The following is a 72,089-nucleotide window of genomic DNA, read 5'->3' as shown; positions in this document are numbered from 1 at the left end:
ACCACCGGTAGCCAATGCAGCATCCGCAGCCCAGGCTGTTTGTGCTCCCACATGGAAAACCCAAATAGCAGTCTGGCTGCCGCATTCTGCACTAGCTGCAGTTTCCAGATTCAGGACAAGGGCAGCCCCATGTAGAGGGCATTGCAGTAGTCCAATCTCAAGATGACCATAGCATGAATCACAGTTGCCAAGTCACCACGCTCGAACCAGCTACCTTACCTGCCTAAGATGGTAAAAGGCGGATTTGACAGCAGCTACTATCTGGGCCTCCATTGTTAGGGAAGGCTCCAGTAGCACTCTCAGGCTTCTAACCTTGGGCGCTGTTGTAAGTGGTACTCCGTCAAAAGCCAGTAAGGGGATTTCCCTGCCAGGACTGCCGCGACTCAGACAAACCTTGCCCAGTTCCACAAGGCCTATAAGACCACTCTCTTCTGGTTGGCTTTCAACTGAAGAGCCTGTATCATAGGGAAACTGAAGAAATACTGTCGCCACTGAATCATATAATATCAAGAAATTAGCACCAAATTACTTCTGATTGTTTTAACTATTGAATGTGTAATTTTTATAATATGTATCGATTTTAAATTGTTTGTTGTGGTTTTTATACTGTGAGCCGCCCTGAGCCTGCTTTGGCAGGGAGGACGGGATATAAATCAAATAAATAAATAAAATAAGGACCTCTGTCTTCATTGGAGTCAGCCTTAGTCGACTCAGTCTAAAAGCCAACCTGCCACGGCTTGCAACACCAGGTCCAGATTTTCTGGGACACAGTCAGACCAGCCGTCCATCAGTAGGTAGAGCTACTGGAATATATTGGAATATTGGAAGATGAGCAAGTGAATGAGCCTATAATGTATGTTGTTAGGTCTAGTGATTATGTTGTCTGGGTGTATGTGACAGCAAAGTTGGCATTTGAGTTGACAATGGTGGCATTATACCTGCTTTCATATCCTGTAAGGAAGTCTTTAAAAAAAACCTCTTAAATTTATCAAAAAACATTTCAACAGTAATAAATTAAACATACAATCACTGTATGTTCCAACAGCTAATCCATTACGCAACAATACTTTTTTCAGACATCATATATTAAATTAGAAGTACTTAATAAATTCAAATCATACAATATTTTCACGCACACCTCCTATTCATGGTACCCCTATCTCCATATATTTAAAAAAATGGCAGCCATCTATTTAGAAAATTAGTAAAATAAGACAAATTATAACTTTAAATTGAGAAGGTACGTTATCTAAGATTAAAGAGATTCCATACCTTCTCATTCCAGCACCCAATGGAAGGCATATTAATTCCCCCCCTCCGGTTTGAGCCAATTAGAAATTTTGCAGCCAATTGCATCAGCAAATTAGTTCCCTTTTCAGGATAGGGAGGTAGTCTGTATCAAAGATTTCTAAGACAATTAAGAGGTCATAAGATACTTTGTACTTTGTGACTGTTTCTATGTCAGAATCTTGTGCCAAAATAAGTTGACCACTAACAGTGCAGAACATTAGCTGGGATACCACATGCTCTCCACCATAGACTTGATATGATGAAGCTGAGAGAACATGAGATACCACTGGATCATAATTTTATAGGCTAGTTCTTTAATTTTGGTTGATGCTGATTTAAGAGGGTGCATCTTCCAAATAGGTAATTAGTCATCCTCAGAAAGAAAGCTGTTGATTTCTCTCTCCTAGTTCTCAAAATAATAAGGGAACCAAAGGAGAATTATCTTTAATGGATTTATTTGAATTTGAAATAATACCTTTACAGTTAATATGTCTATTCAATATCAGTTAGGGTTGCCAGATCCAATTCAAGAAATATCTGGGGACTTTGGGGGGTGGAGCCAGGAGCAAGATTGTGACAAGTATAATTGAACTCCAAAGGTAGTTCTGGCCATCATAGTTAAAGGGACCACACACCTTCTAAATGTCTTCCCTCCATTGAAAATAATGGACAGGGGCACTTTCTTTTGGGGCTCATAGAATTGGACTCCCTGGCCCAATCTTTTTGAAACTTTGAGAATGTTTTGAGAGATACCGGATGCTATGCTGCAAATTTGGTGCCTCTACCTCAAAACACAGCATTAATGCATTAAGTTGCTTACAGTGACTTGAAGTTTGGAGACTTGAATTGCTTGGCATTCATACCCCTGTATCTGAAATAGAGTACTTGAAGTTTGAAGAAGCAATTGTGAAACAAGGCAATAGTACATCCTTGTCACAATAATTGGACTGCTGGCTGTCTTATGAGTTAAATTTGAATCTACTTGGACATCACTCATCATTCTTCTTCTGCGCTACATCGGACTGCTTTAAAAATGAAGGAAACAGCATTGGACTGCTTTAAAAATTGGACTTATTTTCTGATGGCCACTTTGGGATGTTCTGTTCTTTAAATAATTGAGTTGTGCCTGTTCTTTGTTATATAGAATATACTAAGTTTTTGATAATATTGTTTCTTTAGTTGTTGAGGTTGGTAATGACGGAAGCTTTGTGCTTTATTTTCCTGCTACCTACTACCATGGTTCTCTTGTTGGGTTGCTCCTTCAACTGGGGTCTGGCAACCCTAATATCAGTGTCTTAAATGTTGTCAATGGTCTAGTAATACTATAACAAATAGCTGGTGTCCGGAACAAATGCAATGAATTGCAGATATTGAAACCAATAAAGTTTACTTTTGCCTGTGATATCTTGTAATAATGACCTACTTTTAAAATCTATAAATGTTTTCTATTTTGAAAATCACGCAAGCCTATTTCTTGTCCTGGTGGGAAAAAGACTTCTGCAGATTAGTTTAGTTCTTTCCTCCAGGTTAGATCACCGCTTAGGTCATCTATTCAGCCCAATTGGTTCAACACCCTGGTTAAGTGTCACCTCTAAGGGACCCTATTGGTTCATGACTGAGACATGAGGGACCCTTACTCCATAAAACAGTAAAATTCTAGTCTATTCTCAGCTTGATGGTGGCTATTTGAGACCTAGCCACATAGACACCTTCGTGCTCACTTTCAGCCATCTTGGATACTTGCTTACATGGGCCAAATAACTCTGACCTGGGATGACTCTGGAGTAGACCCACTTTGGGTTAGAAGTTCCATCTGAGAATGCGTAATATCTTGTGACTTAGAACCAATGTATTACAGTTTTAGTTAGGCTTTAAATCTCTAATTTTGTTGTTTTCTCCTCACAGTCTTTTGTTCCTGTTTAAAATATTCTTGCACCTTAATAAAATATATATTTTAATCTTTTTTATGGTTATTTGCTTTTATAGTTTTCAGTATAAATCCAGATCCTGGACTGGCAAACCACCTGCCATTGTAATTGTCTTTCATGAGAAACTCACTCTGCAAGCCTATCTTGCAGGAAGGACTTTCTTGTTTAGTCCCAGGATGGCTGGTAATCTGCTCTTTGTTTTCTAACTGTGGGAACAGTCAAAAGGGCTGGTAGCAGGCTACCAGACTGATGTGTGAACAGTCACACCCCAGGGTTTTGTGCCTATAGCTCTGTTAGGCTAGGCAATCTTTTGAAAGAAGGGACTGTAAGGTTATTCCCAGAGCTTTTTTGGGAGAAAAAGCCCAGCAGGAACACATTTGCATATCAGGCCACACCCCCAACACAACCTCGTTCCACACAGGACTTTTTTTATAGAAAAAGCCTAGTAGCAACTCATTTACATATTAGGATACACCCCCAATGCAACCTCATTTTACACAGGACTTTTTTTGTAGAAAATGCGCAGCAGGAACTTATTTACATATTAGGCCACACCCCTGACACCAAGCTAGCCAGAACTGCATTCCTATGTGTTCCTGCTAAAAAAAAAAAAGCCCTGGTTATTCCATATCACCATGACCAATTTCCCACTGGAGCTTTAATCCTGGTTTAACTCTGTCCCCAAACTGACTTTCTACACTAAAACCATAGAATCATAGAGTCATAAAGTTGGTTTCTCTGCTTCTATGATTCTACTGTTGAAGGTCAGTTTGAGGACAGAGTTAAACCAGGATTAAAACTCTAGTGCGAAATTGGTCCATGTGTCCAGTTATTTTCTGTAACTGAATGTTGGGAGTGTTTGAAATAAAAACAGAAATTTAAGAAACCTTTTGACATTTGGTTCATCAGGAAAAGAAGCCACAGGCTGGTCCCACACTATTCTACTGCCATCATTTGTATATATAGTCATAATGGTGGTTCCATATGATGTTGAGAACAATGCACAGTTCTGCTATTCTTTACTCATCCCTCTTCTGATTGTCCCAGGAGCCAATCCGTTGTGCTTTTTACTGTGGTGTTAATGACATATGCTTTGATTCAGTTCAGTTTGAGGGAGGGTGCTGTTGGGGGGCCTGCCCACAAGCAACCATCCATCTTCCAAATGATCCTTCCTGTTCATTGCAACTTCTGTTATCTCTAAGCAGAGCAGCAGCAGCTATTATAGCTGCCTTTTAAAGATATTAATTAGACTGTAACAAGTTATCACCATTTATCAGCATGTAGTTTCCAAAAAAAAAATCTGAATTTGATAGGAAAAAAATTAAAGCTTCTAGCTAACAAACTGATGTGCAACCTTGGGGGAGGGATTTGTATATGATTTTCCCTGGGAATTGAATGTAAAGGTTGTGAATATGTTGCTAAATGGGACAGAAAAATAGTGACATGGTGACACTAAGTCATAGTAGGTAATAGGTGTAATGGATAAGAGCAGTGGACTCTAATCTGGAGAACCGGATTTGATTCCTCACTCCTCTGTGTGTAAACTGCTGTGTGACCTTGGACCAGTCACAGCTCTCTGAGAACTCAGCCCCACCTACCTCACAAAGTATCTTTTGTAGGGAGAGGAAGAGGAGATTGCAAACCACTTCAAGACTTCTTAAGTTAGAGAACAGCAGGGTATAAAAAACTCAACTTTTCTTTGTTCACATAAAAAAATTACAGAAGCATACTGCTGCTGCAGTCAATGAACAGTATGAGAAGGAAGAAACATGGTTAGAGCACAACCACCCCATGTAGATGGGAAAATCTGGGAGAGTAATGATTTCACTGGTGCAAACTATGGGTCCTCTGCTGTAATTCTGGATGTAGCTAAAGCCAGAACACCACTGACTAAATAATAGAGAATTGCATCAGTGTGGAATTGACCACAAAATCAGCTTTCCAGAACTCTCTCATAAGCCATGAGCAGCAAGAGCTGCTGATACTTTTTCCTTTTGTTGGCTCTGAATCACAAGAACTTCCTTTCCTTTGTAATAGTAGTATTCTTACTGATTAGATCTTATGAGAAGAAAAATAATGTATTAAAAACAGGCAACTCTGAACTTGCTTGGGAGTTAGTCCTGCTAATGTCTGGGAGACTTTTGCAGACAATGCTTTGGAAAATAAGCAACATGCAGTGTAATGTACTAAGTGACGAGACGCGTTGCCTTCATGTGCTGTATGAGGTATCTATTCAAGAACTCCCAGAATTTCCAGGATGTGAAAGCGGTCACATTGTCCATGATGAGGATATCGAGAATCCCATGCGTGCAAAAGACCCTACGCAAGGCTCTGACTGCCGCCACAGTGGAGGTTGAAGCTTCAGGAATAACTTCCAACCACTTGGTGTATGCATCTACAAGAATAAAGAATATTTGGCCCTGGTATGGCCCCGCAAAGTCTAGGTGTAACTGGGACCACGACCTCCTATTGGACTCCCAGCGGTGCACAGGGGCACTGGGCTGATCAGGCCGGGACTCTTGGCAGGGTTGGCACCTTCGAACCCACCCTTCAATCTCGTCGTCCATTCCCAGCCACCATACAGCTACGTGCCAGGGCCTTCATGGCTTGCGTGACCGAGACCTGTGTGCGAGAGGGGGAGACGGTGGCTCTTTCCCAGATGACCCCCCCCGGGTTACTCGGTCTTTCACCAATCACGGATTAGCGGGCGGGGGGGAGGGGTGGCGTTATTCATACGGGAGGGTTACTCCTTCCGGGCTCTCCCGGCCCCAACGATCGATGGTATTGAATGTGCCGGTCTGGCGTGGGATGTCGGAGAGGGGTTGGCGATCTGGCTGGTGTACCGTCCGCCTAACGCACTAGCCAGTGCCTTTCCATCCCTGATGGAGGCGGTGGTGGTCTGGGTGTTGGAGTACCCAGGGCTTATGGACCTGGGTGGCTTCAATGTCCATGCCGACGACGTGGCCTCCAGTCAGGCGATGGATCTAGTGTCTTCAAAGCGACACTGGGACTCTCTCAATTTGTTACAACTCCTACGCATCAGGCAGGGCACATGTTAGACTTGATCTTTGCATCCGGGATTCTGGTGAACAATATCGCGGTGGGAGCGGTACCATGGTCGGATCACCTAGCCCTCAAGGCCCGTATGGAGACGCTGCCCCAACCCTGTATGGGCGGAGAGCCTATTTTGGCTCACCCGTGCAGCCTGATGGACCCGGAACAGTTCCAAATGGCTCTACAGGATCCCTGGCCCCCTGGCAACTCCCTTGACATCCTGGTTGAGACATGGCAAGATCGGCTATCCAGGGCGATCAATGAGATCGCACCTCGACGCCCTCTGCGCCCTCGTGTGAGGCTGGCTCCATGGTACACCCTGGAGCTACGTCAGCTGAAACAAGGGCTCAGACGGCTAGAAAGGCAGTGGCGGCGCACTCGTGACGAAGCGACAAGAACATCCTATAGAACGTTTATGAGGTCTTATGAGATGGCAGTCAAGGCCGCAAAGAAAGATTACTTTGCGGCCAGGATTGTGTCTGCAAACTCGCGCCCGGCACAATTGTATAGAATAATTGGAAACTTAACTACACTGTCTCAAGGCAGACCAAAAGTGAGAGAATTAGAAATAGGCTGTGAGGCTTTTGCGAAATTTTTTGCACATAAGATCACGTTGCTCCGCCAGGACTTGCCCATCACATTGGATACAGTACATGAACTGGAGGCTCCATGCCTGTCTTCTGGTTTAGTTCTAGATCACTTCGACCCACTCAGCCTGAAGGAAGTTGATGGAATTCTCTCCTCTGCACGCCCAACAACTTGCGATCTGGACCCGTGTCCCTCTTGGCTAATTAAATCTTGCCTGAGGGAGCTTAGATGTCCTTTACGGGACATCATAAATAGATCCCTCCTGAAGGGGTGCTTTCCAACACCCTTGAAAGAGGCTGTGGTCCGCCCCCTCCTGAAAAAAAGTACAGCAGATCCGGCCGAATTGGCAAACTACCGACCAGTCTCTAATTTACCATTCTTAGGTAAAATTATTGAGAGGGCAGTGGTGTTGCAGTTGCAGAGTTTTCTGGATGACGTTTCCATCCTAGACCCCCTGCCAGTCCGGCTTTTGTCCAGGTCACAGGACAGAGACAGTACTGGTCGCCTTGGCAGACGACCTCCAGCGGCATCTGGATCGAGGTGGCATCGTAAGAACATAAGAACATAAGAGAAGCCATGTTGGATCAGGCCAACGGCCCATCAAGTCCAACACTCTGTGTCACACAGTGGCAAAAAATGTTATATACACACATACACTGTGGCTAATAGCCACTGATGGACCTGTGCTCCATACACTGTGGCTAATAGCCACTGATGGACCTGTGCTCCATACACTGTGGCTAATAGCCACTGATGGACCTGTGCTCCATATTTTTATCTAAACCCCTCTTGAAGGTGGCTATACTTGTGGCCGCCACCACCTCCTGTGGCAGTGAATTCCACATGTTAATCACCCTTTGGGTGAAGAAGTACTTCCTTTTATCCGTCTTAACCTGTCTGCTCAGCAATTTCATCGAATGCCCACGAGTTCTTGTATTGTGAGAAAGGGAGAAAAGTACTTCTTTCTCTACTTTCTCGTGGTGCTGATGCTGTTAGATCTGTCGGCTGCATTCAACACGGTCGACCATCAGCTACTGACCTGCTGCCTCGCCGACGTAGGGGATAGGGGGTCAGCTTTACAATGGCTCTCCTTCTTCCTCGAGGGCTGGGGACAGAGGGTGGCAATCGGGGGTGAGCTGTCCCAGAGGCGCACACTAGATTGTGGAGTGCCTCAGGGAGCAGTTCTCTACCCAATGCTATTTAATATCTATATGCGCCCCCTTACCCAGATTGCCCAGAGGCACGGGCTTGGGTGTCACCATTAGGTCTATCTGCTAATGGATGGCCGGCCTGACTGCGTCCCAGGGAATTTAGACCTGGCACTGCAGGCTGTGGCAACTTGGCTAAGGCTGAGTGGGTTGAAGCTGAATCCGACGAAGATAGAGGTCCTTTGCGTGGGTCGGGGCGCTGTGGGGAGGGAAATACTTCTTCCTGTTTTTGACGGGGTGCCGCTTAAAGCGGAGCACCGGGTCAGGAGCTTGGGAGTTCTACTGGAGCCTTCACTATCAATGGAGGCCCAGATAGCAGCCACTGCTAAGTCAGCCTTCTTTCATCTAAGGCGGGCAAGGCAGTTGGCCCCCTTCCTAGAGCATCAGGACCTAGCAACAGTGATTCATGCAACAGTCACCTTGAGATTGGATTACTGTAATGCCCTCTACATGGGGCTGCCTCTGTGCCGAACCCGGAAGCTGCAGTTGGTGCAGAACACGGCGGCTAGGCTGCTATTGGGGCTCCCAAAATGGGAGCACATACAGCCAGGGCTGCGCGGACTGCACTGGTTGCCAGTTATATACCGGATTCATTACAAAGTGCTGGTTATTACCTTCAAAGCCCTATATGGCTGAGGACCTGCCTACAGGAGGGACCTTCTTTCCCCATATGAACCCCAGAGAGCACTGAGGTCAGCAGGGAAGAACCAACTGACCATCCCCGGGCCGAAGGAGGCAAAACTGCAGAGCACTCACATGCGGGCCTTTTCTATTGCAGTCCCGCACCTATGGAACCAGCTCCCGGAAGAAGTGTGGGCCCTGCGGGACTTTGAACAGTTTTGCAGGGCCTGCAAGACCATCCTTTTTGAGATGGCCTTCACCGATTAAAATGACAGAGGGACTCGCCTAAATGACTTTCACCATCATGCTGAAATAGCACCAGAATGTTAATTTTAGAAATTTTAAATTAAAATGTTTAAATTAGTTAGTTTTTAAATATTTATTGTATAATTTACTGTATTTGATGCTGTTAGCTGCCCTGAGCCTGCTTCGGTGGGGAGGGCAGGATATAAATAAAATGTTGTTGTTGTTGTTCTGCACTATTCCCGGATGTGTTTCATGTAGGGCTTCAAGCACTTCTTTCCGCAATATGGGGGGGAACCACCACCCTCCTTCCCCAGAGAAGGCACCCCTTGTGCATGGACAGTTCTCTGCGTGATGCAAATGGCCTTAATTCTGCGTTGTTTGCCCACGGGCCATCCCCTTCCCACCCAGTCTAAAACACGGGCGAGGATGCGGTCTCTACCCTTGGCCTTAGCTACCTCGGTGGCGTGGAGGGGCCTTTCCAGTAGAGTCCTTATCAGCATCACATAGTGGGCCGGGGCTGGGTCCATAGAGGGCAGCGGCAGGTGGCTGAGGGCATCAGCGTATCCCATAGCTTTGCCAGGGCAGTGGACCAGGGCATATGTGTATGAATTGAGGAACTGATTCCACCGCAGGACGTGCTGTGACAGAATTTGCGGCGTCTGGCAGTCTGGGGCGAGGAGGCCCAGTAGTGGCTTATTGTCCGTGGTGATCGTGAAACGCCTACTGTACAGATAATCATAGAATTTATGCACACCCGCCCTGATCGCCAAGGCCTCCTTGTCTATCTGGGCATAATTGTGCTCGGCGGGGGTCAGAGTCCTCAAATAATAGGCCACGGGAACCTCCCTCCCATCCGGGAGTTGGTGCCCAAGGACAGCGCCCACCCCGTACGGGGAAGCATCGCAAGCCAGAATCACTGTTAAGGATTCGTCAAAATGGTGGAGCACCTCATTGGAAACTAGTAGGTCCTTGACTGCCTGAAAAGCAGCGGCCTGCTTCTTTCCCCAGACCCATGGAGCGTTTTTATCTAGGAGCCTATGAAGGGGTTCTGTGATGGCTGCTTTGTGGGGCAAAAATGAATGATAGAAATTTAATAGTCCCAAGAAACTTTGTAACTCCGTCTTGCACGTGGGGGCCGGGGCGTGGACAATAGCCCTGGTCTTGTTGGCTGTCAGGTGGATGCCCGCGGCGTCTACTGCAAACCCAAAGAACTCCACCCTCGACACCCCGAGGGAACACTTCTCCCGCTTTACTTTCAGTCCTGCCGCCTGAAAACGGCAGAGTACCTCACACAGACAGCTGCTGAACTCCTCAGCGTCCGGGACGACGATCAAAACGTCGTTGAAAAACGGTTGCACCCCGGGAATCCCTTTGAGAAGAGAATCCATTATGCTCTGCGATAGGAGCAGTCCCGTCACTCGTGTGGATCCCCACAGCTGGCACACTTGGTGTTGGCTGGTCTCTCGTGGCTGATTGGTCGCTCTCGGCCCCATTCCTGGTTGGCGACAGAGCTGTTGTGCCTTCTCCTCCTCTGGGTTGCCCAGCGCCATCTCCTCTTGGTGGACGGCTTCTGCTCGCAGGTTGTGGAAAGCTTTGGTGGCTCTCTCGAACGCGGTGGCTTCATTGAAGGCAAGTTGAAGGGTGAGCTCCTCCTTTGCGAAGAGCTTTTGCTGCAGTATTTCATCTCGGAGCCCCCAGACGAATCGATCCCTCAGGGCTTCATCCAGCTTGTCGAAGCTGCGGTTCCCTGCAAGTTGGCGGAGGGCGGCCAGGTAGACTGTGGCTGTCTCTCCCGCCCCTTGATCCCTCTTGTGGAAGAGAAATCGACGGGCGATGATGGAGGGCTGGGGCAAGAAGTGCCCGGTCTCCTCGTACGTTTTCTCCGTGATCTTCGCAGGGGCCGAGAGACCCTTTGCGATCTCGAATGTGGCCTCCCCGCAGACACTCAGGAGCACATCTCTCTTGCAGCTGTCATCCGTGATCATGTTCGCTCGTAGATAGCAGTCGACCCGCTCCATGTAGGTCTCCCAACTATCGGGGTTGGTGGGGTTGAACTCTGAAATGTGGCTCGTCGTCACACTCAGGTTAGCCATGGTGGCGGTGGGCGCTTCAGTCTCCCTAGACTGCATGTCTTCCTTGTCTCCGGCCAGGTCAGCGAATTCCCGCTTGGGGAGTTACCTGGCTAGCATCCCATCCTCATCGCCACTGTAATGTACTGAGTGACGAGACGTGTTGAAGGCAACATACTTTATTGGCGAGTACATCACAAGAGAGAGAAACGCAGGCCGGGCCCTGGTTATATACATACCCCGGAACAACACTCTGTCTGGCCAGGTCCAATCCTAGCCAGTTAAACTTCCCGCCACAGATCTTGATTGGCGGGGCATATTAGCGAGCTACATCCGGGGACCAGTGGGCTTTTTCTGGTTGCCTCTGTAGCGTTCGCTGTGTTGTAACATCAAGACTGAAATGCAAGACATAACATGCAGATTCTAGGATCACATGGGAAGTTTCTACCATTTGCACACAGACCAGCTGATATGCCAGCAGGACTGGTGCTAAGGGTTCTGCCGCTAGAGGCAGATCCCTGTGCCATGCCTCCCCACATTCAGCTCCCTTTGTGGGGTGCCACAATGATATCACTAAAAGTGACATCATCATGAGGGGGACTCAGGAACGGTGGGCGGTGCACGAAAGTGCTGCCGCCCTGCCACTTTCCCCCTGTACTACACTCTTTGGAGGCTTCCAAGGAAGCCTCCAAAGAGCAGTTTCTAAAAGGCAGCTGGCAGATTTCGGCTTGAAAACGGCCGGACGCCTTTAAAACATTGCACTTTTCAGAAAGCGCGGTGTTTTAAAGGCGCCCGACCGCTTTCAAGCTGAAAGCAGACAGGCGTCTTTAAAATATTGCGCTCTCCAAAGAGCGCTGTGTTTTAAAGATGCCCGACCAGGGAGTGGCTCTGACCAATATCCGGTCAGGAGCTTTTGCCTAACGCTCTCCCAGCTGTCTCCAAAGTTATATCTTTTTTCACCCCTTTAACTATATTTTTTGAACTTTTGAAAGATGCCTCCGAGAGGGGGGGGGAAAACCAAGCAGAAGGAAAAAAGCTTTCAGCCTTTAACTAATTTCTTGGAACAGCCGTCCACCTCCCACGCAAGGTTGGGGAGAGATGAGGAACCAGAAACTGAAGATAGCCCTCTCACTGTGAATTTATTGTCTCAAGCTATGTCTAAATTAAGACAAGAAATACGAGAGGACATAACTTCTATGCTTCAACCAATGTGTCAGCGTCTGGATGAATTAGAGAATTTTTGTAAACAGGCAATCCAGACCGCACAAGAAGCGTTAAAAAAAGCTCAAGAGACGACTTCGGATGTATGGACGAGGGAACGAGTTTTAACAATGGACTTTCGTAGCCGGGAGCTGTGCTTAAAATTTAGAGGTTTTAAATCGGATGTGGAAGCTGAAATGGACTTATATATATTCATGGCAAATTGGCTTGCTGAAGTAACCCACCTGGAAGTCGAAATTCTCCCACTCATTCAGAAAGCATATCGTGTTGGCAAGGTATGTGAAGACAATTCGTCTTATACCAGAGATATTGTGGTGCAGTTCAAGGATTATAGAATGAGGCAAAGAGTCTTTGCAGAGGCTAGGGAGAGAGAAGGCTTGGACTACCAGGGGTTAAAGATTCAGGTCTTTCCGGATCTTCCTCCTGAATTTTTAAGAATCAGAAGACACCTTAAGGACACAACTGCCAAATTGCGGGACTTAAAAATTAAATATAAATGGCTACAATCAGGCAAACTATGTGTCCAAAAAGGCTCCACTTCGTTTACAGCTTATGACGCAGCCTCGGGTGAGATACTACTCTCTAAATTAATTTCCTCCTCTCCTACATCAAGAGTTAATAAGAGAAAGGAATGCTCTCCTCTCGTTCCTCCAAGGACAACCCGTGCGTGTACTGAGGAAGTTCATGTCAATCTGGAAGAAAATATGGACTCTATTTAAAAGACACTGAAGCAACAAGAAAAGGGAAAAGCTGAAGAAACTTATAATTTATATTTATTGTTTTTTCTTTCAGAATTAAAGGCTGGGTGGGGTCAGCTGGTGAGAGCACCTGGGTAACATCCCTCCTTGTTTTATTCAGTCCAGGTGAAGAGAGAAGAGTTTCTTCTTGACCTTAAATGTTAAGGTCTCCAGGGACTGAGATATATAGTTAGAATTTATTCTTTATGGATTTTTTTTTTGAGAGTAGAAGGAATAATCAAGATATAGAAGAAGAAGGAAAATAAGAAGTTATATTGAATGCTTGTGGTATTAAGTTTTAAAAATCTGTTAGGGAAAGCAGCATTGTTAAGCTTAATTATTCCTCTGCTATAAAAAAATAGAAAATATAAATAGACATATATATATATATATATATATATATATATATATATATATATATATATATATATATATATATATATATATATATATATATATATATATATATATATATATATATATATATATATATATATATATATATATATATATATATATATATAAAGTGGTGTGGAATGGTAACATATGAGATATTTTTAAGTTGCGTTGTTTTTTTATTTGTTATTATGGTACACCTACCTGTTGGAACAGGTAGTAATTGTAATGAGTCTATAATAAAAATTTGAGAAAGATGCCCGACCACCTTAAGTGAAAGCGGATGGGTGCCTTTAAAACATTGCACTCTTTGAAGAGTGCTGTGTTTTAAAGATGCCTGACTGCCTTCAAGTGAAGATGGACAGGCGCCTTTAAAACATTGCAGCGGGCAAGTGCAGGGAGGCGATGGGCGAGCGGGGGAGGCGACAGGCAAGTGTGGGGAGGCGGCAGCAGGCACAGGCCCACGCACTGGGCCTGTATACCAGAGCCTCCACAGGACTCCTGAGCAACAACTGCTGTGCAGAGGAGCTAGACAGGTCAAAGGGGAAATTTATGACAACCTCTCCTACAGCAAACTGAGTACCTCAGACCAGCTTTGGACCCCTAGCACCATCAGAATTTATACCATCTGAATCAAGTCTATTTCTCCATAGGGAAAAAAATCACCATGAATAAACAGCACTAATCACCAATAAGAATTAAAACATAAGCAAAGATACAACATAAGATTATGTTCCTATACAAGTCATTGCACACAAAGAAGGCTGAGCAATATCCATATCCATGTAATATATAATATGAAAAACTGAATAAATCACAGTTTACAAGGTATTTGCAGGGATTTCAGTACCATCCTAGAATTTCCAACAGAAAAGACTGCAAGAGGTCTTGGAGACAAGTATGGAGAACTCTGTCTCCACATCTGGTAATATATGTTGATATGTCACTTTGTCAGCCCAGCAAGAGACTTCTTACATGTGTTACATAGTAAAGCAATGAAGACTTCTGCTTATGCCAGTGTAGCTGAACCAGCTCCCAGTAAGTGGTGGCAGAAAGTGCCATGACATTGCAACTTATGGCTACCCTGTAGGGTTTTCAAGCAAGAGACATTCAAAGGTGGTTTGCCATTGATTTACAGGTTAAATGCACTGCCTGTCTCTGTGTAGTTACCGTTATTCCTTGGCGGTCTCCTATCCAATGCTACCCAGAACTGACCCTGCTTACCTGCTGAGAGCTGTTAAGCCAGGTCCCCATGGGGTTTTCAAAGCAAAAAGTCATCCCCTGACTGTGCATAGTGACCTCAGACTTCCTTTGTGGTGTCCCATCCAAATACTAACCAGAGCTGACCCTGCTTAGCTTCCAAGATCTGATCCTAGGATAATGGTATAGATGTGTTATTATAGGTTTTTGTCTGGGGAGGGGAGGGGAGGGGAGGGGGGATTTAAAGGATTAAGATTTTGTGAATATTTGACTGCACTTGTATATCATTTTTTTTTTTAAGTTTAATTTAAAAAAAGAGAATGGGGGAAAAAAAGATTGAGGAAGCTTGGGTCATCCAAGTCATAGCTTCTCATTATCTCTTTGATATCTTTTTACTTCTTAACTTTTAGTTACTTAAATCTCCTTCCCCAATTACTAAGATTAAACAGTGGCAGAAGAATTTTTTTAAAAAAAACCCAGCTGCATTAGCTACATTGTTTCATCTCTTCCAGGAAAAAACCCCCAAATTTAATTCTTCTGCCACTCCTTCCCCAATTATTAAGATATCCTGCAGATAACAATGATTCTGAAAGCCGTTTTAATCCCCCCACAGCTCACATGCATATTTACGTCTCTTTTGGTTTCATCTCAGTTCCTAAAACTGAAGTGTCCTCTTTCAATTTCATCAATGCAATTGAGCAACAAGGACATGTAGAGAGAAATTCCCAATAGCACTTTTCCAGAAACTTTCTTTTTAAGCTTTCCAAAGTCAGAGCAACCTAGGCAAGAACTCTGGGACAAAGGTAAGCAATGGATTATATTAACAATATGGTTTTAAATGTGTCTTTTTATTTATTTTTAAATAAAAAGTTATGCAGCTTTTATAAATGTGTTGCCTCCCTTGAGTCCATGTGGGCTAAATGAATTTCTTGATTCTTGCCCCGCCATCCCCCAAAAAACCCTTTGTCCCAAAAGCCTAAAAGTTAGATACAGATTAAATGCATTTACTTCCAATTCCATCCCATTTGGATTGAGGAAGCTATGCAGAAGCTTCTAGGGATGGCAAATGGAGAACTTTGAATAAGGAAAGGCCTTTAAAATATATATATAATACTTAAATTAATTGAGGCATCAAAATCAACACTTTTTTAAAAATGAAATTGCCTGTGTAAATTCTGAATCAAGTATTTGAGGAAGCAGGAGGCTGCAATTATTCAATGGGGAAAGGCACTCTACGTTTTTTAAAAAGGAAAATGTATATGCCACCACACCAGAGCCAGTTTACTTCTGCATGTTCAGCAATATTGTCTTTCCATTCAGCCTTAGTATTGACCGAGAACTGGTGAAGTCTTGTTACAAGTCCTGGACTAAGACTTGGTGAAATTTTGGTACAAATTAAGTAACTAATTTCAAAAAACAAAAAATTCCAGAGTAGTTGTATTAATCTGTTGAAGCAAAACCAAAATGGAGTCTTGTGCTATCTTAAAGACTAACAGGCCAGTTGGAGTATAAACTTCATAACTAAAACCTGTTTCATCAGCTAGCTACATGAAGTGAATAGTCAGTAAGCAGCTACAGTTACACAGATGCAGAGGGGGAACTGTGTGAACAGTAAAGTTAAAATTTCATGAAATGCATTTGTGGAAAATTCAAAAGTACAGTAGCACCTTAGAGACCAAAAAGGTTTGTGTGTAGGGGATTGCAACAAAAATCATTCCAGGTAGAAAGATTTCTTGGGTGACGCCTGCAGATAGTGGTTATAGCCAGCTGCTATGTTTCCAAATATCAGGAGATTGTACTCTGCATTGCAGGGACTCTGCCTTCCTCTTTCTTAAAAAGCACTTAGTGTGGGTGAACCCACAAACTAAATTATAGATGAGAATAATAAAGTAGATTCAAGGTGATGGGCAAAGATAAAACAAGTTTTCTTTAAAATTTATATCAGAATCAGAATGGTGCATGATCCATAAAGCATTGCAAAATACATTAACAAAACACAGAGAAAAATAACTTGTAAAATGTAGGGAGAAATAATTTATTAACCAATAAAGGCAAAACAATGATCAGTTATTCTCTAAATCTATAGTAATTTTAGACATTCTGAATATACCATCTCACTATTTGCTTCAGCACTGTGCAGAACTGAATGCGTTGATCTTTTTATGCATAGGTAATTGGTAGTCAGGTAATCAAGACTCAGTTTTATCTTGACAATCCAACCTTTATTGGGTTTTTGATTGTCCACAATTAAGCCTAATGAGACATAGCAGCCAAACAACTTTCAAGTCTTTACAGACAGAAAACCATAACAAGTCCTTCAGAGATACAGGGCTGTGTCAGCAACAGTATTGCATACAGATAGCACATACCTGGGGAAGCTCCTCTTCCACACATACATTTGCTTATACCCATTCTTTTCTGAAGAACAGAGTGCTTTGAAGTATTAATGTATCTTGCCCAATTACTTTCAATCATGGGAGAGGACATGGCTCAGCCTCTGTTTGAGGCTCACCTCAAGAATAGATCACTGTAATGCTCTCTACATGGGGCTACCCCTGACGCTAACCTGGAGACTACAACTAGTGCAGAACGCTGCGGCGCGGCTGTTAATGGGGCTACCATGACGGGGGCACATTCAGCCAGTGCTGAGAGAGCTGCACTGGTTGCCTGTTGTGTTCCGAGTTCGCTTCAAGGTGTTGGTATTAACCTTTAAAGCCCTTTATGGTCAGGGACCTGCCTATCTACGGGACCGCCTTTCCCCATATATCCCCCAGAGAGCACTGCGATCAGGGACAAAAAATCTGCTGTCTGCCCCTGGCCCAAAAGAAGCCAGACTATGTGCAACAAGATCTAGGGCCTTCTCGGTGGCAGCACCAGAACTCTGGAACACCCTCCCAGAAGCTATAAGGGCCCTGCGGGATCTGTCGGCGTTCCGCAGGGCCTGTAAGACCGAACTGTTAAGACCGAACTGTTTAGACAGGCATTTCTGGTTGACTGAAAATGAGCTGCCACCGGACATCCTACAGAAGCTGGTGGTCATAGTCAGAACCCAATACCGCCAGACTGGATCGAGATAGCGTAATAGTTTTAAACTGATAAATGTATTATGGTTTTATATGTTTTATGGAATGATTGTTTTTATGATACTGTAAGCCGCCCTGAGTCCGCTTGCGGAGAGGGCGGGATATAAATGCAAAGTAATAAATAAATAAATAAATAAATTGACATGCAGAGTCTCCTAGGCTCAATCCCTGGCATGTCAAGTTAAGGATTAAGGTGTGGGTGTTGTCAAAGACCTTCACCTGGAGATCCACTGCTAGTGTGTGTGGACGATACTGACTTTGCTGGACCATCTAATCTTGTATAAGGCTGCTTCACATGTATGTATATGGAATATTTTCTTTTAAAAAGAATTTTATCCTAAAGATACACACAGATCCATAGTAGTAAAGGCACAAAGACCCGTGTAATAAGAAACCTCTGTTTGTCTGTGACAGGCTTGCTTAGGCATTCCCACCCTTCTTTCCTCATACACAGCATGAGTGGATGCTTTCTGGTTTTGGCAGAAGCCTTTGCTCAAGCTTCAATTTGCTGTGACAGCTGAACGCAGATGATTAGAAAAATTAGAGTTTGTTTCCCCTCTCATAAACAGGTACCGATTTCTCACTAGCATTGCTCTGCCTCCAGGCTTCTATTTTCCCCAGTGCAAGTGATTGATTCCCCACCAGTTGCTATGTGTGTACATTTTGATGCATGTCTCCCTCCAGTTCCTCTTGTGGTTTTGTGATGCTGTCTTCTAAGGATTAAGAAGCCATGAGGGGAACTGGAGGGAGCCACATGTCGAAATGCACTACATAGCAACTGGTAGATTGATTGCTTGAGCCAAGATGAGGGGGGGCAGTGGACAGAAGCCTGGGGGCAGAACAATGCTAGCGAGAAATAACACAAGGATGCTAAACCTCAGTTAATGCCAGTTTAAATTCCTGGTCTGTGGGAACAGAAAAGAGCAAGAGTCCAGTGGCACCTTAAAGGAAAAAATTATGGCAGAGTATGAACTTTCGTGAGTCACTGCTTACTTCTTCAACTACCAGATGGTTTGTGGGCAGAATTTTAAGGAAACATTGGACTTACCTTGAAAGAAACCCTCAGAGTAAGAACTACCAGCATTCAGATGGCATGGCAAACTGTTGCTTGATTCAAGGCTCCCTAAATCATAAAACCTTCAATTATGCTATTCAAATAATGGAAAGTGAAAGCAAAGAAGGATGTGTGAGCAATATGGAGAACTGCATTCGTGCTAACTACAGTTTTATTTATTGAATGTGATCACTGTTTCCTAACTCAGATCTTTACCTCCTTTTAAAAAAAAATGGGGGCCCAGAGCATCTGTTGTACTATCAAAGTTTTCTTTGGATAAGACAGCAAGGAAAAGCAAAAGGGTCCTTGTAATCATCTCCTGCTTTAAAAACACACTGGCTGAGTAAGTAGTATAGAGGTGATAAGCAGTGCTAGTCTCCAAGTATCTTCTGTCCAGTACTCTGAATTCTGAACAACTGTGTATCTAGTGTGGTCTAGCACTACACCTTGTTATTTCCACATAATACTTCTGAGCAAAATTGGACCAAAACTGAGCAAAACTCATCATTTAAAAACATTAAAATAGTGTATGTTATATTGACATTAAAATATTGTTGTTTGTATTCTGTGAAGGTTTAGAATAATTCTTGACATAGTATCGTCAACCGTAGCTACAGCAATACTAAAAATGGCCAACAGATTTGTCATTTATTATCCAACCTCTTGGCTCTGTTGTAGGGGGGAGTGGTGACTGACTCATAATTTGGTGATGTTTGCATTGGCACAGATAAGATTCTGAGATCATTTGCACAGCACAGAACATGGTTCCAAGCAGAACACCAAGTTTCCCATGGAAATTACTTTGCTTCAGGTTGCCTGCAAAAAAGACAATACTATTATTAACCACTTAAGTCAGAAAAGCTCCCACATTTCTATCATACCACAGAATGTGTAAAACATAATTGTTCAGAGCAGTTTTACAAAAAGAACAGGGCTCTAGTAAAATTGGGATTGTTCAGGGGAGTGCTTGAATAAAGAATTAGAGGCTGTAGTTTATGTATATTTTATTATATGGATTTATTTATTCTAAGAATTCTTTGTTTTTACTGCATTGTTCTCTAGTTTTCATAATCCACTTTATGCATTAATATAATGTCTAAAGCCCCTTTCACATTACTGTTCTAAACTTCCACCAAAGTGCTCCATTGCCCCTACCTGGCATGGGTCTAGAATGTACTAGAACAAAACTGCCATCAGGTATTTTAAATTGGTTTCTTAAATTTTAACTCTGTTAGAATCAGTTTTAATGTGCTTATGTTCTTATGGAATTGTTTTATTGCGTATTATGATGTAAGCTACTCTGAGCTCGCTTATGGGGTAGGGAGGAATAAAAGTCCCAATAAACAAATAGGATGTTATTTGTCATTGGTTTGATTTTGAGTAAATAGATACAGAGACAGGGATTTCATACAGTGAATGTCCTTCCATTAATAAAGTACTATTATCATTTCAAACAGTGCTATCCCACCCCTCGCTGCCCTTTTTTTGCTGGACTTTTCCTTAACATTTCCTTAACATTGCCTGGACTTTTCCTTAACATTCTAAGTTGAGTGCTATAACACTAAATCAATATATCACTTCAGCGCTATAGAGGCATCATCGGGGAGGGGGATAGTGGTTGTAAAGGCAGTACACTTCCAAACCTGATGCACACAGGAATGTAGTGTGCATATTTAAGTTTGCATAATCTTGTATTACATGTATTGCTTTCTTTACGGAGTTGTAGTTTAGGCTTTAAACTTTAAACTTACAGTGGTAGAATGCTAGTTTTTTTTTTGTTCACTTCTGTCTGTACCATCAACTAATCTTTATTACTCTGATTTAACTATCCAAACAGATACTGCAACAACTGTATTTGGTGGGTAACGTATTGAAATAAGGCCATGAATGAGAATCCAGACAGTCAGCATATCATGGACTATGTAGAACTAAATTTAAGTCCAGTGGCACCTTTAAGACTAACAAAATTTAATTCAGGGTATAAGCTTTCATGTGCATGCACACTTCATGAACAAGACTATGCAAACTTAAACATGCACACTACATTTGGAAGTGTACTTCCTCCTCCCTGCTTCAACCTCACACATAGCCTATTGGCTGTAGGAAGCAGGGCGACTATCTCACGACTTTCATTCTGTCATTACACTGCACCCCTCAGTAAGACATGAAGCAATAGCATATGCACATAACCCCACGCAAAGCACATTAAACTTCATAAATTGCTTTGCTCCTACTCCTCCCCATCATGGACAATCTGTGGAACATCTACTATCACCAGGTATGATATGCTGTGCAACAAATGACAGTGTGCTAATGATGCAGCACCTTTGGTTTTAATACTCTGTTGGAAAAGACAAACAAAAACCCTTCAGAATGCTCCCACAGTTGAAAAATGCATACATGACTTCCCAGGGGCAGATGTCCTCCAAGTTCACTGTTGTCAGAGCCTCATCGCAAAATGATTCTTGCTAAAATACCTCACAATGAACTGAAAAGGCTGGCTTGTCATCTTTGAAGATGATGCTGCATGCCAATCTCTTGGACTTCACGCTACCATCTCCATTCAGGATACTGTGTAACTCCCTATAACAGGGACATGTGGCTGGTGAATTACCAGACTGTGAATTATGAGCTACCACAATGTGTGGCATTCCTCAAGTGTCTACTTATAGTATGGCTATAAGTAGATAACAGTTATCATTCCTGTGCGAGGATCACAGGCTTGCTGGATTGTCTCTTCCTCCCAAATGCAAGTAGTTTAATAGTTTCCTGTTTCTTCTAAGCTATCCCACTCATCCTTCTTGCAGCTGACCAACAAGACTAGCCTCACAGATAATTACACAAACCCCTTGCCAACTTCAACCCACAAAGACAAGAAGTTTGCCCCCCTGAGATGTATACATGAGATCCACTTAGCAACAAATAACTTGCCAACCAATCGCATCTGGGCATGGATGAGCTGTGTGGATGGGTGAACATGAGGATGTTTGCTACAGACACCTTCTTAGGTTAGCAACTTCTGTCACACAAATCACTGATGCCCTGAGCACCCACTGCCGTCTCACCACTACTTCTCTCCTCTTATTTCCAGGTAACCTTGTATCAATATAGTATCATCTCAGTGGTGCCTCTACAGCACTGAAATGCTACATTGGTTGAGCCCTATTGCAGGGGTGTCAAACGTCCAGCCCACAAGTCAAAATTGGCCCGCAGATGCCCTCAATCTGGCCTGTGGAAAGAACAGCCCCCGCACTCCCCCCCCAAAGGGAGGGAACGGGGCACAGAGCCTAATGCTGCTCTGCCGGACAGTGAAGACTGGAGGGGCCCAAGGCCCAGAAAGCAACTGCCCAGACATGGTTTTGTCTTACTCCCTGTGCAGCGGTGAGAACAACTTTTGGCTCTGCTTCCTATCCCCACCCCCTTTCTGCCCCGCCTGCCTCTTCCCTGCACTGTACCTCTCTGTTTGTGTGAAGCTAAGTTTTGAGTACACTGACATTAAAGAAGACATTTACTTGCAGATATGAGTGGGCTCTGCTACTTCCTCCCCTCCCCCACCTGCCTCTTTCCCTTTCCGGCATCTCTCTCTCTGTGTCTGTATGGGGGAGGGGGCTAAGTTTTGAGTCCACCAGCACTAAAGCAGACACTTACTTGCAGATATGAGTGGGCTCTGCTTCCTCCTCTTGTTCCCCGCCCCCTTTCCTTTCCTTCCCGGGCTTGTGTTTGTGCGTGTATATGTGTGAAAGAGAGAGAGGGGGAAACTAAGTTTTGAGTCCACCAGCACTAAAGAAGACATTTACATGCAGGTATGAGCCGGCTCTGGCTTCCCCCCGTCCTCCCACCTTCCTCTTCCCTTCCAAGGCATCTCTGTGTGTGCTTTGTGTCCATTACACTGGCACCTAAGTTTTGAGTCCACTGGCATCTAAAAACATTTCTTTCAAGATATGGGCTGTGTTTTGTTCCTGTGTCTTTCTTGGGCTTGTTATACTGCAGTTTTGAGTGCCTCCTCCTCCCCCTAGCCTTGCTACTGAATGTCTCTTTCTCTGTGTATGAAGCAAGCCATAGAGGTGGGTTAGGCTGAGAGTGTCTGTCCAAACCAAGTTCACCCAGCACATTTCCTTTTATACACTGGGTATTTTGAACCTAAGCCGCCCAAATAATAGTCTGACCACTATACATTGCTGTCTCTCTATTAATGCACTGCCTCATCAGGGTTCTCGTTATTTTTCTGAGGAAGACTCTGGTTTTGTAGACAAACACTCTAGTTATGTAGATTCCCCAGTGTAGTCAGCATGAGGGCATAAGCAACAAAATACTGCATGAGTGTTAAATGTTTTAAGCAAGTTTGTGTTTAAAATAAAAAGCAGGAGTCATGGGTGTGGGGGGAGGTATATGTAAATTTCCTGCATTGTGCATGGAGCCAATGGACTAGACGACCCTGGAGTCCCCTTCCAACTCTATCATTCTGTGATTCTATAACATATGTATTTGTGTTTGTGTCTTTTATAAACTTTATATCTCTGTGACCTGGGATTCCATTGTATGACACCCAAGGCCCAGCCCGACAAGGTCTCATTTATGTCAGACTCAGTCCTCATAAAAAATGAGTTTGACACCCCTCCCCTATAGTGTTCAACTTAGAAAAAAAAATTAAGTCCAAGAAAGATCACATGACAAAAAAAGGCAAAAATAAAATGGCATTGTATGAAGCACTATGGGCATTTTAAACAGGGCACCATAGTGATTCAGAAACACAACAAAGGGGCAGAAAATGAAAGAAAGCAGTTTCCCTCAAAAGTGGCTTAACCATGCTTTGCTAACCCAATGCAAGTGAGTTTGTATTAACAAGTAAATAAATTCTGCTAGCAGTCAGTTACTAAAATGGGTCTGTCTAAAATGACAGAAAAAAATCCATTAATAACCAGTTACTAAAATGGAATATAAAGGCAGTTTGAAAAGTGCCTTATAATTTTCCTATTGTATTGTTAAATTTTGTAAGCTATCTTGCACCTTTGGAACAAAGGCAAGGAAAAAATAAATAACCACAAGAATTAATTATAGAATGTACAAGTGGCCCCCTGAAACTCGTGTTGGGAATTCCAATGAAATACTTAGCAGCAGGTAAAAAGCACTCAGAAGCTGAATCCAGTAAGACAGAGTTTGGTGTTTAAAATGGACTTTGGTGAGGGTTTTTTTTAAATCCTAAACTTGTAAGCACAAGAAGGGTATGGAGTCCAGGAAAGAAGAGTGCTGGTAGTCTGAACCACAAGATGGTGTTGAAGCACAGAATTGAACCCCAAACTGTAAAATAGATTTCACTTTCAAGCTTTTACTTTTTATAAATAATGCAAGATACTGTGATCTTAAAATATAAGGCAGGTAAATTTATAAATAATCCACTAAAAAGATTTACATTATGCCACTGTTCCCTTCAAAGTCATAAGAAATACAAACTTACTAATTTTAACAGGCTTCTTTTGTCCATTTTTAATTTCAGGAAGTACAGAAGCTTTCACTTGCAAATTTGCTACTTAGTTTTCATATCCCGCCCCCCCCCCCCCCCCAAGCAATACTCCCTCTAAGCTGTGGCATCTTGTGAGCAAAAATTCTGCCTCATGAACTACTGGCATTAAAGTTGTGAGCTACTGACATTAAAGTTGTAAACTGCTGCATAAATTATTGTGTTCTGGGCAGAGCTACTGGCATTCAAGTTGTGAGCTACTGCATAAATTAGTTTACTCTGGGGTCATTTTTCCTGAGTTAAGACAAAAATGTGTGAGCTGGAGTCTAAAAACTGTGCACTAGTTCACACTAACTCAGCTTAGAGGGAACACTGCCTCCAAGCACTGAAAAACAAATTTTATCATGTGCCCTGCATACTGAAGGACATTCTGGGGACCAGGGGTAAACTCTGACATTTCTTAATATGAGATATGATAGTATCTTAGGTATGAGCATTCTGGTTTCATAGACTATTTTAGATCAGTCAGACACTCAAATAATCAGGGGAAAGCAGGTAACTGAAAATCTTTGGCAGGACAATTGCCTAACATTTGAGCCCTGGTTCTAAGGGGTCCCTAACATGCTGCTTGTGAGTGCCATTGCAGTTGTGAACACTTTTCCTGTCACCTGGTGCCAAGTGTTTTAAGAAAGTGAGCAGAGCCAGGTGAGGCTGTTGTTTCAGTTTTATCCTTTCTCTCATTCCTCTTCCCAATGTTTTCTAAAACATTACTCCTCTCGTCTTGTGCACTTGGGCTTCTTCTGCGTATGTATGTGTACATGTGGCTTCATCTCCCATGGGTAGCCATTTTATGATTGCACCCTCTAGCCTGTGTCAGAATTCCAAAGGTGCCCATGTTGGGGATTCCCTTCTAACCCATTGTATCTTTCACCTTTGTCTTCTCCCTTATTCACCAACATTCTTCCAAAAGCCCAGCAATACATGCAATAACCACAAGGTTTCCAGCAATCATATATGCAAAAACCAAAGCCTAATTCAAATCCATTCTACCTTGGCTCCCCAGATTTCTGCTCTCTCTCTAGCACAGGTGGCTCAAGACAATTGCGCATCTGAAGTTCACACACTTTCCTCCACCTGGTGGATATACACAAGATCACTAAAACTGATCAACACATCTACCAATCAAAAGCTGCTTCCTCATGGAGGTTTTTCTCTACTTTAGCTACCAAAATGCAGTGAGGTTTTTTCCCCCTGGGCATCTATAAGCCACTGTGGTCTAATAAAGCTCTAGTCATCCTTTCCACGTTGTTAGTACGCTATTCCCCAAAACATAACCTTCTTCAACCTTTTGGGGGAGGAACACCATCCAAGCATGTTACCAGATGATCTGATTTGGGAAGGCAAGTATTATCAGATCCCATCCACATTGCCATCATTTTCCTTCCCCTAGTCCAGGGATGGGAAACCTTTTTTCTGCCAAGGGCCATTTGGATATTTATAACATCATTCACGGGCCATACAAAATTATCAACTTTAAAAAACAGTGCTCTGCCGAGGGAGAACTATTCAGGCTGGCAAAATTAATGCAAATAATTGTTTTTCTATTTGAAATCACGTGGAGAAAGCCTAATTCACACACACACACACACACACCAACCTGCTGCCCTAGGCAAATGCTTAGTTCCAGGCATATTAGACCACATCCCCTAATACTAACATATTAGGTCACACACTCTTTAGCATATTAGGCCACACCATCTGGGATAATCACGTGAAAATTGAACTGGTGGTAGCTGGCTCCCACTCCTGCCACCCCTCCCTCCCTTCAGCTGCTCCCAGAAGACCTTTAAAGGTACCCACATATCCCAGCAGCAGTCCTTCACAATGCCCATGAGAGAGTGAGAGAGAGTGTGAGAGAGAGAGGCTCGGCCCAGCAATCCCCGAGGGCCAGACCAAGTGATCTGGTCCTCCGGCCTAACATTCTCCACCCCTGCCCTAGTCTCTCACAGCTGCCCTTTTGCCCACTATTCCACCAGCAGGACTCTTTAAAAATAAACTGGTAATAATGTGATTGCTATAGCATTATAAGAATACATTGCAATGATATACTGGCCTTTCTGAGGCCCACATTTTCTTTTTTAAAATAAAGTCTCTAGATCCTCCCTTTTTTATTGCAGACGCATTTGCACAACAAGAAGGACTCTGAAAATTAGGAAATCAGAAAAGCTAATATGTTGTTTCAATAGATCACTATAATGCTATAGCAATCATCAATTTTAAAAAGCTCTAAAAAGCCCTCTGCTGGTGGCGGGGGATTGCAACCACTTAGCTTGAGGCAAGGGAAGTATGGACAAAACTGCCATGTAGATGTTCTGTTGCCACTGTGAATGCCTCTGCATTTATTGCAGTAATGAGACCTACACAGAGAATACCAAAATGTCTCCCTTTTCACTGCATAACTATGAGCAAAGTAGAGATTTTATTCTGCAGAAGAACAGAATTGGGCAGAATAATTATCTGAGATAAACAAATGTATATCGTATCTCTATATGCACCACTATCTTTAAGAAATCACAATAAACTTCTAAGAAATGGCTGACTTGGAGCAATGTTTCCTAAACTCCCATGCACTCATGCATCTCTTACATTTCTGTTACAATTATACTATTTTTATTGTCTGGACACATGGTAAAGAAGCCCTGGACAAATTCCACCAGACATTCAACCCCACCATCAACATGACAATGAATCAATCTATGCAAGAAATACATTTTCTGGACAGTTCTGTAAGAATACACAATAGATGTGTAGGCAGCTAAACCTACTGACTAACAAACATGCCTCCAGCTACCATCCTAAACATTCCAAACGATCCACTGTGTACAGCCAGTCTATGCTACAGCCGCATCTGCTCCAATCCCACAGACAAGGATTCCTACCTGAGAGATCTATAACAAACCTTTTTGGAACTAAAGTATCACCCTGATGAAGTCAGGAAACAGATTAACAAAGTTAGAATGGTACCCAGAGAAAACTTGTTACAAGCCAGACCTTAAAAAGACAATAATAGAACACCACTAGTGGTCACATATAACTCACAACAGTTCAACATATCATCAACATCTTACAATCTCTACTAGATAATGACAGTTATCTTTCACAAGTACTGAGAGGGCAAACCTTTTCTTGCACCCCCCCCCCTAAATCTCAAACAATTCCACACCAACAATAATGGCCTCTGGTATTGGAGCTTGCAATAAAACCCAAACGCCAACCTTGCTGCCACATACACCCAGACAACACAATCACTGTACCTAACAACATCAACTACATCTCAGACTCATTTACTTGCTCATCTTCAAACACAGTATATGCCATTAAATGCCAACAGTACCCATTCGTTCTCTACATAGGTCAAACACCACAAAGGATAAATGGACACAAATCTGGCATCAGGAATCACAAGACTGAGAAACCTGAAGGAGAATACTTTAGCATTCCAGGACATTCAATGGGTGACCTCAAAATAGCTGTTTAATTACAAAAGAACTTCAGCAACAGACTGGAAAGAGAAATTGCTGAACTACAAGTTATTACAAAACTTGAAGAAACCCCCACCCCCACCCCAATTTAACAGGAATATTGGTTTCTTATCTCATTACATATGCTAAATTCATTCAGTCCTTGCATATGTATACTTACCAAGAAGGGCTAAACATCCTCTGTATTTTAGTGTACTTCTTTTTTGGAATAGTGAATGTAATGTAATGCAATGAGTATTATAATATGTTCCTCTGACATAAAATAACACCCCATCTCAAATTAAAGGATGCTGTCAGCTAATTCCATGCATGAGAGGAGACAAATGGTGCATAACAGCAGAGTCTCAGTCACTCTTAACAATTTTACACAATAGTCTCCTACTTTGGCATATTTATTGCTCCAATGGTTTTTTTCCCATAATTAAATCCAAACATATTGTGACCTATAACCTTGTTTATTATTTAATCTTTGCATATGCCAAAACGTATATAATGTTAGCTTCAGTTTCTGTGTGTCTAAATTGTGTGCGCATACCTTGAATAAATTTTTGTTGGTCTTAAAACTGCCACTGGACTCAACATTTGTTCTAAGAAATTAGTTAGGGATGAGCACGAACCAAAAAATGAACCATGGTTTAAGCACGAACCAGGCTGGTTCGTTATTCATTTTGAACCTGTTCATTTGGTTGCATCATTCCTGAACCCAAGAAGAACGGCCTTTTTTCCATGGAGGTTTGGATGGTTCATTTTGTGGTTTGTTCTCCAGACAGGCTGGAGCCGATTCAATCAATTCCTAGGCAACACTGTGAGACGGACAATTAGGAGTGGAGGGTGGACTAGAGACTTTCGCTGTGAATTTAGATAATCTAACTCAGTTAGGTGGGTACGGCCATCCTATTATAATTAATAAGATCATACTGGGACATAGTTGTGGATGCCCAACCAGGGGATCCCAGTGCTCCTGGGGAGGGGAAGGTATGACGGTGGGAATAGACAGAAGTGCAAGGGAAGGAGGCCGAGACAAAACAGTGCTCGGCCCCCTTCCAGTCTACTTCCCATCCCAATGGTGACAGGTAGTGGGACCAAGAGGAATTGCCCGCGTCTGTCATTGGTGTTATGCAACGCCAGGTCTGTAAATAATAAGACCGAGACCCTTAGGGAATTCCTGCTCCGGCAGGATGTAGACCTGGCTTGCGTGACCGAGACCTGGGTGCAAGAGGGGGAGACGGTGGCTCTCTCCCAGATGACCCCCCCGGGTTACTCGGTCTTTCACCAATCACGGATTGGCAGGCAGGGGGGAGGAGTGGCGCTATTCATATGGGAGGGTTACTCCTTCTGGGCTCTCCCGGCCCCAACGATCTATGGTACTGAATGTGCCGGCCTGGCGTGGGATGTCGGAGGGGGGTTGGTGATCTGGCTGATGTACCGTCCGCCTAACACACCGGCCAGCACCTTACCATCCCTGATGGAGGCGGTGTTGGGCTGGGCGTTGGAGTATTCAAGGCTTATAGTCCTGGGCGACTTCAATGTCCATGCCGACGACGCGGCCTCCAGTCGGGCAATGGATCTAGCGTCCTCCATGGTGACACTGGGACTCTCTCAATTTGTCACGACTCCTACGCATCAGGCTGGGCACACATTAGACGTTATCTTTGCATTCGGGATTCAGGTGAGCGATATCGCGACGGAAGCAGTGCCATGGTCAGATCACCTAGCCCTCAAGGCTCATATGGAGACGCTACCCCAACCCTGTAAGCAGTGGTGGGATTCAAATAAATTAACAACAGGTTCTATGCCCAGAGTATTGCCGATATTAGGCCGATATTAGGACGGCCTCCCCCTCCCACCTAGGTTATCTCCACTTGCACTTAGGTTCACACCCCACCAGCCACTTCGGTCCCTCAATTGTCTGACTCACTACTTATTTATTCAAGATTAATTAATTTGAAAACCCACCCTAATACTCCCTGTAATTGATTAGTCAAAAATTAATAAATTCATTCCTAGCATTATTAATAAATAATCCCCCATCAATCTTCCCAATTAATAAGCTAAAAATATAAATATAGATATATATTCCAATATATAAATATATAATAATAATTACATTTACCAATCAATTGACTAAAAAAAACCCTGATTAATTAATTAATAATAAATTCCAACTAGTGGTCAGTAAAATCTTATAGTCAGTGGGATGGAAGTCCAATTATTAAGTCAAGTTGAGTGCTGTTCTTAAAGTGCCAGTGCGTTGTTATCAGAGTGCAGTTCGCATGGAAGTGGTTTTCTTGGGGCCTGGTAGTACTCACAGCTTGGCGACCCAGAGGGGGGGTGAGACCTCCCCCGTGTCCTCCCAGCTGCTCAGTTGAGCCCCTACAGCTTCGGACAGGGAAGAGCACAGCCCTGTAGGCACCACCTCTTCTCTGATCTTTCACAGCTCGGCACACACCCCAGGACTCCCCGTATCACCTGAGCCCCATACAGGGCTTCCCAGTCGGGGAGTTCCCGGTTGCCCGCCCAGCCATGCCCAGGTAGTGTCCGCAGGGTGGGAAGGTGGAGAGTGGGGGGGCGAAAGTTGGGGGTGCCTACCGAGGCCGACGCCCTGGGGGCAGTCCGCCACCTCACCCACTCACAATATTCCGCTCCTCGGCCTCCGTCTGTCACAACCTCCGGCCACACCATGCAAATACGCACCTTCCTCGTTCTCTCTCCCACGGTTCGAGCCCCGAGCACAACACCAGTCCTGCTCAAGCTCTAGCCGCGGCAGCACTCTGCACGGTTCCTCCCTCGCCTCCCCGACTCTCTGTCTCAGCTGCCCGACCGAGCCGCTCACCTTAGTCCGTGGCTTCAACGGCCACAGCCTCCAGCAACGTTACCTCCCATTCAATCACAAAATAGTGTTTTTCGCCGCACACTCCACCCGGCCGGCTTCCAAGACCCCGCTCCAGCCGACTCCATGTGCCTCGCAACCCCACCAGTAACCTCCATTCCGCACAGGTCACACTTCCCGGCTCTCCATCCCAGTCGCCCGGCCAACCGTTCAGTCCAGACCGCGGTTGCGGCGGCCCCAGCCTCCGGCACTTCCCGCACGCCTCACTCAGCCAGCTTCCAGCGCCTCTCTCTAGCCGCCTCCCTGTGCCCCCGCCGCCAGTGCTCCTCCAGACACGCTTCTCAGTTGATAAGTAAATTCAACAGACTCTACGTTTATGTAGTTTTGGTGTTTTGCGGTGTTTTTGTTATTTTTCCTCGGAGCCTCAGCACTCAGGCTCCTCACCGTGCCGCCATGTTGATTAGCAGATTAAAAGAGTTTGTTTTAAAAATTAGCAGCAGGCACCTGGCCAACAAATGGTTCTGCCGAACCGATAGCAAATTAGGTATCGGTTCTGTAGAACCGGTGCGAACTGGCTGAATCCCACCACTGCCTGTAAGGGCAGAGAGCCTATTTTGGCTTGCCCGCGGAGCCTGATGGACCCGGAACGGTTCCAAATGGCTCTGCAGGATCCCTGGCCCCCTGGCATTTCCCTTGACGCCCTGGTTGATGCCTGGCAAGATCGGCTATCCAGGGCGATCAACAAGATCGCACCTCGACGTCCTCTGCGCCCTCGTATGAGGCTGGCCCCATGGTATACCTTGGAGCTACGCCAGCTGAAACAAGGACTCAGACGACTAGAGAGGCAGTGGCGGCACACTCGTGACGAAGCGACGAGAACATCCTACAGAACATTTATGAGGTCTTATGAGATGGCAGTCAAGGCCCGCCGCCTCGCCGATGTTGGGGTTAGGGGGTTGGCTTTACAATGGCTTTCCTCCTTCCTCGAGGATCGGGGACAAAGGGTGGCAATCGGAGGTGAGCTGTCCCAGAGGCACACACTACACAATAGCATCTCACCGATGCTATTTAATATCTATATGCGCCCCCTTGCCCAGATTGCCCGGAGGTATGGGCTTGGGTGTCACTGGTATGCGGATGACACCCAGCTCTATCTGCTAATGGACAGCCGGCCTGGCTGCGTCTCAGAGAATTTGGACCTGGCACTGCAGGCCATGGCAACCTGGTTGAGGCTGAGTGGGCTGAAACTGAATCCAGTGAAGACAGAGGTCCTTTGCCTGGGTCGATGCGCTCTGGGGAGTGAAATACCTCTCCCGGTTTTTGACGGGGCGCCGCTGAAAGCAGCGTGCCGGGTCAGGAGCCTGGGAGTTCTACTGGAGCCTTCATTATCAATGGAGGCCCAGATAACAGCCACTGCTAAGTCAGCCTTTTTCCATTTGAGGCGGGCAAAGCAGTTGGCCCCCTTCCTAGAGCGTCAGGACCTAGCAACAGTGATCCACGCAATGGTCACCTCAAGACTAGATTACTGTAATGCCCTCTACATGGGGCTGCCTTTCTGCCGAATCTGGAAGCTGCAGCTGGTGCAGAATGCGGCAGCTAGACTGCTTTTGGTGCTCGCAAAGTGGGAGCACATACAGCCGGGTCTGCGTGGACTGCACTGGCTGCCAGTTACATACCGGATTACAAAGTGCTGGTTATTACCTTTAAAGCCCTATATGGCCGAGGACCTGCCTACCTGAGGGACCGTCTTTCCCCATATGAACCCCAGAGAGCACTGAAGTCAGCAGGGAAGAACCTGCTGACTATCCCCGGGCCGAAAGAGGTAAAACTACAGAGTACCCGCACTCGGGCTTTCTCTGTAGTGGCTCCACACCTATGGAACCAGCTCCCGGAAGAAATGCGGGCCCTGCGGGACTTTGAACAGTTCCACAGGGCCTGCAAGACCATCCTTTTTAGGATGGCCTACACCGATTAAAGAGAGAGACTGCTAAGGAAAAAAAAAATTACCATCTGTTTTAATAGCACCAGGATGCCAATTTTATTAATTTTAGAATTTTAATTAAATTGTTAAAATAGTTATTGTTTCGAATATTATTGTACTTAATGTATTGATTTAATGTTGTTAGCCGCCCTGAGCCTGCTTCGGCGGGGAGGTGATGATGATAAACACTGGTGATAGACTAGTGAAAAGCCTTAGAAACACCCAAAACAGTTGTCTGTAGCTTAATTGGCAGCTCTGGGAGCCAACCATGGTGCTCCCATTCTGCTCTATGTGAGCAGATCATATACCAGTGTAATACCACAGCCAGATTAAGTTCCTTTCACTTTGCAGCATGAAAAGAGAAGGGTTAGTTGTTGTGAGAGCAGAAGAATTGTTTGCTGTGTGGCTGATTTAGGGGTGACTTTGAGGAACTCCCTGTTTCCCCACAGTGTTGGACAATTTTGTAAACACCTCTTCTGGCTGGGAAGGTGTTTCTAGCTGTGGTTTCAGGGACCAGACTTGAAGCTAGAGCTGAAGCTGAACTTTCCTGGGGCACCTGCTTTGGAAGGTAATAACTCAGACATCTCAAATCCAATCTTCGCCAAACATGGAGTGTGGGTGGAAGAGAGCCTGCTAAAGACTCCCTGTGAGTTTGGCATCTTTAACTTTAATGTGAGGGGGCTGTTCTACCACCTCCTGATGTAAACAAACCACAACCAGTTTAGGAAAATGGTAGTTCATGTTTAGTTCATCGTTCATGCAATCAAACCACAGACCAACACGAACCATCATTTTCTCAGTTTGTGCCCACCTCTAATCACAGTACCTAAAAATAAGGCCCTTCAACAGTAATTACACAGAAACTGATTTTAGAGAATTTTAAAAGTTGATTAGAAAAGAATATATCTGAGACCTTAAGTTTATATTGAAAATAATTGCAACCCAAAAACAAAATAAATGACATCATCATTTTATGGGGGGAAGTATGAGAGCCAGTTTGGTGTAGTGGTTAAGTGCACGGACTCTTATCTGGAAGAACCGGGCTTGATTCCCCACTCCTCCACTTGCAGCTGCTGGAATGGCCTTGGGTTAGCCATAGCTATCGAAGGAGTTGTCCTTGAAAGGGCAGCTGCTGTGAGAGCCCTCTCAGCCCCACCCACTCACAAGGTGTCTGTTGTGGGGGGAGAAGATATAGGACATTGTAAGCTGCTCTGAGACTCTGATTCAGAGAGTTACATTAAAAGAAGAAATATGACATAAACCTTCCATCTAATATATGGAACTTAATTGGTTGTACTTTATGTACCTATATGGTCGAAGACCTGCCTACCTTAGGGACTGTCTCTCCCCGTATGAACCCCAGAGAGCACTGAGGTCAGCTGGGAAAAACCTGCTGAACATCCCCGGGCTGAAAGAGGTGAAGTTGCAAAGCACCTGCAACCGAGCTTTCTTTACTATGGCTCCACGCCTGTGGAACCAACTTCCAGAGGAAATGCGGGCCCTGCGGGACCTTGAACAGTTCCGCAGGGCCTGCAAGACTACCCTCTTCCGGTTGGCCTTCACCGAATAAGAGGGAAACTGCTAAAGAACTCGCCATCATAAATGTTAACGTAATCATAGCACCAGTATATATGTTATTAATTTTTATTAATTTTAGAATTTTAACTAGAATTTTAATTACACTGTTAATGCAGTAGTTTTAATGATTGTATAATTAATGTATAAAATGTTGTTAGCCGCCCTGAGCCTGCTCCGGCGGGGAGGGCGGGATACAAATAAAAGTTGTTGTTGTTGTTATAAATCTGCAGTCGTCTTCTTGTTTCAGCAGGCAGCAGAAAAAAGTAAGACTCATACCGATTCCTCACTAACCGTATGCCGCTCTCATGCTCCTCCTCTCCATGGGACTTCCTTCGGACTTCACACTAGCTGCCCGGGGCTGCAAATCGCTTCACCTCTTTTGCGCAGCAAACAGAAACTGGTTTTTTGGAAGATCTTGTTTGCTGCATGAAAGAGGCGGAGTGAGTTGCAGCTCCGGGCAGCTAGTGTGAAATCCGACGGAAGTCCCACAGAGAAGAGGAGAGAGTGGGGTAAGGCTAATGGGGAATTGGTCCCAATATGAGATAGATTGACTCCATCAAGGAAGCCAGCACCCTCAGTTTGCAAGATCTGAGCAATACTGTTAAGAATAGGACTTTTAGGAGGTAACTAATTCATAGGGTCACTGTAAATTGACAGTGACTTCACAACATTTAACACGCATGTGACTTCAGTAAGAAGAAATCTGTATCTTCCTGAAATATACAGCTGTATATAAAATCAGCCCTGGATTAATCATCAAGACAACTAAACACATGCCTAGGGCACCAAGGGAAGGGAGCACCACAACATTTCCCCCCACAGCTATCATTCCTTAACTTTCATTGCCACACTCAACTTTAGCCAATTTTTTTGTAATTATCCTTATCCACTGTGTTCGACTTTAATCTGCATTTTAAAAAAAAAATTCTCACTTCACCTTTAGTCTTAATGACGTCAGTTATTAGGAAGAACTTCCTGACAGCAGTTCCTCAGTGGAACAGGCTTCCTGGGAGGCGGTGGGTTCTCCTTCTTTGGAGGTTTTTAAACAGAGACTAAATACACATCTGACAGCAATGCTAATTCTCTGAACTTAGGGGGAGATATTTGTGAATTTCCTGAACTGTACAGGAGGTTGGACTACATGGTCCTGGAGGTCCCTACCAACTCTGTAATTCTAAGATTCTAATCAATGGAAGGACTGAAGGGCACCACGGCTGAGCTGTGTTTAGGGCATCAGTTGGCATCACTCCAGCCCTGTATAAAATAAAGCTATTTTTTATTAAACAAAAAAATATAAAGATGAAGTATGATCAGTGCTTAACTTACCCTATCTAGAATTAGTTGTTGGCATCAGGACTTAGCACAAGAACATGTGTAGGAACAATAAGTGTATTTGCTCCTGATCATTGTACTAAGGTCCCTTTATTACTGAGCAACTGTAGCATATTTACACACATTTAGGATACGGTGCATAGTATGAGTTGCACATGATAATATAATCCCTGATAAGGAGTTAATTGCCAGCATACATACAATTGTCTATTATTTCTCTTGTGTTTTCTTTGTCTGCTAATCTCTTTGTGTAAATCATATCTTTCTCCTTGTCCCTACAGCCTTAGTCAGAAGACTACTACTCATTCTGACTCCATAAATGTTCCTGATGCAATCCCACATTTCCATAGCTCAGGAATTGCAGGCACTCTGTACCCCACAGATTAGTCCTATATTCTTCCTGAAGACAAAATGGTCTCCTCACAATGTCTACACTGCACCCTCCTAGACGAACCTTCACATCCAGTTAATGTAGAATTATTCACACATTTAAACAATCAATGTATACTTGAAAATATAGACAGGAATTATTCTCTACTGTTGCAGATTGTTAAAAGCTTTGCAGTTCCACTAATTTCCAATGAGACTTCTATGAAATACTGCCTATTTCTGTGCTCCACTTTTCTATCAGACCAGCGGGGGGGGGGGAGGGAAACGAGGACAAAGGCCCCCCAAGTTCACATAGCCCCTCACCCTTTTCACTTTATTTCACACAGTCCTGTGAGCAATGGGTATCTAGCATCTAGCAATGGGTGAATCGAGGATTTAAAGCTAGGTCTTTCTGACTTCTAGTTTAGTACTCTACCTCTTACACCACACTGGTGTCTATGTGAAACACAAATTATCCCCACCACCACCTCTCTTTTAGATTTTAACAGCGCCTCTAAGCAAACTGCCTTTCTAGTTTTTTGTTTTTTAATACTCCTTGTAGCTCTCAGCAGAAAGCCCTCTGCAACCGCTCGGGGGTCTTGTGACTTTAAATCTCTTTAGAATAACAACTATAAATGGTAAATAAAGGGGGAGGACTGTACAGAGCTATTGCACGGAGTGGATTGCAAGCGCTAAGATTAGAATCCTGCCCGTCGTAATAATAATAAAAACATTTACTGAATGACTTTGGGTTTTCTTTTTTTCTAATTGTATGACCGCAATATAATTCCAGTCGAAACTAACGAAGCATTCTAACAAGTGAGCATCAGCTCTAGAAGCCCAGAATCTGCAGAGCACAGCGGCAACTCTCAAACCCTCTTCATTTATCCTCGGCGGAAGTATTGTACCTAAGCTGACGCCATGGTTTAGCCTGAAAAAGCACTCAAAAACTACAATTCCCATAATTCCCCAGGAGAAAGCCTCTGTGTTGACGTCAACCCTCGCATCAAGAGGGAGCCGGGATCCAAAGCCTTTCGCTGGAGTGGAGCGAACGGGGGAGGGGCGGAAAGGTTTTCATTTTAGCGCACGCGCACTTCTGGTGAACCCCCCCCCCACAGGATTTCGCTCGCGGACCTCGGGAGTGCGAAGTCTGGGGAGGGGCGCGGAGTCGCCGGTGGGCGGAGCAGTGCGGCAGCGGCGCCCCCCCCCCCCCCCGTGGCGCTTGCCAACATGGCGTCTCGGAGATCTTGCTCCGCCTCAGGTCAGTGAGAACCTCATTTCCTCCAGTATTGCCTGCTTCACTGTAATTGTAACTTCCAGCGCGGAGCTGGCCTGTCGCTCCAATTGAGGAAATGGAGGAACCGTCCGAGTTGAAGATACATTTGTCCTTTTCCTGGGGCTTAGCCCCATTTGTCCGCTTAGCTTCCCTCTCGCCCGGGTATTTGAGAGCGCCGGCCGCATGGGCGCGTCTCCAGAGTAGGCGGCGCTTGCCCAGAGCCGTCTGCTGTCGCCTGGTGGGGGCGGGGAGAACATAGCTCGGAAGTGTGGAGGGCAGATTTAATGGGAGGAACAGAGCGGACTCTTTCTGTGGGCCAAGGAGGTTGCAGTCCTTAAAAACACTCATTAAGAAGTAAAGGCTGCTGACCTCAGTGCTGCTTACTTCTGAATTTAAAGCATGCTTAGGATTGCTATGCAAGATGCTTTCTCCAAGAGAGAGACGTTTGGCCATCGCAGTATTGCCATGAAGAGAGAAAGACTTTTTGGACAAGATGATGATGATCCATTTGCTTGCAAAAGCAATAGACAGGAACGCTGGTCTTTCTTTCCCTATTCCCAAAGCTCACTTTAGACTTCTTTTTTGGGGGGGCGGGGGGGCTTTTTTAAAAAAATGCCAATTTAAAAAGGGATCTAGTGGTATCTTTTAAGTATACTGATTTAATTACCTTTAAGGTGCTGCTAGATACCTCTTTGTTTTTATTGTTACCACACTAATTCAGCTGCCCTACAGCCTCCCCTTTAAAGGGTGGTTCAAGGTTTTTTGCCATCAAAGCAGCCTCCTCCCATGCCAACCTGGTTGTGTCCAAGACAAGCTCCAGAGGCAGCACATCTGCTCTCTCCCCTTGCACCTGGGCCAATCAGTAGGAACACAAGAGCAGAGGGGCATGTTCCTTCCTGTGCTATATCTGCTGAGTCCAAAGTGGGCTTGGGCACTTCTTCAGTCCACTTTGAATTCTGGGAACAGTAGCATGGGTGGACTCTAGAGGCAGCCCCTGTATCTCCTGCCTTTGACTGGTCAATTTGTAGAGGATGGTGTGAGGTCACTGCTTTAGTGCCCAAGTAGACTCTTGGGTCACTTGAGTGATGGTCTTTATTATGCCTTAAATTAGGACAACTTCAATATATAGTTGTCCCTTGAAACACTTTAGATACAAATTTGCAGTCAAAAATTAAGGACTTCAAAGGGAAGGATTTTTTCCCACTTTTCCTACTGTTGTTCCAAACTATATTAGTGAATGATTATTCCATTCTGTATTGTACAGGTACGTTGGCAGGTGCCTTACATACAGCATTTGGCTAGAAGTATCTGTTGGGGTTAATGTGAAAAAAGACCAACTAACCTTGAAAGCAAAGACTCAGTATCCCCAGTCTTCCATGTTTCTGGTTAAGGGGAAATGCTGTTAAAATAAATTACAGAGATGGTTTGACTCCAGTGGTAGCAAGAGAAAGAAATTTTACTTACAAAAATAGAAACACCTTAAATGACATATTCATGTAGGTACATTTAACTTATTGTGAACAGATTAACTTCAAAAAGGTTAACTTGCCACAGCTCCAAGCCCAGGTAAGAGATAGAAGAAGAGAGCTCCTATATAAGATGAAAAACAGAAAGCAATCAATGGCCAGAGAGGCTCCACATCTAATGGATGAGAGGATGGGATCAAGTGTATCTGAGTGAGAGAATTTCTTGACCCTTTTCCTCCCTGGATCTCTCCATGAAGAAATGCTGTCTTTACGTCTATGTTTGCCCTACATCTTCTTGAATGCTGCTATGCTTAAAAGTAGTCTGATGATACTGTGTTCTGCCACCAGTGCAAAAGTTTCATCAGAGTCCTAACTGTATTTTTGTGAGAAGCCTGTAGCAAACAATCTTGCTTTGTAGCATTCCACAATTTTGTCTGCATTTTGTTTAACCTTAAACACCGACTTGCATCCAATAAGATTCTTTCCTAGTGTTAGCTTTGCCAAGGTTCATGTTTTATTTTTGTGTAGTGCATCAATCTTCTCTTGCTTGCCTTCTTCCACCTACTGCTTCTTAAAGGGCACTTGGTGTAATTACTAGACTGATCAAAGCCATCAAGCAATACACCGTCTTTCAGTTTGCAAAAATATGTTATAAAGATTGTGTATAACACATAATAAACAATACAGTAATGATAGAGGCCGGCAGCTAGGGCCTTTTAAAGCAACAAACCCCAAGGGGCCAAAAAACCCCATCCCCAAATGAATAGATATAACTCCAAACTTGGAAATAGTCCAACTGAAATTCACAAGGTGGGTGCTCCTGAGGAGTGTAGCTTCAACGCAGCCGCTTTCTTACTGGCTTCAGTTGGTGGCATCTTTCTCTCTCTCTCTCTCTCTCTCTCTCTCTCTCTCTCTCTCCTCTCCGCCCTGCTGAATACCAGCACTTGCTCCCTGAGAAGATTGGGCCAGTACAATCTGTCTGTAGCATTTAAGGCTTTCTTCCAAACTAGTTAGAAACTGTAGCGAATTTGTGAACTGCACTCTTTTGCCTCAGCGGATATGGGACTGAGTACCTTGAGAAATCATCCAGAAAGATTAAAAGATATCTTTTTACAAAGAGTTTTATGGAGAATTGTATAACAAAGAAATAACAACAACAAAAAAGATGTGTTTGTGTGTATAAAAATGTAGAAATACAAAGAAAAGACTGCTGATTTTCTTTATGACCAATATAAATGGAATTGCAAATTTAACACTTACTCTATTATTACATCCAAATATTAATTCTCTTTTCCTTGTTACTTACATTTTCCCCCTTTAGCCTTAAACATCAAATCCACAAGTCATCAGTTCATTCTTTTCTGGTTCATGCAAAAAGTCTATAAGGGGTTTCCACTTGGCAATAAAATTAGTGTTTTTTCTCTGATCAAAACAATAAGTCTAGCCATCTCTGCAACATCTTTTATCTTCAACAACCATTCCTCTTAAGTAGGTAACACTGAACTTTTCTATTTTTTTGCATATTATAATCTTGCCACCATTGTCATGTATAAAAGCAAAGTTCCATGGCTTTTTTCCACCTGTCTGTCCATTAAACCCAAAGAAACACTTCTGATTTCCTTTGTACCTTAATCTTTAAGATCTTCTGAATTAATGAATGTGTTTGTATTAAAAATAGCTTTATTAACTAACTCCAATAACCTCCTGTTTCTCAGCAGCACCCATTCTTTCATCCTGACTAAACAATAAGCAGCAAAATATAGTTTCAAGTCAGGCAAACCCAGCCCTCCTCTTTACCTTTCATTCTGAAAACTTATTTAACTCTTGGTAACCTTTGCCATATAAATTTAGATGTGTCTTTCTGCCATTGTTTGAATGGTACATCAGTTGTTAGAACAGGTGTAGGTACATTTAACTTACTGTGAACATATTAACTTTGAAAGGGTTAACTTGCTACATCTTTAAGCCCAGATAAGAGAGATCTTATATAAGATGAACTCTAGAAAGCAGTCAATGGCCAAAGAGCCTCAGTATCTAACTGATGAGAAGGTGGTACCAACTTCCAAATATACCCAAGTGGAAGAATTCTCCTATTTCACAGCTTTTTATTTTGATCATATTGTTTTGTTGTATCTACCTCTTGAACTTCGCCTGTTTGAATCTGATCCTAGGATAATGGTATAGATGTGTTGTTATAGTTTTTTTGTCTCCGGGGAGGGGGGATTTAAAGGGTTAAATGACTGCACTTGTATATCATTTTTTAAAGTTTAATTTAAAAAAAGAGAATGAAAAAAATGTATACCTTTGATTCTCTGTAGCAGCAGAGTAAATCTGCAAGTGAATTCTGTCTGATGAAAGCTTATGTTGGAATAAGTTTTGTTAAGTCTCTAAGGTGCTACAGGCTTCCCATTTTATTGTGGGAAAGTCCTGTACTAATAGTTGGGTCCAATAACCAGGTGATAGCGATCCTCCCCCCTTGATGTGTGTGTATTTTGATTCCGGTGTATTGCATGCATGACTCAGTTAAGTACTGTGTATTTCACACCTGCAGTATACAATATCACTTCACTCTCCTTTCTACAGGCATTAAATGTTTCATAGAGAAGTATTTGAGAAGCAAATTTTCTGTACAGGAAGCAAAAGAAAGAGCTAAATAAAAAGAAAAGAAAGAGCTGACATTCTCAGTATCAAGAAAATGTCCACTTTGATTTACTTGTGTATCTTGGCTTATTTGCTCATTATGTTGGAACAGAAAATATATGCTGCTCATTCTAGCAATAGAAAGTTCCTCATCATACCATGGATTGATTGATCTTCCTCTTAAAATTGTGAGAACCTCAGCTTTCATTTTTCCTTTTTAAAAATTATCTCTTATGAGGCAACTGAAAATTGTGAAAATCTGAGTATAGTATATCTTGCTTGTTTATGTCTTTGTGCCAAAACCTTGTGCAGATATCTTTCTTCCATTTGCCAACTCTTTGTGCACTGTCTTCTGATTTTGTGGATACTTGTTATTTGTATGTGCCTATTTGACTGTGACTGTACAAATATGTTGTGACTTGCAATATATTGTCTCTTATTTAAAAATTCAGAGGAAGATTAATCTTCAGTTTGTCTTTTAAAGAACATGATAGTGATGATGATTCATACGAAGTACTGGATTTAACAGAATATGCAAGGCGTCATCATTGGTGGAACTGTGTGTTTGGAAGAAATTCTGGACCTATCGTAGAAAAGTATTCTGTAGCTACTCAGATTGTAATGGGTGGTGTAACAGGCTGGTGAGAACAAAATACTTTTAAATATTGTCGTGTATTTATTCTTATAGTGTAATTTATTCTTATAATGTTCTCTTCAGATTATATAGGGTTTTTTGGCATGAGACTATTTTAAAGTTGGTATTATTTCTCTGTAAATTTCTGAAGAGAGCCTTAGTAGTAATAAATAGAAGTAAGTATTAATAGTAACATTTCCTGCATTTAACTCAAAATGAGGAAGAAATAAAACAATTCTTACCAAGTAAGGAGAAAAATGGGTTGATGACTGGTCTAGATTAGAAATACACACTTCATTAGCTACAATTAATGTGACTATGGTGTTCACATTCCATTACTAGAGATCAGGAAAAGATGAATAATTGCATCATAATTAGCTTTCTAAGAAGGTGGCAAAAGGAACAACAAGGATAATGTGTCCAGGGCCTCACATGCTAATGGCCCCCAAATGCTGGGGGCCCTAGAAATCATATTAGGGTGGGGGTGCACCTCCTAACTCCTCCCCATTATCTGCCTGTCTTAAGATTTTGTAAATTTTCAGTGGCTTCAGCAGGCAGATTCTCCCCCCCCCCTTTCCCCTCTAACTGATATTCAGCTGATGCCAACATTTTGTCCCTTTAGGAAACTATTGAGCCCTCAGCAGGCTGTTTATGGGTTTTGGGGCTACTTTAGAAAGTTGCATTTTTCTACATATCCAGGAAGTCCTCTAAATATTTTCTGTGAACCCTCACTTTGCAGGTGGCCTGGTTTTGCTTCTGTCATGCTTGGCAGAGGATCCAGTGACTTTTGTATTGCATATATGTTAATACTCATTCTTACACTCTTGGGCTTGATCCAAGGACCGCCAACTGACTGTTGCCATAATTCTCTGGAAATTGCCAAATAGTCCAAGCAAGCCAGGGCCAAACCTGTGTTCTTTTTAATAGAGTTACTGATTAAAGATTATTTATTTCAAAAGCACTGTAGAAGAATGCTTCATTAACTAAGGAGTATTAAGGGAGGTGAACAACTGAAAGATTTTGTTCAAAATAAGAAGTATTGGTTGTGTAGTGGCAGTGCTGTGTGTATAAATAAATACATAAAATCTCATATATTCCAACCAACACAGTCCATTAGCTGTGATAATAGATATTAGAGCATAGTAGGAGTCCAGTAGCACCTTTAAGACCAGCAAAGTTTTATTCAGAATGTAAGCTTTCGTGTGCATGCATGCTTCATCAGACAATGGAATGGGATACAGTGAGCAGAACTACATATAGCTGGTGGGCAGTAGTTAAGAATGCAAAGTGGTACAAAGTTAGAATCCAATGCAAAATAGTGAAATTAACAAACTGAAAGAACATTTGGTCTGAATAGCATTCTGGAAGGTTAAAGTGTTCTACAGGTTTCTCAGTTTTGTAATTCCTAATGTCAGATTTGTGTCCATTTATTCTTTGTATAGGATTTGTCCTGTTTGCTTTAACCTACCAGAACATTCAGTGGGTGACCTCAAAGTAGCTGTTTTACTGCAAAGGAACTTCAAGAACAGAATGGAGAGGGAAATTGCTGAATTACAAATTATTATGAAACTTGGAACAACCTCCCCGGGACTGAACAGGGATATTGGTTTTTTATTTCAATACATATGCTAAACTTATTCTCACCAAGTATAGCTGTATATCCACAGTATTCCAATGTATTTCTCTTTTAGAATAGTGTATCAGAATAATGTTTTTTGTATTGACATAATCAAATAAGGGATATTGGCTATTTATCTCATTCCATATACTAAGCCCATCTTCCACTATATTTTATTCTTTTTTCTGATGGCAAACTAGATAAACTAGAATGATGTTTATAATGTATGTTACATGTTAAAAAGTTAATTAGGTGGACAGGAACACCTCTGGGAAAGACATGTTCTCAGTTTAACCCAGACTTGCAAGCAATAGAGCAATTAACAGACTGCATTTGTTGCCTTATGACACTCACCATCATTCTCTCATTCTGACATATTACTGTTTTCTTGGTTTCCCACGCAAATGCTATCCAGACCAAATGTTCTTTCAGTTTGTTAATTTCACTGTTTTGCCACTGGGTTCTTTGTACCACTGCATTCTTAACTAAGGATGTGCAAAAAAAAATCAGAAAAATTCAGATTCGGAAGTATTTGGGGCCAAAAAATTCAGCATCCCATATATTTCTGAATTCCAATATTCAGAAATAGCTGAATATATGGGGGATATTAGGTTATTTCTGACTAAACAGCCCCATTATACCTTATGGGCCATTGAACTCAATTGCAACATAGGGTATATTGAAAGCTGCCTGGAGGGGAGGGAGTTTGAGGGAGAGCCCCCAAAACTGCAGGGCAGCTTCAGAGGATTCTCCCCTACAGAACCTTCAAGGCCCAAAAAGATTGGGCCAGGGGGTCCTTATCTATGGGCACCCCAAAAGGCTCATTGCTCCCAATGGTGACAGAAAACCAATCTGCCAGTTCCCCCACTGTAATACTGTAGGAAAAATGGCTCTGGGGAGCAGGGGGTTTGGGGCAGAGCCCCCAAAACTAATGTGCAGCTTCAGGGTACTGTCCCACAGAAAACCCACAAGGCCCAAAAACATTGGACCAGTGGGTCTAATTTCAGGGGCACCCAAAGCCAAACCTAACTTCACATCAGAGAATCGCTATAGGACCCAATGCACTACATCCATCTATCTATTTACTGTATGAGTCCGGCTGTCCTGGCACCAATAAACCCAGTTGCCAGCTTCCATGCCAACTCAGTCTCCAGCCCTGCCACAAACAACACAAGTCTCAAACAACGAAAGCAATGGACCACACCTAGCTCCACAGCTGTCTCTGACACTGAGTGACCTGCAAAGCAAGAAGCATTTAGACTTACCTTGAGTGATGAATGTTCGGCTGGTCTAGCTCTTTGGCATTACCCAGGGTGCACCACAAGGAAGCAAGCCAGAGTCACACCCCAAATGAAGATTTAGCTGCCCTGAGCCTGCTTTGGCGAGGAGGGTGGGGTATAAATCAAATCAAATAAATAAATAAGATCTTTGGGAAGGCCTCAGATTGTGAGAGGGAGGGAACCATTCCTTTTCTCTCAGCTCAGTAGCAACACACCAGCTATCACTGTCCCAATTAGAGGAACCTCAGCCTAGGTGTGGCTGCTGGCTGCCTGTCATCATCATTGGTACCTCCCTCTTCCTTCCTCCTGCCCCTGAAAAAAAGGTCATCTTGGCTGGGAATCCTGTGGGTGCAGTTGGTTTCAGTGGGGGCTGCTATGGCCCTTTCATTATTACTTGGCATGTGTGGATCAACATTCAGTTATGGTTTGGGGATGGGATGGGATGGGATGGGGGGGAGGGGCTGCCCATCATTTTGGTGGTGAGTCGTTGGGCTGTCTTTGGGCTCTGTTTACTCTTTGGGAAAGTGTTTTACAACCACCTTCCAAACACGGGCCAAGAGGGGATGCAGGCACAAGTAAGTGCTCCCTTCATTCACTCTCAAATTCAGTGTTCAGGTAGCCAAACAGAGGCAAGTTGACCTTCAAGAAGACCAACTGCTCAACTGTCCAGGGTTGCAGGCTGGTCCTGCTAATGGTGCTTCGAGCAGGAACCTTGTACCAGGGTGCCAGGTACTCAAACAACCCTAGCAACCCAGAATTCTCAATCATGGAGAATGGAAGCCCATGGACGGCCATCCTGGCAATGTTCCAGGTGACCACCCTCCTGCCGTGTCTGATTCCTCCTCTTGGCATCACAATGTCATCCCCACCAAACATCTCAGGCAGAGATGCCTGGCATCCCTGCCGTGTCACAGAACTCTCCTCGAGAGCTCTGGAGGTAGTCGCAGTGGGACTCGCCTTCTGGCTGGGTAGTGATGACCGCTTGGGCACCCCAGCACCAGCTTGCTTCTCCCGAAGAAGGACCATTTGGTGGTGCTTCCGCAGGTGGTTCCGCATCCCCGCCAGAGTCAGGTGGGCAGGGTCCTGCCCACAACTGATCTGGGCCCTGCACAGCTGGTGCTGTGTGTAGCGTGGATCCTCCATCAGCCAGAAGTGCTTCCAGACTGTGGAGGTGTATGGATGCCCATACTGACCAGCAGCTTGGGTGTCCACTGGAGCCTCCTCATGTGAGGGGCTTGGGAAAAACACACGGTGTCTTGGGGTGGCAAGAAGAACTGGCTGCTGGCTCGTGTGTCTCCATCTCTTCCCCCTCCATCCATGCGGCTTCCCCTCCTGGCCATCTCCTGAAGACCTGCTGGTGCCTGAAGGAACTGAAGAAGGGGGCTGGTCCTCCTCAACCAGCTTCTTCTCCAGCTCCTCCACAACACTCTGCATCCTCCTTGGGGTGATAGTTGTGGACAGAAAACTGTCCCCAAAACTCAGTTCCAAGGAGGAATGCTCTTGCTGCCTTTCTTTCGGCTGCTGAGGCCAAGCAACATCAGCTGGAAGAGGGACTGCCCAAGCAGCAGACCCCTGCTCAGTGCCAGCACCTTATGGCACCTCTGCTGGGGTGCTCCAGTAGCAGCCTTAAGAATATAAGAGAAGCCATGTTAGATCAGGCCAATGGCCCATCCAGTCCAACATTCTGTGTCACACAGCGGCCAAATATATATATATATATATATATATATATATATATACACACACACACACACACACACTGTGGCTAATAGCCTTGATGTAGGGCCCAAGGCAGACCTTCATCACACTATGGCCAGAGGTCAGAGTGCTGGAAGGTGGCTGTGGAGTGACCCTACGCACAGGTGGGATGAAAACCTCAGTCCTCCCCCTTCCCTCCACCCCTCTAGTCTTCTCCCTAGACTTGCCCCAAGAGCCCCTCTTCTGCTGCCTGTCACTCATGTCACCCTTGGCCAGTCTCAACCTGAACTGAGAGTGGTTTTTTTTTTACAAACCTAACTCACACTACACTGTACCCGGAACCAACAGGTGGCCTGACTTCTTTTTAAAAACCCTTCCACCAAAACCGGTGGGGTTTTTTGGTCCCTAATTTGTCCTTTTTCGGGTGGGAAGTAGTAGTCTGGTAAGGTTTAGGAAACTATGTGATCCTACCTCTACCTGGCTACCTTGAGATGAAGGCAATCCTTGTTATAAGCACTACTGTGCTCTTAGGTGAACTTCTCCTGACTAAATCCTGAGACAAACCAGATTTCCTTGAAAACTAGAAATCGGGTGTCCCCTGTGACTAGAGACAAGCTGTGGTTTACCCTATGGAAATCAAAGAATGCACTGGCTTTCAGTGGCTGAAAGCAAGATGCACTGCAACCTTAATCGCTTTAAAATGTAGCCCTGATCCAGCCTACTAAGGCTACCTTTTTGAAGAGACCTACAATCTTTTTAAAATGCCCCTATCTGGTCTAGTTGAGTTTGAGAAATGCTAAGACCTAACTGGATTAAATTTTTTTAAATCAGAAAACACACAATCCCTAAAAACACCCTTATTAGTGGAGCTGCCTATTTACTGGCCCTAATTGCACTAAAAAACCCCTTTATACACAAAACTGTATAAAGATAGGAAGGGGGACCAGGCTAATCCACCCACCTCACACAGCTCACCCACCAACTCCCACCAGGCAAGCAATGAAAGGGAATTTTAAAAACCCCAAAACTAGCCTCAACAAGAACAGAAAGAACCCAAAGAACCAACAGCCCTACAAACCAAGAACACAAACAGCAGTGCAGAACAAGATTATCGAGCAGTCAATGACCAGAAACACCCGCCCCCCTTCCCCAACCAGGAAAAAGGGAAAGCAACACCCAGCAGCAAGAAATTCAAAAAGAAAAAACAACTGCTTAAAGCAATGAAAAAAGGAGCCACTAACACCTAGGTCAACCCGCCCCCCCCCCCCAAAAAAAAACCCTCACCAGAACAAGGGACACTAAACACCCAACCTAACAGCAGCAGCAAATCCAACAAAAACAGAACAAGCTCTTAAAACTCTTAAAACAATGAAAAAACCTTTATAACTATAATAACATTTAGGCCAATCCAACCCCCCCCCCCCCAAAGAACCCTAACCCCAAGAAATCCAAGCCACCCACAAATAAGGAAACGTAAAAGGACACTGAACTTTTAAAAGTCCTTTTACTAAAGTTAAATATTAGGCAACCCCATCCAGGCCCCAACCCCAACAGAACCCTAGCCCTAACTTAACCAAAGCCACCCACCCACCCAAATCAGGATATGTAAAGGGATTCTGATTTTTAAAAATTTACTTATATCTTGATAACTAAAATTAAAAAACAAAATCAAACCAAGACTTACCTTTAGATGTCTTCTCCAGGCAGGCCAGGCAAGTATGTTAAAAAATATTGTAATGTGGCTCTGTGAAAAAGTTGTGCATACGAGAGAGAGAGAGCAGATAAAGGTTGTGAAACTGCCATCGAGGTCTAGATTTGGCAAGTACTCTCAACTCTCAGTTTGATATTTTTCCTTGTGGACTTACTGCCTCTGTCCTGCACTTTTGGAGCCTTGGTGATCATTAGGAGTTTGGAAACAGTTTTGAAATTTACAAACATGGAAGGGACTGGGAAGTTTTTCTGTTTTAAAGAGACAGTTCGCCACAGGACTAAAGGATTGTGGAAGCTATTATTCATGGACTTCTTAGCTGTACTGAAAGTAACATTGTTATATTTGTGATGATTGTTTAATTGTATAGATATTTGATATCTTCTTATGTGTATTTTTCCAGTGAGTTATTGTGATTTGAGGCCAGGCAAGAAGGCTGAGGCAGAGAGCAGCAGCAACTGAAGCCAAGGGCCCACCTAGTAGTCTCTCTTCTCAGACCAGCTGCAGCAATGGAGTCCAGCCAAGCAGACTCCTTAAAAAGGTTCTTTGGTCTTACACAGAGCAGTTTAAAAAAATACCACTGCTCTGTGATTGGTCAGAGAACATTGTGTTTACTTGGATACCACAAGTGAACAAATGTTGCTTCTGGCTGAAATTAGCCCAGCCATCAGCAACACAACAGCCCTGCAAAGATGCATACATGTGCAAATTGCAATGCATTTTGCAAATGCGTGCCTTTGATTGGGTGCTGGGACTCCTCTCCCTCTCCCTCCCTGATCCCAGGGAGGCTATGGGAGAGGCGGGAAAAGGCTTCAAAGGGCGGGAAAAGAGGCAAACAGCTTCCCTGAAGCTGTAAAACCCACTTTCCCGCCTTTTCCAGTGAGTTCCGAAAACCACTGAATACTGATTTGGCAGTATAATGGGGCCAGACCTGGGTCGGAAGTATTTGGCGCCAAATACTTCTGAATCGGGGGGTATTCAGTCTCTTCGGTTCAGCTGAATCGAATGCACATCCTTACTCTTAACCACTGCGCACCAGCTTTATGTAGCTCTGCTCACTGTATCCCAGTCCATTGTCTGATGAAGTATGCATGCATATGAAAGCTTACATTCTGAATAAAACTTTATTGGTCTTAAATGTGCTACTGGATTCCTTCTTTGTTCTATTGCTTCAGACCAACAGGGCTGTCTGCCTGGATAATAGATACTATAACTGAATGTTGTATAGGCATATGTATTCAAGAAAGTTGATTCTAACTGCCTGCTTTACAAAGATCACCAAAGACTTGCTATGAGGCCTGCTGAAGTCTTTGTAGTTCCATATTTGTTCTGAGCATTCTTCCATGTTTCCCGTTCTTACAACTTGCCAATAGCAGGTTACATCACAGAATCTTGAAATTTAGATTTTGAAGCTTTGAATTAGAATTTTGGAATCCAGCAACCAGTGGTCAGATTTCCTTTGCATATTTTACTTGGAATAAAAGTGTTTAAGAAATCTTACTCCCAAATACATTTACCAGCTTAATTTCTCTGTGTCTTTCCCTCTTTCTTTAAGGTGTGCAGGATTTTTATTCCAAAAGGTTGGAAAGCTTGCAGCAACTGCAGTAGGCGGTGGTTTTCTTTTGCTACAAGTATGTGGACTTTTTGATTTTAGTTTTTTAAAAAACTTGTAATTTCAATATAGACTAATTATCTTTTCCACAAATGAAGGTGGAAGGTTTTTCCATATTCAAGCAAATTAATATGATTGAGAAGTACTCCTTTAGTTGCCCCTACTGCTGTAGTTCTGCTAAACAAATCACCCATAATTAGATGTTAATGTTGTATATAAAAATTAAAGATTGTGGGCAGTTTTTAAAATTAAAGGCTCAGTGAAAATTCCCCTATGTTCATTTTTTATAAATATAGTCTTTAGTTATGATCCTTGAAAGTAGTTACCCTGGAAAGATAACTTTTAGCATTGAGAGTTTTCATTTCTCATTTTGTCAAAGGTAAAATTAAGGACTAAGGAGGCATGTTTAGAACATAAGTAAATATATTTGTAAAAAAAATTAGGATTCAGTAAACAAAAACTGATTGGTGTTATTAAAGAACAAAAAGGTGGCTTAATTGAAAGGCAATGATAACAGGGCCCAGAGAGATAATTTTAACTTTTAAATATTTCTTCTCCCCCCCCTTACAGTCTTAAATTAAATGTTTAAATAATTTGATACATGAGTTGTTTAGGTGAATGTGTAGTACAAAATGGGGAAGCTGATATCTTCCGACAGAACTACTTTTCTTGGAGTTTTGTAGAGAAGATTTCAAATAGTACAGTTCTTCATCTCATAGTAGCCATCTGACTAAAATGGCTTTGCTAACTATAGACATATATTGTATACTCTGGGTTGTACATTGTCTTTTCCTTGTTCTAGATTGCTAGTCATAGTGGCTACGTACAGGTTGACTGGAAAAGGGTTGAGAAAGATGTAAATAAAGCAAAGAGACAGCTAAAAAAGCGAGCAAACAAGGCAGCTCCTGAAATCAGCACACTGATTGAAGAGGTAAAGCATGTATCATTCATTTTTTAATATTACATTTGTGGATTTTAATGTAAGGTTTGTTGAAAACCTAGCATCTTAGCATGTGTGCAAATTACAGTGACGTAGTAACTGAGGTGGTTTGAAGACCAATGGTCTGATCACTTTGAATGGTCTTCCCCAGAGAGCTTTCCTTTACTCTGGTCTCCTGCAAGGAGAAGGGAAGAGCTGCTATTCTCCTCTTTCTCCCATTTGTGTTTATTTAAATGTTTTGTACTATGATTCCTCAGGGTTTTTTAGATTACTGGGCTGATAGTGGTATACTCCCTGCCATGACTGTTCACAATCATGGAATGTCTCTCCATAAGGCCTTTTCTGGCTGTTCTTCAGTATATTTTACTTAACTTAGTCAATCATGCTGTGTTCTACCTTCCACTGCCCTCAAGGGGTCAAGTCTGTCTTTGGGAAGCAATTAGACTAAGATCTCAGAACAGAACACACTTTTCTTAGAAATAGCTTTTCATTTAAGTACTTATTATTTTTAGTACAATTATATTTGTATATTTACAATGCTATGCCAGACACCAAACAAAACCATATCAAAATACATAAATTGCGACTAAGGTAAACTTGTATTTAAAAGCTGATGCAGCTTGTGTAGAATTATGTTCTTTTATCCTTTGTATGTATAACATTGTATGTATAACTGTATAACATTGACAGCTGTGTCTTTTCTTAAAAAAACCCAAACAATACTTTTTTGCAATCTTTCTAATGCATTTGTCCAGCTTACATCTCTGTTTTCTTTTCAGTCCACAGAATTTATTAAACAGAACATAGTGGTTTCTGGTGGATTTGTTGGAGGCTTCTTGTTGGGCCTTGCATCTTAAAAGACATGATGTTTGTCTTCCTGCTGGCGCTTAACCTGGTAAACAAGAATAGTAGCGATACACAGTCTTTAAGCAAGGCAACTGGAGTCGCTCACTAATCACTGCAGAGCAAGATGGATGGCTTTTCCAGACAAGTTGGAATATTTTACATTTTAGGCTTTTGCCATCTTAGGCTTGCTGAAGCAGGCTTGCTGAAAATCTCTGTGGTATGTTCAAGTAGCATTGGGGAGGGGGAGACTGGCTTTTTGTCATTATTTTTTTGTACCTCAGAACTCTGTGAATTACTTCTGTGTTACTTCTTGATTCTATATCTTTTTCCAATTTAAGGTACCGTATTTTGTTTGTTCAAGGTTATCTCATGCTGTAGCAAATACTGCCTATGACTAAATGCGTAGGTATTGTGCTTCATTCACAGAGCTAGCTATCTTTTCTTAAATATCAGTGAAATAAAAATAATCTATACAATACAACTGTATTTTTTTTTTTGCAAGGATGACATAAAAAGCAATTGTGAACCTATTAAACAGTGAAAAATCAATCATTGACTAATCTTTGTTTTTCTGCAGTTTAGTTCCTTGGGATCCTGTTCTTAGGGAAGCAGAATATGGGCAACAGGCACAAGTAAATATCAAACAGTGCACCTGGCTTCTGTTCACAGGATTACTTATAAGCCAGTTGCATGAGTGATCCATTTCAGTGCAATCGCACTTCTTGTTTTAGTATATGTAATCTCTAAGAACCATCATGGGGATACAAAATACTCTGCCAGATATGGTTCACAAAGAATATATAGCATCCTCTTGATGATAATATTATTCTGGTTTTATATTTTCATTATAAACCATAGCTTTAAATATTCATAATAATTATATAGATTTTGCCTGAATATGACTGATAACCTGTTGCCAAATGGACCTCAACTAATCATGATTCTTCCTTTTCTGTAAAGATGTGAACTTAACCACTAGGTAAATTTCATTATTTTATCTGCCTTGTTGTGAATGCTCCTGTTGCACATATTCATTCATTCCACAATTGGAAACCCAACAGGGTGAGCTCCAGCTCCAAACACAGAGCCCCAAGCCCATTCTGTGCCCTGGCTTTAGAAGAAGCCTCTCAACAAAATTCCCCATTGGTGTCCAGTTTTCTGCCACTGTAGACCTCAGCCCCATTTGCAACCCACCCCAAAGGGTGATACTCAATTGTCCTGAGGGTATTTGGAAATTGAATTACATGTTCAGAGCTCCTTTGACCCCAGAGTCCTTCCACAAAGTTCCCTCTGTGACTGCACCTGTGTTTGTGTGTTTTTGGAGTGTGGGCATCACTGCTCAGATGCTTCAGTCTGGTGACAAACTGGAGGGCTCTCATCCTGTTAGTAATGGTTGCACATCTGCTAACACAGGTCTAAGTGGTGGGTTGGACGGCCCCTGGACTGTATACCCCCAGTCTACAGTACACACAATGCATGGAGAGGTGGGTGCCAAGTGATTTCTGTGGGAAAGCAGCTGAGTTGTTGGGGCTACGGGCTGGACAGCAGAGGGACAAGTCAGATCTTCAGGAGGTAGGGATGGACCTAAGAGGTTAATACTGCCCAGTGATGGCTGGTTTGCCCTGTTTTGCTTGGTTGGTGGGTCTAGGTCAGGTGGAGCAAGGTACGGAAAACAGGCCAGTGTTTGCCTTGGTTGACTGTCTTGTCCTTCAGTGGAGGAAGAAATCTAAATTAGTCAGGTCATGCTTTCATTTGCTCCAGGCAGGGCTATGCTTATTTGTGAGAGATAGAGGCTGACCTTCCAGTTTGGATAGCCCTGCTGCTCCAGTAGGATGCTTCAGCTCAGCTCCATGCCAAATTAGAAAAGTTAGATCCTTCCTTGTTATCTCAGGAAATAATGGAGGAGGACAAGTCCTTGATATCCTCTGGTTAAAAAAAGATGGTCATCTTGACTACAAAGAAAAAGAAAGATCTTATAAGGGACAGCAGGACATGGCAATCACTTCTTCTTCAACGCAGCTACCCCATAGAGGGTGAGAAACAGACTAGAAGACTTCCAAGGAAAGGGTGAGGATTGTGAGGATTTATTTAAATGGAAGATGTTTCTGTTTGAAGGGAGAATTCCTGAGTCAAAGTTTACAGCTTCTGAAGAAACAGATGTTACCAGATTATCTGTAAAGCTGTAAAACCACAGAGCTGCAATATAACCAAGACCATCATTGGATTCTCCAGGGTTAAAGAACAGAGAGGCATTTCTAGTTCTGAGATTACTCATAATTGAACAAATTTGATTCATAAGAACTTGTAGTATTGAACATTGGATGTAGCCCATTTGATTCCAGTGGAAGGGTGGATTTATGATGCATATTGAACAATGAGAATTAGATGTATAGTATTTATTCAGTGTGTGTAAGTGTTTAAAATTGGTGTTCATATAGTTTTCATTGATTTACACAAACTAACAATAGAAGAGGAAATAAATTTTCACGTATTTTTCAGATTTTGCATAGTACAAGTTATGCTTTTTTGATGCAGTGTGTCTATTATTAGTAATACAACAGTCCATAACATAGCCATAACATGCTAGGGATAGAGTTGCCCAACATGTATTGTTCTGTGTTGGTACAGCATCTGGTTTCCCAGGAAGTAACTGTTGTAGTTCCCTCTCTCCATTTGGGGGCCTATTCTGCTCATTGCAGATAGTGCCTGAGCCCTGTACATGAGCCAACAGCCCATGGGCTCATGCCTCTGGTGCAAGGCCTCCCGCTTAAATGTGTACCTGAAATGAGGATAGAGGAAACCAGCGTGGGGACCCTTTTTCAGCCAACAAGCTGTCCTTTATTCCAAAGGAAGAACCAGTATCTTAACAGCTGCTCGCAGAAGTAGTCCTTTCAGGAGCAAGGCCTCTTGCTTAAATGTGTATCTGGAATTAAATGCATTTAAACATTGAGTAATGTATTGCTATATTAAGTGGTATGTGGAGCGCCTGTTTTAATTCTGTGTGCAATGACATGCAAAGAAAATAACCTTTAGCAGCACAAAAATGTTATACTGTAAAACAACCTGTAGACTGATTTGTGATATCTAGTTCTTGGACAAACTGGTCTGCAAACTTAACATTTTTCAAGGGAAAGAAGATAACAAGATAAAGACAACCCCCCCCCCCCAAAAAAAATTGCAAAAAAGTTCAGCAGCACAAAAGGGGGAAAAAATTACCCACTGTCAGTGAAAAGTTGCTAACATCCAGGGGTCATTTTGTAGAAAAATAGGTGGTGGAGCTCATTAGCATAACTAATTAGCATATGCTGCCCCCCCACCAGCCAAAAGCAACCTGACACAAGAAAGGAGAGTCCCAGGTGAGTTAGGCCTGCTTGAGTTGGCTATAGATCCAGCTAGCCTAAGCAGGCCTTGCTCACCTGGGGCTCTCCTTGGCCACCCCTCTCCCACAGTCAAAAGGCCAGCAGCCACCTGCCACCCAAAATCACATCAGAAGTGAAGAAAGGGTGGTGCACACTATTAATGAGGGCTGTTGGGGTTTGGCAAAACTCCTGGTGGCTGGCTGGCTGGCTGCCCGCTCTCCTAATCCAGGGATTGTTATGCAGCTGCACCTACTATTCAATGGACAAGATAGGTGGGGAGGAGGGGAAACCCTCAGAAAGATTCAGGAGCTGTGCTGTGAGCTCCTGCTGAATTCAAGGCCTTCTAACATCTATTGTGGAGAACATACATAGTTACATAGAAAAATACATCAGGAATTTAAAAAATATAATGGCTACTTGAAGGCAAACATGCATGAGAAAGTTACACAAGAAGAGCTGAATAACACTGAAAAGTCAACCACAAATTAGGAAGCTGAAAGTCTTACTAGTAACATATGTACTCCATGATGTTACTCAGAAGAAGGAGAATGGTTGTTGGGGGGGGGGGGAATGTAACAACCTACACCCCTCTCACACCAAGGCAGAGCGAGGTGTTTCTTTGCAGTGACAGACACGGCAACACAACCCAAAGGTAAGCAAAAATATTACTTTATTGAGCTGGCAGTTTCAGAACAGACTCGTGAAAAAATAATGTTATAAAATATAACTAACTAATACTACGTACGTAGTCCCACATTCACCAGCCGATAAGCAGGATGACTTTTTACCAAAAAAAGGCAATGTCTGAACGGTTTTGGGAAAACGGTATAAATCCCCCTCGGCTGCCTGATGACAACCAAAAATGGGCATCCCGGAAAAACCAATCAACCCAAGCTGACTCTCCTAATGCAGCTGAGAGTAACCATCAATTAGAAGGAGATTAAGGCAACTCCTTTCAAGGTCACACATAACCAAAACACTGCTGGAAAGATAAAAGTTGGTAAAAGGCCCAGAAACCAAAACCACCAGATACATGTATATAATTAGGTTTTTTAAAATCCACAATACCCTTTAAAAGAAACCTTCATTACAGGGGAGACCCAAAAAAGTAGGGGGTGAGAGAAGGGGAGGCAGAGAAAAAAGGTGAAAGGGAAGCAGGGACATGTAGAGACTGTGAAGAGGAAAACTTGTGGCAGGGAATGGAATTTCCCCAGTGCAAGTCCTTGAGCAGGGGTGTCAAACATGCAGTTTGGGGGCCAAATCAGGTTCCCGGAGGGCTCCTATCAGGCCCCCAAGCAACTGGCTGTCATCTGCTTCCTTCTCCCTATATCTTGCTTCCTTCTGCGTAACAGCTTGCTTTGCAAGGCTTGCTCAGTTTCACAGGAGCTACAGAGCAAAACCTCTATTTTCTCCATTGGCTGAGGCGCCATCCTTGGGGAGGAATAGCTTGCTTGCCAAGGCTCTCTCAATTGCACAGTGAGCTACTGAGCCAAGCCTCTCTTCTTTCTATTGGCTGAGGCTACTCCCCTCCCTCCCCGTCCCCTGGGGAAGGAAGGAAAGAGCCAGAGCTTCCTTTGCCCAGTTCCCTGGATCCCACAGGAGAAATACAAAGAAAGCACCTTTAAGACAAATGAGTGCTAATGTTTTAAGCATGTTTTAAGTTTTTTAAAATATGTATTTGTGTTTGCCTGTGTTCTTTATAAAATTTGGGTCTCTGCTTAAATAGGTACACACATGGCCGAGCCCAATAAGGTCTCATTTATGTCAGATCCGGCCCTCATAACAAATGAGTTTGACACCACTGTCCTTGAGGATCCTGCACTTGCTATTAATGTCCTAACATTCAGCCACATACTAGTTACACTTTCTGTAAACAACCAACAAGTTCATAAAACAAACCCTAAAGAAAAAACTCATAATATTTTGCTGTGGCAGCATTTTTTAAAAAGGTCCAGGCAGTGTAATATATTGCAATGAAAATGTTCCAGTAGGTTTTGCAAAGGAAAACTGATCCAGGGATGTATTGAAGTGTGTTACACAAAATCAGCCCTTATGCGTTACTCCAGAGCATCCCCAGTACATGTACAGTTCACACATGAGTTCTGGAGCTGAATTGGAATAGATGACAAAGTGATTCGCAGACCAGACAAAGATGGGAGGGAAGCTTAGCCAGCAAGAAACTTCATTGCCTTAACAAGATACAGATTAGGAACAGAAGATTAAGAAAACTCACACATTGGGCTGCTGCACTACAGAAACCAAATAAAAGCAATTTTAGATAGTCCTTGTATATAGTTGCACAAGGACTATGTAAGCTGCAGTACTGCAGTCCTAAGCTCTGCTCACGACCTGAGTTTGATCCCCGGTGGAAGCTGGGTTTTCAGGTAGCCGGCTCAAGGTTGAGTCAGCCTTCCTTCCGCAGTAGGTAAAATGAGTACCCAGCTTGCTGGGGGGAAAGCGTAGATGACTGGGGAAGGCAATGGCAAACCACCCCATAAAAAGTATGCCGTGAAAATGTTGTGAAAGCAACATCATCCCAGAGTCGGAAACAACTGGTGCTTGCACAGAGGACCTTTCCTTTCCTTTCTTTTCTTGTGTATAGTTGTTTTACTTAGAGCTACATTCCCAGTTAAAGTTATCTGTGGATCCAAGTTACAAATCCATCAGCAGTGTTTGCTTTGTGCTTGGCTGGTCTGGAGCAAAACCATCCCAAAGAGAAGAGATAGGTGATGGGATGCCTGAAGTGGGACCAGAAGATGTGGTGAGATAGATGGGAATGGAGCTTAGAATAATGGAAAGGGAGTGCCTGAGCAGGATGTAGTGGGAAGAAGCAGGCTGTAATAGAACAAATCCGTTTGCCATGGAGAATAGAAGAAGAAGAAGATTTTGGATTTATATCCCGCCCTATACTCTGAATCTCAGAGCAGTCACAATCTCCTCTACCTTCCCTCCCCCCACAACAAACACCCTGTGAGGTAGGTGGGGCTAAAAGTGCTTTTACAGCAGCTGCCCTTTCAAGGACAGCTTCTATGAAAGCTATGGCTGACTCAAGGCCATCTCAGCAGGTGCAAGTGGAGAAGTGGGGAATCAAACCTGGTTCTCCCAGATAAGAGTCCACACACTTAACCACTACACCAAACTGGCTTTTAGAAGAGCTAAAAGGAGGAGTGGAGAGGAGAAAAGCAGAATAGAGGAAGAGAAATTATACTGTGATTTTGGACAAGGAAGGGTCTAATGCTGCTGTATTTGTGGTAAATGAAAGATGCTCTAGGATGGAATATGTCTACAAGGGAAGGTGGGATTGGGGAGCCTCTGTTTTATGCACCTGGGTTTTCTTGGAGCTAATGGGGAGGAATTGCTATTGGCCCAATATTGGGGTCCTTCCAGGCACTGAACCAAGACTTGGGGATCTGTCATTGGTGGTCTTTGGAATGGATCCTGATCAGTGTGATTCTGGATCCAAGACCTTATTGGCATGTACTGAAAAGCTGGGCTATGATACGGTAATATATCATAGGGCTTTTTTTGAGCAGGAACTAGGGTTGCCAAGTCCAATTCAGGAAATATCTGGGGACTTTGGGGGTGGAGCCAGGAGAAAGGATGTGACATCATTTTGTCATTTCCCAAGCACCGCCCCTTCAAATGATTTCACTTCCAGAACATAATAATAATAATAATAATAATAATAATAATAATAATAATAATAATAATAATAATAATAATAATACTTTTTATTTATATCCCGCCGTCCCCGCCAAGGCAGGCTCAGGGCGGCTCACGATATACAAGTATAAAATACAATAAAACCATACCTAGTAAATTACGATTTCAATAATGAAATCATCATTAAACCATTAACAACTATATTAAAATTAACATTGTGGTGCTATAACTTAGGTCTTAATAAAATTCAGCGGCTAAAACATGTCCAGCGAAACTTTCTTGGCTCGCTATTAGGTGAAGGCTAATTTGAAGAGGTAGGTCTTACAGGCCCTGCAGAACTGATCTAAACATCGCAGGGCCCATACCTCCTCCGGGAGTTGATTCCACAGCAGTGGGGCTGCAATGGAGAAGGCTCGATCCCGGGTGGTCTTCAATCTGGCCTCCCTTGGCCCAGGGATATTCAGCTGGTTCTTTCCAGCTGACCTCAGTGCTCTCTGGGGTTCATATGGGGAAAGACGGTCCCTCAAGTAGGCAGGTCCTTGGCCATATAGGGCTTTAAAGGTAATAACCAGCACTTTGTAACGGACTCGGTACACCACTGGAAGCCAGTGCAGCCCACGCAGCCCCGGCTGTATGTGCTCCCATCTCGGGAGCCCCAACAGCAGCCTAGCCGCCACGTTCTGCACCAACTGCAGTCACCGAGTTCGGCACAAGGGTAGCCCCATGTAGAGCGCGTTACAGTAATCCAGTCTCGAGGTGACCGTAGCATGGATCACTGTTGCTAGGTCCCGACACTCCAGGAAGGGGGCCAGCTGCTTCGCCTGTCGAAGATGAAAGAACGCAGACTTGGCAGTGGCCGCTATCTGCGCCTCCATTAATAATGAAGGCTCCAGAAGAACCCCCAGGCTCTGCATCATTGCATCCAAACCCTATGCAACATTGCATCCAAACGCCTTCCTGTGATGTCATTTCCCCCTTCCAAATTTAAATTTCTCACTTTACATTGATTTCTGACCCTCAAACCTTTGTTGTAATAGCAGGGGATCTCCAGCCACCATCTGGAGGCTGGAAATCCTGATTTATACCCTACTTTTAGTGGGAACCCAAGCTGCTTCCATCAGAGGTTGAGAGTATTCCAATGTTACCCAGCAAGGTAGAGATCCAAACCCAAGTCTCCTAGACCCTAGTCCAGCACTCTAAAGCTGGAATCCAAAGGATGGGTCCATAATATGAAGGGAAAGAACTACTCCATGCACAGCAGGAGCTTTGCTTGTACTCTTCTCTGCAGAAATTTCTTTTGCTAACCAGACAAGGTGTACTAAAAACTGCACAGAGGTTTGTGTTTGAGGGCATTTGGAACTAATCGATGCTGAGAACTCTGAAATAAAATTCCAGCTACACAGGCAGTTCTCTTCTTTGATTTCTAAATAATTAGCAAAACTGATTAAGTGTCTCTTCCCCACCCCCACCCCTAGCTCCAAATGGCTGTGGAATATCTTTGCTGACCATTGGAGAAGGGTGGGCTGCAAGGTGACAAAAGATACAACCTATGCCTGTCACCTTCTCTCCCCAGGACTCCCCTGCTCATTTGGTATTCTAAAACCACCAAACCAGAGTTTTGAACCAGCCCTGTATGTTTAATAATGGAGATGAACACTTAATAGCAAAGAAATCAAAGAATGCTAGTTAGATATCCTCATAGAAAAAAGCCCTCCTATTAATTTTGAAGTTCTCATTATATGAACAGAGAAGTCACAACTTTGTATGCACTACTAAGACAACAAGAAGAGGAACTGCTGAGTTCTCTGAGACAGTGAAATCTTGAGAAAAAAATGACAATAGTAGAGCTGTAATGAAATCCACTGCTTTATAAAACTATTAAATTCAATCAGTAGTAATGTTTTAACACAGTAGCCAATATACTGTTGAAGTAAATGGAGGAATGGCTTGAAATCTGTTTACAGACTCTTTATTTCTATCTAATCTTTAACAAACTTTTAAGAAAAGCTAAATATGTAATTAGTACTAAATATGTAATGACAAGATTGTCCATAGGAAACAATAGCAGAGCCTGGATTGTCCATAGGATATAATGGGAGAGAAGATTGTCCATTGACTTGCATGGGCTTCGTTGAAATACATCAAAGCACAGAAACGGCTTTAACAAAAACCTGGAACGGATTCTTTCAGGAAAGTCAAAAGATACTACAAGTGTCCTGGGGCAGGGTGGGTCGCCACACTCTGGGACTGCATTGCTAGGGGACTGGATTGTCAGGGAAAAAACTAATCTGCCAGCCTTTAGGACTGGATTGACAGGGGAAAAGGTAGTTTGCCATCCTCCAGGACTGGATTGACAGGGGAAAATGTACTTTGCCAACCTCCAGTCCCCAAGGCTGCCCTTCTACCCTGTCCCCTGGCAATGCAGTCCCAGAGTGTGGCAACCCACCCTCCCCCTGACAATTCCATTCCAGGACACTTGTAGTATCTTTTGACTTTCCTGAAAGAATCTATTCCAGGTTTTTGTTGCAGCTGTTTCTGTGTTTCAGTGTATTTCAATTAAGCCCATGCAAGTCAATGGACAATCCAGGCTCTGCTATTGTTTCCTATGGACAATCTTGTCATAGGTTTTAGTACATCCCCCTCTGACACACACTCAGGGAAGATCTTTGTTGATTTGAAAGAAACTGGAATAGGGGGAGAACTTAGAGGCGCTGGAACGGGAGGGGGAGAAACAGAGACGACAGTCTCCCTTCCAGCACACACACAAACAAACAAATACCAGACGATTTTTGTTGATCTTAAAGAAGCTGGAATGGGATACCGAGGACACACACAAACAAATCAGGGAAGATCGTTGATTCTAAAGGAGCTGCTGGAACAGGATGTTGAGGGGGAGAAAAAGGACACCTCCAAACACTCACTGAAGGGGGAAAAAACTTTGTTGGTGCTTCAATGGGATGGAGGAGGAGAAAGGAGAGTAAGCGTGCATGGCTCCCCACCCTGCCCCCGCTTCCATCCCTGGCTCGCACACGCTGGCCCCTTAGCAGACTCTCTCACTCACTCACACGTGCGCGCACACACACAGAGAGAAAAGAGGGTGCGCTCGGCCTCCCCTCCCTTGTGGAATGGCCTGAGGATAGGGGTGAAAATCCAACTCCCCTGCCATCAGCTTCTTTAGGGACTTAACTTCTCTGTGGCCATGCAGGACTGGACGCAGCAACCCCGACAGCTCAAAGACTCTGGATTCCAAGGTGCGGTAGCCTATGCTGCCAGCTCTGCAAAGAGCTCCCACCAGCAGCACACTTGCACAAGGTCAAATGAGGGTTGCTTGGGGGGGGCTTCTTTAAGCAGGAAGGCGGCCTGCTCTCTGGACTTGCAAAACACACCGAGGAGACAGAGGATGTTAGTCCTCCAGCAGCGACGCTCTAGCATGTTCCTTAGTCTCTATGGTGCCAATGTCCGTCATTTTGTCCCCCGCTTCCATATGCTCCGAAAGCGGGGGTGGAGCTTTCAAACCAGGGGATCCCCCGCCTCCAGTGGGGTTTGGCAAGTCTAGCAGGAATGCACAGGAAGGAACTCAGTTCCTGCTGATTTTGTGTCAGGGGTGTGTGGCCTAATATGTAAATGAGTTTCTGCTGGGCTTTTTCTACAAAAAAGCCCTTTGTGAAACAATAGTGACATCGGGTGGTGTGGCCTAATATGCAAATGAATTCCTGCTGGGCTTTTTCTACAAAGAAAGCCCTGAATGTACTTAACCTATAGGAAGAGAGGTAGTAGAATATGCAAGTGCATTGGGATAGGTGTTACAACTGAAACTGATATGCTGATGGTTTCAGACAAATGACCAAATGGTCCTTCCTGGACTGACTATAGTGTCCCAGAAAATACATTTGTGGAGGAAATCGCAATAGTTTTGATTTTTAAAAACCTATGTCATGCTTTAGGTTCAAGAAGGTGTGAGAGACCTCTGGAAGTTCAAAAAGGGTTTTGATCAATGTATTTCTGATGTATCTGGGCTGTTAGACTGTTCCTATAAAGGGTATGCCTTTAATCTTTTGATCAAGCATTCAAACTTTGATGGAAATAGAAAATATGCATTTCTAATTATTCTGACATCCTGAGGCTGGACATTTTTGAGGCACTGTGCTCCTGATATTTTCAAGTCCAGAGATCTTCCCCATTCTTTTGATTTTATGTCAGCCAAATAATTATTTTTGGGGAGCATCCATAGCTAATATTACTGGGGACTATTTGAGTTAAGTAACAAGTGTTACAGACACATTCACTTGACAAAATTTACCTCATCACAGACAAAATACTTGTCTGGGGTAAAACATAACCTCAAAATATCCTCATTAATGATCAGATATTTGGAACAGGGGCTGGATGCTGTGAAATACTGATCACAACCATAGTTTTTTGGGTGATATTTTACATTGGGTAATGAATATCATCAGGCAAAGGTACATTGGGTAATGAATATTGTTACATTTCTCATTGTTTTTCATGAAATCTCTTTTATGGACTTTATCATTTTGTGGCTTTTTCTCTTTGTTTTGCTGCTCAGTCTCCCCATTCATTAAATGCTAATTTTTGAAACCTCTGCTCCCTTTTGCTAGGCTGTATGATTTCATTCTCATTTCTCCCCTTATATGTGAGTTTCACTTCCTTTTAGGTATTTGATAGGCCTTTTCTTTGTCTTTCTGTTTAAAGATTATTAAACCTCCCTCTCCATCCCTTTCATCTTGCATTTCCCTTTAGATGATCTGTTTTGATTCTTGTCCTCAGGTTAGTTATGATAGTTTTGCTGTAACTTTTGTTTCTTTTTAATCTCATACATCAAGTGTAAAATTTTGCTGTTCTCTCCAAGTTCCTTTCCTTTTCTTTCATGTAATGAGATGGATGGATGGACGGACGGACGGACAGACAGACAGATGAGGCTGAAACTGGTGTTTTTTATTCATGAGCAATTCCTAAAAGCACTTTCCTGAGAGGATGTCTCAGTAAATAGACCTGAGCAGCTTTGTCAGTAGACTGGCTTAGGGTTGCTCTCAAAATGTATTTTAGATACTACTATAAATAATTAATAATTACTCTTGGTAGACCCCTGCTTATAGGTGCCAGTATCCGCTTTACAATATCACCCTCTGGATTTTTTTTAATACACATTTTTATTAATTTTCTGAATTTTCTTATTTCAATACCAATAGAAAATACCAATACAAAAGAAAACCTAACTTTACAAATTCTTGTTGACTACTTATTTCCAACAATATGTCCATTGGAGATTAAAGTAACCAACTGGCTTTCAAAAAATGGGAAAATTGAAAGTTTAAAGGTTTGTAGTTTTCCAATAGTTCTCAAGTAGAAGAAACCATCGAGCATGGTAACTAGGGGTGTGCATTCAGTTCGGCCGAACCGAATCAACTGCCAAATCACCCTTGATTCGGCTGTATATGGAATAGCATACAGCTGAATCCAATTGGGGCCCATTATGCGGGAGCCGAGCACGGCTTCCCGTATACTTCCGTATAGTTATTCAGAAGTATACGGAAGTCAATGGAAAAAGCGGGAAAGGGGCTTCTGCAGCCTCAGGGGAGCTGCTTGCCTCCTTTCCCACCTTTGATAGCCTTTTCCCGCCTATCCCATAGCCTCCCTGGGATCAGGGAGGAGGGGAAGGGGGAAGAGGAGCCCCAGCAGCCAATCCAAAACATGCATTTGCAAAATGCATTGCAAATGCATGCTTGGCAGAGCTGTTGTGTAGCTGATCCCCCAGCCATCAGCAACATTGTTGTTCTTTTGATCTTTTGCTTACTTGGGTATCCAAGTAAGCACTGTTGTCTGGCCAATCACAGAGCTGTGCTATTTTTTGAAACTGCTCTCTGTAGGGCCAGAGAACCTTTTTAAGGAGTCTGCCTGGCTGGACCCCTCCATTGCTGCTGTGTTGGTGTGTGTTGGTGTGAGAGAGAGATTGTGCTGTGCTGGCCCTTGGCCTCAACTGCTGCTGCTCTCTCTCAGCCTTACCAGACTTGCCTGGAGTAGAGAAGACGTCTAAGGTAAGACAGTCTTGGGGTTCTTGTTTTTATTTTAGTTGGTAAAAGGACTTTTTAAGACTCAGAGTCCCTTTACTTATCCAGATTTGGGTAGTGGGTACTAGCTTATTTGGGGTTAGGGGGTTCTGCTGGGGAAGGGGGCCTGGGGTGGGGTTTTTTTTGCCAATTTGCCCATATCTTACTTTAGTGAGAGGACTTTTAAAAGTGCAGTGTCCTTTTACTTTTCCTGATTTGGGTGGCTTGGATTTCTTGGGGTTAGGGTGAAGGTTTTTTTGGAGGGGGAGTGTCGGTGCGGTTGTTAGCAGAGAGAGCGGTGTGATGTGCTCAACGGTGAGCCCCAGGAAAGAAGTGAGCCAGACACCTGCAGCTAGTGCTAAAACAGTGTATTTACAATATATACAACTCGTGCTCACTAGTGCAGTCAAATACATTAAACACAGGACCAAAGTGCTTCGCCAGCAAGTGTACTCTCGAAGAGAGACCTGTGCATTGCAAGCACAGTCCATTTATAGTTCTGTCAGCCAATCCTGGCAGTCCACAGTCATGCTGACTCAGCAGGTCCTTTCCACCTGTCTTCAGCCGGCTCAAACCGGCCTGTAGATAAGGTCACTGTGACCTAGCATGCCAGCTAGATCACCTGCTGTCATAACAGAGCTGTCAAACTGTGTTAAGATAGATTCCATTACTGACAGGGAGAAGTTGGGAAAGTTCCTGTATTGTTAAAAGTTAAGTTTTTTACTGTTTTAAAAGGATTCTGTGTTTGATTTGTTGCTGCTGTGTTGTGCTGCTGTTGTTCCTTTTCTCTTCTGGTTCTTTGGGGGGGGGGTGCTGTTTGGCCTAATTTTCATTGTTTAAAAGGCCAGTTTTTTAACAGTTGAGTTTGTGTTGGCCTTCTATTTGGATCTATACTCTATTGCTGCAGGTTTTGCATCCCCCTGTCCTGTAGTCCCCCTTTTCCTGGTTCTGGTTTTAGGGGGGGGGGGGGTGTTGTTGACTGATTTGGCCTGAGGTTTCTTATTGGTGAAAAGGCCACTTTTTAACAGTTGAGTTGCTTGGCCTTTTCTGATTGTGCTGGTTTTTTTGGGGTGGGGTGGAGGGGTGGGTTAAAAGTTAAGTTTTTTTCTGTCACGTTTTGGTTTTTTTAAATTACCTCTGGTTGGTGTGGGGGTTGGTGAGGGTGTGTGTGGGCTGGGTCACTTTCATGTTTTTATAGAGTTATTTTTGGAGTCTGAGTGTGCTTTTGGTTTGCTAGGGCCACTAAATAGGCTGCCCCAGTAATAAGGGTGTTTTTAGGGATTGTGTTTTTTGAAATTTTTTAAAAAATTAATCCAGTTTAGGGCTTTTTCTCCTTTCAAAATTCAAGTAGGTCAGATAGGGGTGATATAAAAAGATTTTAGGTTTCGCATAAAAGGCAGTGTGACTACTAGGCCACATCAGGCTTCCTTTTAAAGAAACTAGGGTTGCAGTGCATCTTGCTTTCAGCCACTGAAAGCTGGTGGATCCTTAGATTTCCATAGGGTAGACCACAGCTTCTCTCAAGTTACAGGGGACACCTGATTTCTAGTTTGCAAGGAAATCAGGTTTGTCCCAGGATCTAGAAGAAGAAGAAGATATTGGATTTATATCCCGCCCTCCACTCCGAAGAGTCTCAGAGCGGCTCACAATCTCCTTTACCTTCCTTCTCCACAACAGACACCCTGTGAGGTGGGTGGGGCTGGAGAGGGCTCTCACAGCAGCTGCCCTTTCAAGGACAACCTCTGCCAGAGCTATGGCTGATCCAAGGCCATGCCAGCAGGTGCAAGTGGAAGAGTGGGGAATCAAACCCGGTTCTCCCAGATAAGAGTCCACACTCTTAACCACTACACCAAACTGGTGTAGTTAGGAGAAGTTTAACTAGGAGGATATGACAAGGATTGCCTTCATCTCAAGGTAGCCTTTTAAAAACTGTAGCCAGGTAGAGGCAGGATCACCTAGTCTCCTAAACTTTACCAGACTACTACTACCCCAACTCTGTCTTTGCATACTGATATGTACATTCTGACACTATGGTAAAGTTGGCTGTTTTTATGAAGAATTTTTGACTTTTGGCTTTATTAGTTGTTATCTATCTAGTGTGATATTACAATTGACTAGTAACATCACATTACAGTACATGTTCAGCCAGTCTGGAAAATGCCTATGTCTTTTTATAAATATAGCACCAAATGGTGGACTACATCAGGTCCACACAACATGAGAGTTCTCAAGCCAAACACAATGTAGCAGCCTCATATTGTGGCCTTTCAGATACCTGCCTATTTTCTTCACTCCCTAGAAAAACACACTGTCAGGTTCAGGAAAAGGTGGAGTCTGAGGAAGGTGAGGTTTGGGGAGGGACTTCAATGGAGTATAATGCCATAGAGGCCACCTTCCAAAGTAGCCATTTTCTTCAAGTGAACTGATCTCTATAACCTGGAGATCAGTTGCAATCCCAGGGAATCTCCAGCCACTACCTGGAGGTTGGCAACCCTAATGGCAAGCATATTGGGCTGCACTGAAAGGTGTGAAACAAATAAGTGAGCAGAAACCTATCAATGGAAAAAGTTCCTTTGATCCAGCCATTTCATCCAAAATCCCACAAATAAGTAATGATAATTTTAAACTGTACAGCTGGTACAGACATGCAGTGAAATATGTGGCATGGTGGTCATTTGTATGAGTTCTGCAACTTGCTTCTACTTCAGGACCACAGAGCTATGCTTAATATTGTTACTCTCAATGTTGCTTTCTAATGGAGGTAATTATCTCCACTTTCACTAAAGAAGCAGAAGAGAAACATTTAATTAAAAATGTGATTGAAAAGTTACAGAGCTTAGCAGAGGCAAAAGTGCCTCAATTCATGTTGATGGTATCACATAAAAACAAAACAGGTCATGCATATCGCAGCTGAATGGAAGCCACAGCTAGCCTTCTGCAAAAACTGCTGAGAGTCATGTTTGTACTGATGGCAAATAGTGTCATGTGTTAATTGAACTTCTTTTGCTGATTTAATTAACAAGTAGAGAGATTTATTTTAATACAATTATGTAATAGGAATGGAGAAAGTAACTTCCTCAGTAACACTTCACCAACGATCTGCATTTTTCTTCTTTTCAAACTATCAAATTGCAAATGAGAAAAATTCTTAACATTCTTTTTCAATTGATCCTGCCTATTTCATCATCAAATAATTCCTGTCTTAGCTGCACGTTCCCTCAAATAGTTCCTTCAGATATTTAAATAGCAGCTGTATGGTTTTCAAGGGTGCTGGCATTTGACGGCACTATTGTTGTTTGCTTCAAAGGATCACTTAAAACCCAAACATAAAGTATACAGTTGATGGGAAAAATCAGTGGAGAGGTTCAATCACAAAATGAAATCCTCATAATTGACTCAATCTATAGCAGTAAAATGACAATCCTAAGTAGTCCATAAAAGTCAATTTTAGGCTTAGCAGAACTGTCTTTCATTTATTGTGACACTGCTAGGTATTTTACTATAGTACATATGACTCACTAAATTTTATATTATATAGATACATGTATTAATACATTTCTTTTAATTTTTGTCTTAGTATGACATTGCTCAGAGCTGAATTGGCTGTCTGAGCAGTATCATTAAAGCATATGTGGCTCTAAGCCTTCAGCCACAACTCATATTGCCAGCTTTAAAGCCTTGCTTTCTGTCAGTAAAAGGCACAGGTCAAGGATCAGGCCTTTCCAGGGCTGGTTTGGCCTTTAAGGAAAGACTTAAGGGGTCAAACCGACCAGCAATCGCTGGACAACTTGATACTGCCTGACTTTCATGGTTCACCTAAACCCAGTTGGTTGCTACTATTCAACAGTAGGGGTGTGCATTTGGCCAGGGGCGTAGCTAGGGCTTTGGGGGCCTGGGGCCCAAGATTTATGTGGGCCCCCCTATGTTTGTGCACGCCGCCAGAAACAGGATATGATGTCACTTCCTGAAGGTTGGCAACTCTACTGGAAAAAGAGTTAAAGAACTCAGGCACTACCACAGAAAAGCCTTGCCTGTGATGCCCTCCCCTTAGCATTTAAATGTGGGGATGGAGAGTAAGAAGATTACAATGTTGAATAATTCAATGGGGTGGGTCCTGCCCCTAGCCTATCACCCCACTGATCCAAGTGTATTTATTTATTACAATATTTATATCCCAGCCTTTCCTTTTGGCTCAAGTTTGAAACCTTCCTCCAATCTAAGTGGCTGTAAGTGGTACTGAATAGAGGAATATCTTACCAAACATGATATTCTCTCAAAAAATCGCTTCTCCCACGATCTGCTCTACTTTAAAAATGATTTATGTTATTAAATGTTTAATGAATAAGTGAGTTTATAATATAAATGTTTAACTTTATTCTTACCCTGTGGAGTTTTAAGTATCCAAGATTGTTTATTTCCATATTTGTATCCTTTGTTTTTCTCTTTGTTGTACACTATGACCTCACCAGTGCTTTTGTTTGATTTTTTTTTGTTATATGTATATTGTTTTTTTTTTTTAAACTGATTATTATAATAATAGATACAAATAAATTTTAAAAGGAATAAGGCTTTTGACCCTTGCCTTTGGTCAGACAGTAATTATCAGAATAACTTCATCTAGGTCAGTTTAGGATAAATGAATGTGGTATAGTTATGTCAGGAGCCATGTTTAGCATTATTAGTTTGACTACTGAGCAAGGGTCAATATTTCTCACTTATAGATGACATTTTATATTATCAATGGTAATTAAGCTAATGTGGGGACCAATTCCTGTATATTTTTGCACATTTGTTTATATTTTTAATTTTTTAATTTAATTAACATTATTATTGGGCCTATACATTTATATTTTCTTAACCTTCTTGTACTTACTTCGGTTTGGATTGGGTTAAATTTATTCTCCTCCCCCCCTTTTTCTCATTTTCAGTTAAGATTAAAAATGACCCATTATAAAAACTACATGTGTAATCTTTAATAATCTGTTTATATTTAGAGGCCCCTCATGATCTGAGTCCTTAAACTCAAGTTGGCTTAGTTTGGACATAAATCCAGCTCTGGTTCCTCCATACCTTTACCTGTGAATTCAAATAATCTTTCCCCATAAGGCATGCAAAGGCCAATGCTGGCACAAATTGGGGGAAGGAGGGGCTCCTATATAGTTTGAGTACACCCAATGCTCAGCACTACAGTTTTTTGTGTGTGGGATATTTTTGTATTTTCATGTGTGTGTGTCCACACTTGGAAGTAATGATGACCTCTGGTGACCCACCTCTACTGGAGGCCTGAAAGATATTCAGGGAGGTGGCTGAATAAGCCTGCCCCTCTCCTCCAGACTGGGTATTTCAAGGAAGTATCCCATCCAAGTACTAACCACAGTTGACCCTGCTTAGCTTCCAAGATCTGATGAGACTGAGTTTACCTGGGCTAACCAGCCATAAATCTGAATGTGTTCAACGGGGCTTACAGTCGAAGTGAGCCCAAATGTTCCAGCCTGAATCTGATCATCCCTGTGTTGTCAAATCAAATAACAAAACAAAAACTAATCCCAGGGTTGCCCAAGAGGGAAAAAAACCTCAAGTCTAGTTCTATCCAAACAGCAGCTCAGGTTGAAAACCTGCCTGTGACAAATTCCTCTGGCTCTGAAGGCCTCCCAAGACTGAAGGTTTTCAATTTTAAATTAAAATCTCAATACAAAGAAAACTGCCATAGATGTATCTAAACCTACTGCACTGCTAACTGGCATTCTTGATGTCTAATCAATTCCACCCCCCCCCCGGCCAAAATCTAGCAATCTGCCTTAAGTCTCAGCAGAAAAGCGCGGGTCACTTTAAAAATGATTACCAGAACTCCCTTCAGAGTCCTGTCCTGCTTGTCACAATCTTGCTCCACCTGCAAAGTCCCCAGATATTTCCTGAGTCGGACCTGGCAACCCTAGCGTGATGTGGGATTGTCATTGTACCTTCTTCACAACCAAGTCAATGACAAAGTAGTTTAGTTTGCCCGGGACGTAACTTGGAAGTACAAAAGAATGCAGCCTCACGCGTCTATAGAAACGTGTAAAGGAAAGAGTTCCTGCAACAGCGGCCGCTCCTTCCCCCCTCCCCTCCCCTAACCAACCACGGGCTAGAAAGCCCCGCATCTTTGGATGCGAAGGCGTGGCAACTGCTTCCCTCTCCTCCCCCCCCAAAAAAAACCCCCCAAACCGCAACCCTGAATGCTGGGCGAGGAAGGCAGCCCGCCCTGCAGGCAAGGAGGGGGCGGGATTCACCTGCAACGCTGGCCGGGAGGCGCCGCGCTGGCTGGCAAGGTTGCATTGGGAGGGCGGAAAGAGGAAGCGGGAGAGCTCTCGCTAGTTACCGGCCAGGGGCGGCAGCAGGCAGCTTTCCCAAGGGCACTCGAAGACGCAGCGCTTGCTTGCTTGCTTAGCAGCCGGAGCACTGAGCTGGGACACGGCCATTGTTCGGGGACCCCCTTGGCAATTGCGGGGGCCCCCCAGACCCCCCAGACCTGGGGCGACCCGCCCCCCTCCCTACGCCACTGCATTTGGCTGTATCTGAGCCCAAATAAATAGCCGGGAAATACCTTATCAGTATTGTCTATTCTTTCAGTCTGATATAGAAGGGGATGTATTTTCTGTTATCAAGCATAGCCAATCCTGAATAATCCCCCCAAAATTCAGGATTATCTGGAAGAACAGGATAGCTACAGTTAAACAGTGTTTCTAGAGAGTGCCATTCTGGGTGAAGCTGTGACTTCACAAAAAAATTTAAAGGGACTGCAACACCTTTAAATGTCTTCAGCTCCATTATAACATATGGGGAGCATTATAGTCAATGATACCCATAGGCCAGGGTTCAAGGGGAGTCTGTTTTTTTAGGTAGAGGCATCAAATTTTCTGCATAGTTTCTGCTGCCTCTACTTAAAAGCCCTTTAAGTTTCAAAAAGGGAGTCTAATTCCACAGGCCCTGAAAGAAGTTGACCCATCCTCCATTATTTCTCGTCAAGGGGAAAACCAGGGTGAAAAAGCAGGAACTGATGTCAAACCAGAGAGTCTATGTAATAGAAACTGAAGATGGGAGAGGAAAATGAGCATCTTTTCAGGAGAGGCACCAGAAATCAAACTGAAGTTATAGTGCCTCTACCTCAAAAAACACTCCTCCCAGATCCCTGGATTCCCTAGATAGATGCCCCATTGACTTTTATGGTCCTATAGGCTATAACAGGGTTTCCCAAACTTTTCTTTCCCATGGCCTGGTTATTTTTACACTTCTCCTTCATGGCCCACTAAAATTTGGGGGTGGAGCCAGGAGACTTTGGGGGTGGAGCCAGGAATTATGTCATTTCCTGTGGTTTCACTTCCTGGTCAAGGGCCAAGTGATGTCACTTCTGGGGTACATTGAACCAAAACTCCACCTTTTATCGTGATGTCACTTCCAGGGCACTCCCTCAAATCTGCCTCTTTTTCTGAAGTAACTTCATTTTCAGAAAAATATCT

General features: G+C 43.3%; 1 protein-coding gene across 1 annotated transcript; it reads left to right on the top strand.

Moving 5' to 3' along the window:
- Nucleotides 1-36,766: 36,766 nt before the first annotated feature.
- Nucleotides 36,767-52,052, top strand: FUNDC1 (FUN14 domain containing 1). Its single transcript, XM_060234175.1, has 5 exons — nt 36,767-37,046; nt 41,652-41,808; nt 49,661-49,736; nt 50,520-50,648; nt 51,437-52,052. Exons 1-5 carry the CDS (start codon nt 37,016-37,018, stop codon nt 51,512-51,514), a joined length of 471 nt encoding a protein of 156 aa, XP_060090158.1. The 5' UTR covers nt 36,767-37,015; the 3' UTR covers nt 51,515-52,052.
- The last annotated feature ends 20,037 nt before the right edge of the window (nt 52,053-72,089 follow it).

This window comes from Heteronotia binoei, chromosome 3, assembly GCF_032191835.1.
Source record: "Heteronotia binoei isolate CCM8104 ecotype False Entrance Well chromosome 3, APGP_CSIRO_Hbin_v1, whole genome shotgun sequence".
Taxonomy (NCBI): domain Eukaryota; kingdom Metazoa; phylum Chordata; class Lepidosauria; order Squamata; family Gekkonidae; genus Heteronotia; species Heteronotia binoei.
Note: the sequence above shows the minus strand (reverse complement) of the source record. Positions and strands in the feature narration are given on the sequence as shown.

Excerpts from the sequence above, each read along its gene's own strand:
- FUNDC1 (XM_060234175.1), top strand. The coding sequence starts at position 37,016 with ATGGCGTCTCGGAGATCTTGCTCCGCCTCAG. Across the intron at positions 41,809-49,660 it reads ATGGGTGGTGTAACAGGCTG|GTGTGCAGGATTTTTATTCC; the intron begins GTGAGAACAAAA and ends TCTTTCTTTAAG. Across the intron at positions 49,737-50,519 it reads GTGGTTTTCTTTTGCTACAA|ATTGCTAGTCATAGTGGCTA; the intron begins GTATGTGGACTT and ends TCCTTGTTCTAG.